This window comes from Scomber scombrus, chromosome 9 (genome assembly GCF_963691925.1).
Source record: "Scomber scombrus chromosome 9, fScoSco1.1, whole genome shotgun sequence".
NCBI lineage: Eukaryota > Metazoa > Chordata > Actinopteri > Scombriformes > Scombridae > Scomber > Scomber scombrus.
The window spans coordinates 14,571,635-14,642,457 of NC_084978.1; the positions used below are offsets into that span (position 1 = coordinate 14,571,635).

General features: G+C 40.0%; 5 protein-coding genes across 9 annotated transcripts; 3 read left to right on the forward strand and 2 right to left on the reverse strand.

Moving 5' to 3' along the window:
• Window positions 1-5,567: 5,567 nt before the first annotated feature.
• On the forward strand, window positions 5,568-13,670 carry stx5a (syntaxin 5A). Of its 3 annotated transcripts, none has more exons than XM_062425771.1 (12): window positions 5,568-5,665; window positions 6,348-6,584; window positions 7,636-7,706; window positions 8,100-8,155; window positions 8,274-8,344; window positions 8,447-8,563; window positions 9,254-9,310; window positions 9,428-9,509; window positions 10,687-10,773; window positions 10,925-11,028; window positions 11,305-11,426; window positions 11,884-13,670. In XM_062425771.1, the coding sequence occupies exons 2-12, from the start codon at window positions 6,522-6,524 to the stop codon at window positions 12,041-12,043; spliced, it is 990 nt and encodes a 329-aa protein (XP_062281755.1). In that variant the 5' UTR covers window positions 5,568-5,665; window positions 6,348-6,521; the 3' UTR covers window positions 12,044-13,670. The 3 variants fall into 3 exon arrangements, with proteins under 3 accessions (XP_062281755.1, XP_062281757.1, XP_062281756.1); XM_062425772.1 differs by having other exon boundaries at window positions 5,585-5,665; window positions 6,374-6,584; XM_062425773.1 differs by lacking the exon at window positions 10,687-10,773.
• Window positions 13,671-14,516: 846 nt separating this feature from the next.
• On the reverse strand, window positions 14,517-16,117 carry zgc:162144 (RD3 domain-containing protein). The gene is made up of 2 exons (XM_062425216.1): window positions 15,750-16,117; window positions 14,517-14,892 (listed from the first exon to the last, which is right to left on the reverse strand). Exons 1-2 carry the CDS (start codon window positions 16,055-16,057, stop codon window positions 14,517-14,519), a joined length of 684 nt encoding a protein of 227 aa, XP_062281200.1. The 5' UTR covers window positions 16,058-16,117.
• A 3,972-nt stretch (window positions 16,118-20,089) lies between these two features.
• Window positions 20,090-41,741, forward strand: si:dkeyp-115e12.6 (centromere protein F). 3 transcript variants are annotated; one of them, XM_062425976.1, is made up of 20 exons: window positions 20,090-20,295; window positions 22,501-22,594; window positions 22,720-22,887; window positions 24,080-24,276; window positions 25,243-25,346; window positions 25,671-25,720; window positions 26,266-26,524; window positions 28,528-28,721; window positions 29,276-29,401; window positions 29,614-29,742; window positions 31,850-31,972; window positions 33,066-33,201; window positions 33,665-33,832; window positions 33,929-35,154; window positions 35,626-36,498; window positions 36,760-37,076; window positions 37,448-37,532; window positions 38,018-38,600; window positions 39,348-39,476; window positions 40,119-41,741. In XM_062425976.1, the coding sequence occupies exons 3-19, from the start codon at window positions 22,726-22,728 to the stop codon at window positions 39,461-39,463; spliced, it is 4,848 nt and encodes a 1,615-aa protein (XP_062281960.1). In that variant the 5' UTR covers window positions 20,090-20,295; window positions 22,501-22,594; window positions 22,720-22,725; the 3' UTR covers window positions 39,464-39,476; window positions 40,119-41,741. The 3 variants fall into 3 exon arrangements, with proteins under 3 accessions (XP_062281960.1, XP_062281958.1, XP_062281959.1); XM_062425974.1 differs by having other exon boundaries at window positions 33,665-35,154; XM_062425975.1 differs by having other exon boundaries at window positions 26,269-26,524; window positions 33,665-35,154.
• Window positions 41,742-46,353: 4,612 nt separating this feature from the next.
• kcnk4a (potassium channel, subfamily K, member 4a) lies at window positions 46,354-52,405 on the forward strand. Its single transcript, XM_062425217.1, has 6 exons — window positions 46,354-46,542; window positions 48,401-48,518; window positions 49,491-49,651; window positions 50,080-50,266; window positions 51,131-51,267; window positions 51,359-52,405. The coding sequence occupies exons 1-6, from the start codon at window positions 46,354-46,356 to the stop codon at window positions 52,403-52,405; spliced, it is 1,839 nt and encodes a 612-aa protein (XP_062281201.1).
• A 7,014-nt stretch (window positions 52,406-59,419) lies between these two features.
• tgfb5 (transforming growth factor, beta 5) lies at window positions 59,420-67,351 on the reverse strand. The gene is made up of 7 exons (XM_062425606.1): window positions 66,743-67,351; window positions 65,229-65,392; window positions 64,387-64,519; window positions 64,177-64,287; window positions 62,699-62,879; window positions 62,098-62,251; window positions 59,420-59,578 (listed from the first exon to the last, which is right to left on the reverse strand). Exons 1-7 carry the CDS (start codon window positions 67,098-67,100, stop codon window positions 59,420-59,422), a joined length of 1,260 nt encoding a protein of 419 aa, XP_062281590.1. The 5' UTR covers window positions 67,101-67,351.
• Window positions 67,352-70,823: the final 3,472 nt, after the last annotated feature.

Here is a 70,823-nt window from a genome sequence, read left to right on the forward strand (position 1 = left end):
CTCTACATATTTAAAGCTGTCAAAATGAGTTCCAACGCTCTCATGTTAGTGCACCACTAATAATCATTCAGTCATTTACAATATATTACAGACAGAGGGCACACTGCTGCATAAAAAAATACTTTACCTTTGATATTCACATTTCCCTGATCACATTATGCACTTGGAGTAACATTTTGAATGCATGGCTTTCACTTGTAACTTCTGCATTGTGGTATATTTTACTTATGTAGTACTTCTTCCACCACTGTGTACTCTGTGAAGTCTGTGTTTATGTATACTGCTACTCTGCGTGAGAGAGAGAGAGAGAGAGAGAGAGAGAGAGAGGGAGACATGACTTTCTGTTCTGCCTGGTGTTGCTGAGTGCTGTGCTTTTGCCTCCTCTGACATCAATGATGATGATGCTGATGATGCTGATGATGCTTATGGTGACCGTGATGATGATGAAAGTTTTGTGCAATATGAAGTTCAGGCCTCACATTTGTGTCCTTACATCACGGAGCAGACTTTAGGCCAAAGGCTGAGTAATCGTGTCAATGACAGCGTTATTAACGATGAATGATAGGGTGTTTACCAGCATGACTATAAGCCTGGATCTTAGAGAAAGAAAGGAAAGGAGAGGCTATATGGAGAGGAGAAGAAATGAGAAGAGAATTAAGGAGAGGAAATAAAAATAGGAGAGGAGAAAAAAGGAAAGAAGAAAGAAGAGAAAATATAAAGAGGAGATGAGAGGAAAGGAGAGGAGAGGAGAAGAAAGGAGGGTACATACAAAGAGGAGACGAGCATAAATGCTGCTGCCAACCTATCTGTCTGGAAGGGCATCATGCCAGTACTAAATATAGCTGCCAGATTAGGGAGACAGAGGGAGAGAGAGAAAGAGAAAAGGACAGTGACTCATGCATCATGATACAGAAAATATATTTTTTATCCAAAATCTATGCTTATATTGCAGTTTCAATAAATCGTCAGAGACACTTGAAAATGTGTCATCACGGAGAGGCAGAAACACTGTGTCTGCTAATGCCTCCATGTGTCTCTTTGACTATTTCTCTGTCTGTTCTTGTGCAGTTAAAGCACGAATTTGACCTCTTATAAATATGTATTTTCACTCTGTAGCTCACGTCACTCTCACTCCAGCCATCTGCAGGCCTCACTTTGTCATCCATCTCCCTCTGTCTCTTTCAGTCTCTGCACTTGTATCAGGACTTCCTGTATTTTTCCACCTTGCTTTCTCTGCGTTTGGAGTCATGTTTTTCTAATACTCCAGCCATGGTTTCCTCCCTGCTTTTGTAGCAGCAGCTGTGTTGAAGCAGGTACTGGACGCTATCTGTCCCGCTAGTGTGTGTTGTTAGATGGTATCAGCTCTCCTGTGTGTGTGTGACAGAGAGAGAGAGACAAGGATAAAAGACACAGAAAGAGAGAGAGACATTGAACTCTATATGTGCAGTGTAAAGAAGCTGTATGTCAGTTTGCTGGTTTTTGTTAAACTAACAGGAAAGTGAAAGTTATTTAACATCTCTTGTGAACACAAAGAACTTTTTTTTTTTTAATTTACAGAACAAACAAACAGCGTTATCACCAACAGAAATATGAGAGTCATCTGTCTCAGTCCACTAAAGGACATAAAGGTCGATAAAAGATTTACGGTTCACACATGAGAAACAATATCTGCTAATTCAACAGGTTGCAAGTATTTTTAGTAAAAATGTATCCAAATTAAAATGTTTTACTTTATTTGCATCACAACCAAGTAGAGTATTGCCAAAGTCTGTGGTGCAGAGTTTACAAGTATAATAATTCTGAATGTAGGGAAAGTAAGTCAGTAAATGGTTTTATATCACTAACTTCAGATTCATATACTGACATGCAATTATTCTCTCAGCTTTAGTTACAAGTTCGTCTAAAACTGTTCCACATTTTGACACATTTCCACATTAAAGCCAATACACTCACCTTATAAGCAAATACTCTGTAATAAATCCAGTTATTATCACTTCTGTCGCATCATTCATTATGGATCTGTACTACACCTCCTCCTTTAGGCTGATACATTTATGGACAGTTCCTCTAGGAGAACGAGGATTATCAGAAACGTTAAAATGGTTAAAATCGGCACAGATTGTGTTCATGAACGGCATTATCTATAGATTGACTTTAACTTATTTATAGTGTTTTAAACCTGTCCGATTGTACTGAATATTTAAGATTGTTGGGACAAACAGTTGTGACACATTATTTTGATTGCAACTCTGCTATGTATAACATGTTATGTCCATTTGTCAATTTTTAGTTGTGTCCGGTCTACACGTGCAAATTAGCTGTTGTGCTAACCCTGCCACATTTCAACTGATGTTGTTAAAATGTCAGTGAGTGCTTTTAAATGCACATATTCTGGATATGATGTTTAGATGGAACATGAGAAACCTGGTTGTTTGTATCCCTGTTTAGTTGATTCAAACAGAATCCAGGTTTCTAATCATTTGTGCCCAGTTGTGTCTTGAACACCTGATCATAACCAGAATACTAATACTAATACTGTGTGTAATAGTGTTTATTAATTTGTATTGTTTGCATCGTACTTTATAAATAACATACATAACATACACTATATGACTGAAAACATATAACATTAGAGATTGTTTAACAATTAAATGGAATGCACTGAAGAAAAGAGGAGAAAGATGTTGAAGGAGAAACTATTCTGCTCTGATAGGGGTCATTTTGTTCAGCGAAACAGGTTGAAACATCAACTATATTGTGAGGAGAGTTTTCTGCAGCGGGGGAGGTGATTGTGGTGGATTAAAGTGAGGTATAGAGGTGAAGGGGAGCGTAGATGAGTTGTGGTTGGTGGTCTAGGAGGTAATAGGTGAGGGCATAGTTGTGGTCTGGGCGTGCTCGCTCATGTCAGCCGGAGGATGCGGGTACCAGTAGGAGAGAGAGGAGATCAGAGAGCCTGCTGCTCGTTATCTCGCTATCCATACCATACCTGCAGGTTGAATCACCTGAGGCAGCAGCCAATCACACACCTCTGTCTGTGTGCCTGCTCATTCTTCCTCTGCTCTTACTTAAAAAACTTTTTGTTTATTGAAAGTGCAAAATAAGTGATTGACAGGACGTACAAGACATGACAAGGTGAGACCTCAACAGGAGGCCAATAAAGCAATGCAGACAAAACAAATTATAAGAGACATGACTAAATAAAACATAAAAGCAAAGAGACAAAATATAACAAAAATTACATTTTGCTTTCAAAAGCACTGATCCAGTTGATCCTCCTGTCATGCTTCTGATTACATTATTTCCCTTTGTTGATAACGAAGGCTTAATAACACATAGACCTATGACTAAAAGTGGAAATGTATTCTTCTGTATTTTCTTTTTGACTCAGAGTCTGAAGTTTGTGCCATTACAACATGCTTGAAAGTCTCCTGTTGGGAAGTATTCACAAATATGAGTAAAGTGAATCATATAATCAGTATATAATCATATAATCAGTTATTTGTTTGTGTTTTATAGTACATCATATCAGAGTACATACAGACGGGGGACAAATTAAAGGAAAAACCAGTACAAGTCTGAATGTTTGACCCCTACAGTGAAGGGAACCAGTGGCTCTGTTATGCTGTGGGGGGCACTTTACTGGCATGATTTGGGTCCACTTGTCTTCTTAGAGGGAAGAGTCACTGCAAATCAATACAAAGTTGTTCTGAGTGATCACTTTTATCCTATGATGAAACATTTCTATCGTGATTCATAGGGCACGAGGGGTCACTGAATGGTTTGATTAGTATGAAAATGATGTGAATCATATGTTGTGTCCTTCACAGTCACCAGACCTCAACACAATTGAACACCTATTGGAGATTTTGTACTGACATGTTAGAGAGTGCTCTGAGAATCAATGCCATGGTACACTGAAGCTATTAGACACTTTATGTTGGGTTTTCCTTTAATTTGTTACCCATCTGTAGGATGTAGCTATAGAGACAAGGCGCAGGCTATAATGTTGCCAGCTGATGATTCATGTCACCATGGGTCCTTTTACAGTAGGTTTTATGGTGCTAGCAAGGACTGAGGCTCTAAGGATAGAGGATGTTGTGTGTTTTATGCTGTACAGATTGAAAAGTCTTGTGGTTTGTTATATTAGGCTGTATATGAATAAAAACAGGCAAGGCAGGTAACCACCACCAGGCCCCACAAATCCAGATTCTCCCCCAAAGCTCCAACATTTAAAATACCTCATTGTTTCATTATAGTTTATACAAAAAAAGAATTTCTGTATACAAACTATAATTTTGAGACTTTCATTATCTCAGTTTTGTGATCATATGTTGTATATTCCTAAATGATTTGTGTTTAATCAAATTACAGCATGCAGATCTGAGCCCAGGTGGTGGTTGCATAGAGGAAAGGAGGAACTGGAGGATTAATTGGGGTCCAGTCGTTACTCACACTTGCCCCCTTAGAATAATGCACCTTTGCATTTAAAAAACTGGCAACCACCACAACTTTAAAAAGCAGGCCAAATTGTCACTTAGGGGAAACTTAAAAATGTATTTTTGTCATTCAAAAATGTGTTTAATTTTATCATGTATTTTTTTGCTGTTTGAGTGATTTAATGATAATGATAATTTAGGTCTTTTTTGCATTGGTTTGGTAGTAATATGATGTCACCTAGTCATAGCTGGAGATTCAATTTTACAGTTGACAATTAATCAATTAATCGGCTAATCGCTGCTGTTCTAATCTTTACTCTCTTTTAAGACCAAAATGGAAAGATGTTTTAGATTTCATTGTGTAATCCTTGAAAGTGTGTAGTCCTTCAGATAATGTCAAATAAAAGTAACATCAAGAAACTGAACTGTATAACTGTGGTTTCTGGTGCATTTCTACACATCGTTGAATCAACAGTCTCCTCCTCCATCACTGTGTGGTTTGGCTCTAAATCATCAGTCCACACACAGACTGCAAAGGACTGCAATCTCATAATCGATTGAATCCCATTTCCTGTATTTCTACATACATTTAGGGACTATGGTGATACATAATCCAGGAAATAATTAAATTGGTCATAATGATATGTTCTGGCAGAAAGTATAGTACCACCTACCTAGACTGGTAAAATCTGGGCTGGTTTAGTGTTTAATGTTCATGTTTATTGCTTTTTTGTTGACACCTGAACCACACTGATTTCCTTATACTTTTAATTTGGTGAATAAATCTAATTCTGATTCTAGTATATTGCTATATTAACTATATAATTATAGAACATTGACGTCATTAACAGTGTATACTTAGCAAATTGTATATTATACTTAAGGTTATATCTATCTTTGTCTGTCTTTATCTATCTATATTTATGTCATCTTGCACAGTTGTCTCCTTCACATCATGTCAAATAAACGAGAATAATCTAATGAAACTGACCATGATCAATGTAGCTGCACCACTGTGGCCCTCTCCTGTTAACACTGAGCAGTGACGCCGCGCTGCCCTCTGCTGGTGACGTAGTGACGCTACAGGGATTCTAAACCTCTCTAAAGTAGACGTGGCAGTGACGTAAATGCCGGAAATGACCCGGATCGGAACTTTTAACTCCTGGCTTGATTAGTTTCTGCCAGAAACATCGAGGGGCTCCCCGAAAAATGGTGTAATATCGACTCAAGTAAGTTGAAACCGACCGCTTTTGTGTCATTTAAATACGACTGAACGTGAGAGGGTTAGCTTTTGTCGAGGGTAAAACTGGAGAAACCGTATAGAAAGCCCGGTTAGCTGATGTTAGCCGGTGGCTAGCCGGTCAGGCCGTGATCAGCTGTGTCGTGACGGGCGGCCTTTACACAGACAGCCCGGTGAAGACGATAAATAAACATAGTTACCTAATGAAGCTTTTAAACAGCTCACCTGAAACGTGTAAGGTCATTTGTGGTAGCTGTATAACTATTTATTACCGTGTTGTTTTGATGTTAACCGAGCTGTTAGCTAACGGTACCGCCTGACTGATCACTACCAGCTGGACCAAACTGTGTTTTTAATCCTAATTTCAGGTTGTAATACTACTCATAATAGAAATGATGATAATAATAATAATAATAATAATAATGAACATCTTTTCAACTTTTGAACCAGTTACAAAGTGCTTTACATGGTTAAAACATTAAAGTACTACAATTAAACAGTAACAACAACAAAAACAGACAATTAAAATACAATCATAGTCATCAATATAAGAGTACAAATAATAATAATAACAACATTAGTAATGACATAGATGAGACATGTTAGAAGTAAAACAGTATGGTATTAGTTAAATAAAGGCCTTTCTTCATGTCTTCCTTCTGTCACCACAGACATGTATGTACATATGTCCATGAAGGATACCCCACCTTGGATGTGAGTTTATCCACACACCGAGGAGGTCTACCTGTTAATCCATCCACACAGACCCTCAGGAGGAGGAGGACCGGGCAGTCACAGGTGGTTTCTTGTCTCAGGCCGGCTGGTGAGCGTTAACCAGCAACAGGATGACGTGCCGAGACCGGACCCTCGAGTTCCAGTCAGCCTGCAAGTCTCTCCAGGGCAGACAGGTATGTTAGTATACCTCTACATGATGTACCGACACATTTATAACGTTGTCACATAAACATTTATAGGAGGCTGTTGGTTCACTTTTGTGTTTTGCAGTCCTGATCATTTCTGGCATGGTTACTTTTGGTTTTGGTTTCCTGTTTACTTGTTTCTCAGCTTCCACATTTGGATTCACTGAGGGTTGCAGTTTTAGTTCACTTATCAGGGCTGAAAACATCCAAAATTGCTTAAAGGACAGGTTCATAATATTTGCACAGAAAGAGGCTTGTGGATTTTGGTCCTTATCACTTACATTGTCAGTGAACAGGAGGAATGATTACAACAAGAAAAACCTGTCTGAATATTCATTTGGGTACCTGCCTATTGTATTAAGACAGACTTGTGAACCTTGCCTTTAACCTACTCTTATTTTCACACTCTGGGTCAAAGTTAAGACATATATTAATTTCCTTCAGCTTTGTTCAGATTCCTCTTGAATTGTAAATCTACTATCTCAGAGATATGGTCCCATGTCACAAGTAGAGCTGGTTGAATTGGTTTGGCCTTTATACAGTATCATCTGGTATTTGTTCATCGCAACTTTATCAGCACTGGTGTTATGTGTATGTCAGCTAATGAGTGAGAGCACAGACATGCCAAATATTGTAGAGGTGATTTAGAAACCGTATATCCAGTGTTAGGCCACTAAAAATAAATGTATGGGATCCTCATCAAAAAATGTTTGGTTTTGTGTGTGTAACAAGAGGAATGTTAACTGTCCAGGTTTTGACTAATATATTTTATATTAGTCAAAACCTGGACAGTTAACAAGCAGCATTTGTGAAGCTAAAACGAGTAAATGTGGGAGATTATTACTTAAAAATTGACTACAGTGTTCAGTAAGTCAACAAGATTAAAGTCAATTGATAATCTATAACTTGACTAATTAATTCTGAATTAATGTTCAGGAGCACTGTTGTCATATCTTCAGTTACCTCTCAGTGTCTCATTTTTTTTTCCCTCAAATTCTTCTTCCTCCTTTTATTCTTCACTTTCTTCCTTCCCTTTCAGAATGGAGTCCAGCCCAGTAAACCGTCTCACAGTGCTCTCAGGCAGCGCAGTGACTTCACAGTTATGGCCAAGTAAGTTCCTTGTAGTCTGTTTTATATGTTTAAACAGCTCATAGGTATTTGCTGAATACACTTGTTCTTTTATGTGGCTATTGGGTGTTGCATTGTTTGTTTTCACATGTTACCATCTTCCTTGTCCTTATTGCATGTGAAATACAGCTTCATTGCACCTGGGCAGCGTAGTTGTAAATATTTAGATTGTTTCTCTGTAAGTTCAATGAGACGATTGACATGAATTTTTATTGGTGAATTTAGTGTATGATAAATACATTTAACACAACTCTCTTATATAACTCTCTATAAAAGAAATATATATGCATAGAAACCCATTTCCCAAAAAATTGCTGTACTCTTTTTGTATGTGCAAGACAAAGAAATTTACATTTTTGTTTGTTTTTCTTGCAGGAGAATTGGGAAAGACTTGAGCAATACGTTTGCCAAATTGGAAAAACTCACTATCTGTAAGTGTTCCTTAAATGTGATTCTAGCGTATTTTGATCAGTTGTTAAGATCTCTGTGTGTTTGTTTCTGTTTTGTGCCAATGTGCCGATTCAACATGCTGCTGTTTTGATGTTTTAGTGGCAAAAAGAAAATCTCTATTTGACGACAAGGCAGTGGAGATTGAGGAGCTGACGTACATCATCAAACAAGTGAGTTGAATTTTTAACATCCCATGCCATGTAGTTTTGAGGATATTGAGTATATGATTTATGAGTGAATGTTTTGTACCTCTCCTGTGTGTGGGTGTGTAGGACATCAACAGCCTAAACAAACAGATAGCACAGCTGCAAGACTTGGTGAGGTCACGTGGAGCTCCGGGTGGCCGACATATCCAAACCCACTCTAACACTATAGTGGTGTCTTTACAGGTACAGTCTTATACACACACTATACAGTATATATGTATGTATCTAAGTATGTGGGACCAGTTACATCCTGCTCAGCTTTGATTTTATGGACAGTTTTTTGTAATTTGGGCAGAATTGATTAAAATTATGCCAAAAGAAACAACAGGACTGATTATGCTCATTTCCAGCTCTATATTTTTATTGTGCGACTCCACTTGGGTAGCTCTGCATCATTAACAATAAAAAAAACAAAAACGTTATCTTATACTGGTTCTTTATCGTCAGCGAGATAGAAAAAAATTCTGTAAATGAAGCATACAAGTTTACCATGTTTAACAGATATTCAACATCATTACAGCATATAAACAATAGTAAAACCACAAAACCATAATTGGTCCCCTGTTAACTAAGATGTTTTACAATTCTACAAGTCTTTATTTTCAGCATGTAATTATTTTTGACTTTTGTCCATTAATAAGAGGAAGAAATATAACTATTTCTTTTGAAACATGTCCAAGTTGTGATTCTGTACAGTGATCGTAATGTGGAAGAAATAATGTTGTTTTTATAACAAATGAAATTGTTTTACATGTCACATTTAGAAGTTATTGCATCAGGAAATGTTTTTAGAGTTGTTGATCATGCTGTGGAGTGCACAGCTGGACTGAGCTGCACTTTGTTTACCTTCACTGTTTTTTTCTCTTTCCACAGTCTAAATTGGCTTCAATGTCCAATGACTTCAAATCAGTCCTTGAAGTCAGAACAGAGGTGAGACGTGTTATAAATACGTAATCGTTCAAAGGCAGAAAATAGAAAAATGCAGTTTTGAATTGGAGCAGGTTTCTTTTCGGTCATGTTTACCACCATCGTTTGCTTCCTGTGCAGAACCTGAAGCAGCAGCGCAGTAGGAGAGAGCAGTTTTCCCAGCCTCCCGTCTCCGCCTCTCCTCTGATGGCCAACAACTTCAGTAAGTCCATTCATATCTCAGCTGCAGGCTTGTACTTGTGCACCATTTCTCAGGATTATTACAAGGGTCTCACATTAAATATATGGCACCGATAGGTAATCGCAGCATGCCATTGAAGCTTTGTAAGGGCGTGTTCACTCTATGCTGATATTTTTTGTGTTTGACCTGTTTTCATTCTGGTGGTTTTAATTATTTGAACCTCGCGCGGTGAAAAAGAATCGAACCCTCACAAAAACATGCCCTGATCATATGTGTTCCTCTAAACAAAAACGTATTGTTTCCCATTTCTGAAAATCAATCATTACCTAAAATATTTCCTGCCTCTCATCTTACAGGAAAACTGTGCCAACACTTTGAGAAGTGTAATAGAGTGAACACGCCTTTATTAGTTCTTTGTTTTTGTTTTGAGGGGATATTCGACATGTGTGGCTCCTGCTCAGTTCACCATTTTGCTAAACGAATAGCTGAATGTTTTGCTAAACAGACTACTTACCAGAGACCCTCTAATGAGTACTGGAGGCTCAAACGCTTCCTGTGCAGACATTTACACTGTCAGTAAAATGTTTATGGACTTCTTCTATTTCAGCTCTGTAGCTCAAAACTTAAGCAGTGTGCTCATTTTAAATATTCAAAAATTAAATTATATATGTATCTGTAATTAATGAAGTGTTTCTAAAATATTATTTTTTTTGAAATCTCATTAATAAAAATAGTTTGATTATGATCACTGTAACTAGGCTCTTGTTTTACAGATTGATTTTTCTTGATTATTGATGCCAGAACTGCCTTGGCTTAATTATCTGTCTGGTGCATCTGCTTTTAATCATGTAATAATCGTCTCATTATGATCAAAGTGCGTCCCAGAAATTAGTTATTGGAGAGAAAAGTTAAGATCTTGAGCACAAACATTTGTCAATTATCTGTTAATGACAAAGAAAAGACAAACTAATGATAATTGTCATGTTTTGAAAGTTCTAGGTTTATATTTTCTCATTTTAGTGTATTAAAATGAGCACATTGCTTCAAGTTTAGCTACAAATGCTGCAGCATGCACAGAAACATTTGACTGCCAGTGTACGAAACCGCAGCTGTTGTAATAAGGAACTGCTCAAAAGCCATGTGAATGAATATTACTGTATTTGGTCCTCTGTAATGCAAAAATCAAAAAATATTTTAGGGAGCCGCAAAAAAGGGGCCCAGGAGCCGCATGCAGGTCGCGACCCGCGCAATGACTACCAGGGCTATACAACCTCAAATTTAAAAGGTATTTCCCTGGAACGTTTGACTCTCCCAGCGGGTATAACTAGCTACTGTAATGTGCCCGCTGTTCTTTCTGCTTTTGGCCTCTACCATTGAGGATTTCTACATGAGCTGGTTGAACATGGATACGTGTTTTGCTTGTTGTCTCCCTTCAGAGAGCTCAGTGTTGATGCAGGATGAGTCCAGAAGTTTGGGGGATGTGGCCATCGACATGGACTCTCAGAGCAATCCTCTGCAACTGCAACTTATTGACGAGCAGGTAGACTGTTGGTGTATTTCTGTTAAAGTCAGAAAACCGAACACGTTGTGTAATAATCTGTAAGAGTAGTTGATAAACAATGTAAATTGATTTTAAAGTCAATTTATGGGCAATGTTTGTAAGCTTTACTAATATAAGACAGAAATGTATCTACCAATAACTTTGTAGAAACAGTAGACTTAAATATTTGGAAAATGTGACCAAATATATAAACTGTGAATATTTTTCTGCTCTTAAATGCCCCTTTTTGAAATTTTGCTGCCTTTTTCATTCCAGGATTCGTACATCCAGAGTCGCGCAGACACCATGCAGAACATTGAGAGCACCATTGTTGAACTGGGCTCAATATTCCAGCAGCTGGCACACATGGTCAAAGAGCAAGAGGAGACCATCCAAAGGTAAGATATAGATATACAATATATATGTAGGATTTTGGAGAGAAAGGAAATAGTGGAATGGAAATTAAAGTGGGAAATGGTGCCAGTAATATTTGATATAAGAGTATCTTGCACGATTAATACAGAATTTGAACATGAAATTCTTTCTGTTCAGTTTATGGAAACATTTAATCAGGATTGGGCAATGTGGTTGAAATCATTAACATGATTTAGATAAGGAAAGTTTCAGATTTCAGTCACAATTTGGGGAAAAGCAGCATATGATTATGCTGAGTCAATAATAATGAATCGTTTGTTTACAAAATATATGCAAACAGCTATATTTACTAATTTTTAACCTGACACGCATGTCCTGAACTGACTGGTTTGATAGACAGTTGATGAGTTTTAATGTAATAGCATCTCTATTAGAAGTCCTGTCTCAGTGATCACTCAACCTGTCGTGCTCCTCTCGCAGGATTGACGCAAACGTGGAAGACACACAGCTGAACGTGGAGGGGGCTCACACTGAGATCCTCAAATATTTCCAGTCAGTCTCCTCCAACCGCTGGCTGATGATCAAGATCTTTCTCGTCCTCATTGTTTTCTTCATCGTCTTCGTCGTCTTCTTTGCCTAAACAAAAGAGGAGCGACTGAAAGGGGGGGGGGCCACATGGAGTGGTGGGTTGTAAAACTAAAGCTGGACTGAGACGACGCGGCGAGACATTGTTGTTGAAGGACAGACTTCTCTATCACTGACGGTTTAATGGAGGCTTGAGATCCATTCGAAAAAATTCAGACTGTCGGTTATTCTCAAGCCACAGACTCTCGATCTTAATTCGACAATATGCTGTGGAGAATGAAGATGTTGAACTTTGTCCAAATAAAAAGTATAAATTATCTAAAATCCCCTCTTTGTATAGAATGAGCAGAATACTGCTCTGTTTGACCAATTATACATAAACATTTAATCGAAATGGCTATAATTTAATGGTTTGATTCTGCAAACTGTCTTTTTAATTTTGATTTACATTTTTGTTTACCCCCGTTCCAACATGTCAGTCATTGTTATTATTTCACAGCCAAACTATAAAACTGGAGTTTATCCTCAGATTATTTTGCTTCTTAGTTTATCTCGACTTACTTTTTATTCAAGAGCATGACTGTGTAACTTGTTTATCAACCATTTTCACATCCCAACATTCAGTTATGATGTGAAATCTTTTTTTTTGTTTTTGTTTTACTAGTTAGCTTCTCTATTGCTTTCCAAGTTTATTTGCCAAATGGGTACTAAAGAATTATGGCACAGTATGAAGACACTCACCAAGGTGTAGAGTTTTGTGCCCTGAAGGCACAAGGAGATGGTGCAGCCGGCTGAAGGGGACGTTGTTGGTATGATCCAGCAAGAGATGCACGAAATGTGAAGTTGTAACAACACTGTTATAAATGAAACTGTTTGTTCTTTCTGGTTTCCAGCCAGGATTCAGGTTGGAAAAGTGTTAACCTGTAGAGAGACGATTCAAGCATCTGAAAAGGTTCAAGGATCGACATCAGTGCTTTTGAAGGGGTTACACTGGTTGTGAGGGCCCACTGATGAAGTGACTTAAGTCAGCCAGATTCCCTGGAAGTGTCTGGTTGGATGTCACTGTTGTAGTTGCTTTCCCTCTTTATCTGATGTACAGGATGTTATTTAATGACCACAGCTTTTTAAGAAGAAAGAAAACATTCTTCCTATTTTTTTCCCCTTGTCTATTTTTTTTTTTTTTTTTAGCCAAATGCCTTGACTTCAATGTAAAAAGTGCAAATAGTGATAATGATGTATTGATAAGAAAGTGCATATTAATAAAACAAAAATGGGGTGCTGGCTTTCGTGGCTGAGATTTCCTTAGGATAAGAGGATTAGTCGGCAGTGATATAATTAGCCATGCTGGGCTGTGAGGTTGGTTAATAGAGGTGTTAAGCAGGGCTGGTTAGTGCGATGTAGTCAGTATGTTTAAACTTTGTATTCCTTTTTTTCCTTTCATTCATCTCAGTTAAGGGCCCTGAATGAAGGCAATGAAGTCAAAAGTGAGACTTCAAAGTTGAACACTCCATATAAAAGGACCAAAGCGCAACAATGCAGACAAATGTGGTTATATTTTTAAACAAATGGGATCACACAAATATTTAGTGAAAAAAAGCTGTTTTATTCACACAGTAATGATGACAACATTGTTTTTTCCCCAAAATCCATTTCATGCACAATAAAAAAAACAAAAACTTTTAGACGTGATTCTAGTCATCTCCTGCTTTGCTTGATGGAAACTATGAGAGCAACTGAGCTGGTGATCCAGAGCCAAACTGACTGCTGAATATACAGATGAGAGGCCTGAATTGACCCCAACATCTACTGAAGAAGACTGTTAGTCCTGTCTGTGGCGTAACATATTTTTAAAGGAACAGTTTAGGTTTAGTGTTTGTTTTTAAGGATACCTGAAGCATGTGAAGGTTAGCAATGCAAGACATATTTCTCAGAAAAATCCTGTGCAGCAGATTTTAGTTTTTAGAGTCTTGTTTTTACCCATCAGCACCACCAATGTTTAAAGAGAACTGGATAAGGAGGCGGAGGCATTCATACCTTTCAGACGCAATTACACAGTTTACAGTCAAATTGGCTTCCTTCTCATGTACTCACTTCTCTTCAAACATCCATGATCAGCACAATAAAACACTACAAGTTCGGCTTCAGACATCTTAAAACCAAAACAATGCTGCTTCTGGGATGGACTAAAGACTTAAAGTTCATTAGCAATTTGACTGGTTTTCTGTAAGTAAAGAAATCTTTCATAGCCCTCGCTGTCATCTTTTCTCTTCCTTTTTAAAGAGGACAAATGATCAGGAAACAGGAAAATCTATCCTGTTTTTCCCTGAATGCTACCTTCCCTCTTTCCTCAACATCAACCGTTTTGTGTCTCCTTCCCATATTTACAATATACTGCCCCTCTCTATTTTGTGTTCACCCTCCCCTATTCCTCATGCCCCCCTCCAGACCTCCTCTACAGGAGCCCCCCCTCCCTCCCAACATCCAGTCTGCATCTTCTCTCCCCCCTCTCTCTCCTTTCCTCCCTCCTCTCACCGCTGGGCACTTTGCTCCATAGGGGAGATGTCTGGCATGCTCCTGCTCCTTCCCTTCCTCGCCCTGGCCTGGATTGTCTCTTCCTCCCTTTCTCCATCATCTCCCTCCTCGTCAGACCAATCCAGATGCTGCTGCAGGTTCCCTCTGGAGCCACTCAGGTTGCTGCCCTTGAAGAACTGGCCTGTACGGAACTTGGAGCGGAAAGTAATGAAGGAGAGGCTCTTGCTGCGCTGCTGTTTTTCTATCACAGCGTCGTTCGGCTGCACTTCGTCATTTCCAGTAACCTCGTCCAAACAGTCGCGCAGCACTGTGCGAAACACTCTGGGCACCTCATGAACCTCTGGCTCCATCTGTGATACCATGCGCCTGAACCTGCAGTGGATGGAGTAATTGTGACGATTAGGTACAGTGTGATCTGGAATAAGCCATGTCACAATACAAACAGTGATTACACCCAAGTACGCTGGACGGTGGATGAAACAACATCATTTAATAATTGTAGACAGAGAAAAATCTTTTTTTAAGCATGCCTGCAGAAGTTAGAGGTTGAACATTGCTGGTGCTGCCGAGGAGCCACAGTTGTGACCTCTGACCTCTGTGATGCACATGTAGGTAAACAAGTTCTGAGCAGAACTTAATAGGTCTATGATCATAGCTAATTGTTGGCATCAACTTGACAAAAAAATCTTCATTCTTACTCTTACTAACTTCTCTTAAGAGGACACATGTATGATATCTCACAAGTTACAGGGATTAGATTGAAATACTGAAATTGTATCTCAGTGGTGAAAGTGATCAGATCATTTACTTGAGTAAAATGACCAATATCACAATATAATAATTACTTCATAAAGTAATACTTCCTACATAAATAGTTTACTTGTACATTAGGATTATTAGCAATATGCACTTAAAGTACTAAACATAAAAGTACTCATCATGCAGGACATGCAGAATTTACTGGTATTTTTACAGTATATTTATTATGTTATTTGATTATTTATATTACTTGATAACTGCACATTTACTTTAGTAAGTACTTAACTTTGCGCTATTCTCCTAACTTTTTGTTCATTCTGTTTCTGCATGCTTTGTCTCTTTCTCTGAATCTTTGTCCATACATCTTACTGCATGTCTCTGCACCGGTTTACTTCTCTCTTGCTGCCACCTTGAATCTACATTCAGTCTCACAGTCTTTCTTGCTGACTGTTTTTCTCTCTCTCTCTCACCTGACGATCACAGGGCCGCACTGTGCAGGAGGGATTTTGGTACAGAGGTCCTGCAGCTCCAGGAGGTCATTGGGGGTCAGCTCATAGGGCTGTGGGGTCGGTGTGTTGACCAGCCAGCTGTAATCAGCCGTGGAGGTGGAGCTGCGCCGCCGGCGGCGGCCCTCTGTCGCCCGCTCCAGACGGATGCGTTCGGTGCGCTTCACCATGGCCCCCAGCTCCAGCATCAGAGTATTGGTGACCAACTCCTCAGGGCTGCGGTGGCCAGGCACTTTGGGCTCAAGGGTGAACACTGCGGACCAAGGAAACATCTTTGGAAAGACAGAATTAGTGTTGAGTTACAGCATAATAGTTTAAACCATAAAGTGAAAACCAATATCCTTATTAAAGGTGTCAACAGGATGTGTAAAGACATACTTTACCTAACTCTAGCACACTAATATTTTTTTTTGTACAGAAACATTTGGAAACTATGTAAAATAAAATCTTGTCAGGCGTTTGTAGTCTGTCTAAGTAGGTTTTGGCATTTTAAAGGCATATAATATGTGAATTGAAGCCTCCATATTTAGACTGAAACCTCTGAAATACTGTATAACTGTATGTATGGCAAAGCGCTCATATCACTGATCAATACAAGCCATGCTTTCTGAGAAGCACATTTTCTTAAGAAAACATGGCTTATCACCTTCTTCTAACCAAAATTCAGCCATACAGAAGTTAAAGTTAAAATATAGTCTTACCTTCATGAAACTGGACTGACAAAGCTGTAGTGTATTCTTCACACTAATCCCGTTGTCTGGTAAAGCCTCTGTTAGCAGCCAGATGAACAGTAGGCTTCCATGGACTTATGACATTCAAAAAGAGTGAAACTCCTCTGACTCCAGCTGGTGGCACACAGCTAGCTATCAGCTCGCCTTGCTAACTTTGACGGTGCAGGCTGACAGAACTTGTACTTTTGTGAGAAGAGCGTGCAGTGCGTGCCTATTAGGGTTGAGAATAAATGTTATCCTCAATTAATAAGGAGTGATTGACGAGATGAGCTTACCTCATGACATGAGCATCCACCTGGGCGAGGAGGGTGTGTTTGCATGTGTGACTGACAGAGTTCAGGTAAGGTGATTATATAATAGAACGAGAACCATATTGTTGGCTGTACAAAACTGTTTTAATTTTGTTTACACCATGTTTCTGTCATGTTTTCACAATTTTATCTTCTTTTTATTTGGCAGTTAAAGCTGCAAAGAGGATTTGATCTCATACATACAAGCAGGCTGGACACTGCCTTGTTTAAAGGTGCTTCAAACTTCTCCCACAGTGGTTGAAAGATTTTCCTGAAGAGTCTGAAGAAAATGTTAATCTATGAGACTGAACTGGGAGAGCATTGTCGCTCATGCAATGTGTTATTTTCAAGAAACCAGAAAAAGACAGCAATCTTTGAGGCACACACTAACACACACTGTTATGGCCAACCATTGCAGTAACATTACATAACTACCCAACTTATATATCTTTTTTACACTTATAGACTGTCAGGTCTGGCACACTAGCTAGAATATGATATTGTACGGAAGATAACTGCAGGCTAGTTTCTGGGTTTCTGCACCACTCAGCACTGAGCCACCAAATCCCAGATTACAATTACATTGAAATCCAGAGCCTACTTGGAAGAATGAGTGGTTGTAATGACTATTATAATCTAATTATAGTGGCCTACAGTGGATGCTTTTACTGCTGGTAATAGAGGGGAAAGGTTAGTTGCCACTGTTTGTTGGCCTACAGCGAAAATAACATCAATCGGGAGAATAACTTTCATTTTGGAAGTTATAAGAAAGGTATAGTGAACTCTTTCACCATTGTAGAAAAAAATGGTGCCCTTGAAAAGGTATTTTTGGTCTTTTTCACAGAGAACATTTTATATTTCACAGTAGTAAAAACACAGGTGTAAATAATGAAAACAACTATTGCTGAATTCTTTTTAGCTGCTTCACTTTCAGGTCCAGTTGTTGTGCTGGTATTATCGCTCACTGTCACACTGTCATGGCTTACTGTGACAACTGAATACAACAGTGCCATTGTTAATGATATTAGTAACACCTGTGCTCTTCCTGCTATGACAAGTCCAAATCTCTGCTGTGAAGGTCTGTGTTGTTTGTGGCTCTCGCACCATGTGAAATATGTTGGGCCTCCATTTTTTGTGTGTGGCCAATCAAGACAAACTTGGTATGTGCTTCTGTCCAATAGCAATGTGGGCAGTGTCTCTGCACTATCATCCTCTGGATTACATAACAGGTGTTTCAGGTCACAATGATACAGGGATCCACAATCTAAATCACATCCTTGCCCTGAAGCCTTAACATCCTTGGTGATTAAGTGCTTTGAAAGACTTATTCTACCCCAGCTACAGTGGGAGGTTTGTAGGCTCATAGACCCCCTTCAGTTGAGGTAGCCTATGAAAAATGCAGTGCTGACTCTGCAACCTCACCCAGTGGGACACAAACTCTGTCAGATGAATGTCAGCAGCCACCTAACGCTCCTCATCCTCTCCTTCCTCATGGACAGACATCAGACAGTCAAATTCAATGGCCTCTGCAGCTCCAACAGAACCGTATCTACTATTAATTGGCCCCCTACATTTTAATACCTGTATCTTTGATTTTATTTTCTCCTTTAAAACACTTTGAGCTACACTTTATGTATGAAAGTTGCTGTATAAATAAAGTTAATAATTATTAAAGTTTATTAAGTAGGCTACAGTAACTGGTCTTAAATCTGAAATTTGTCCCTGAAAGTAGGTTAAGTCAGACCACTCACACACATCAGATCATGGTCACTTTTGGGGACATACATTACATTTCCTGGACACTAACCCTCAACCTAACCATCACCACTACTTGCCTAATCCTAACCTCAATTAAGTTGTCTTAAATTGGAAATTTGTACCCAAAAGTAGCCTATGAGAGACCAAACACGTGCACACAAACCACAACTGCTGCACTACAACTGCCTATTGCTTTTGCTCTAGGTTATGTATCCTTAGCTTTGTATTTTCATCTGTAAAGAAAAAACCCAACATTATTTAATTGGAGCTTCTTAAATGTGAATATTTTCTGGTTTATTTAATCTTTCTGGTAATTAACCGAATATATTTGGGTTATGGCCTGACAAAACAAACAAACAAAAATGTAAGTTGCATCTTGGGTTTTTGGGAAGCAATGGTCGAATTCTTTCACCATTTTCTGACATTTTATAGACCAAACAACTAATCCACTAATCGAAAAAACAAAACAAAACATCAACAGATGAATTGATAATAGCGATGATTTCCAAACTGCAGGTAAAACAATAAGCCACAAGAGGTCGTGGTTTGGACTAATGTTACAGCAGCTGAGTGTCGTTATTAAGCACGAATCGAGGATACGATGTTTACTGTGTTTGTGATTTTGGGCAGGATAACTTTACCTCACAATGTCTTTGTCGCTTTACACGATGGTGGGTCGGGATATCTCTAACAATACAATCTTACTTCTTCGTTTCTTGACTTGTCCAACTCTTTCCACCACTCATCCACGCTTGGCCCATCCAGTAAATCTAAATTCACAACACAATCTGACATTTTGAACTGTTTGTATAGGTAACTAATTGGCGCAGTGATACTTTGGTAATGCGCTCACAGGTGTGTTTACAGAACTTTATAACGGCTTCGAACGCGGCTCGGCCAATCATAATGAAAGATTGGAACCATCCGTGTTGAAATAGAACGTACAGCAGTTCTATTACTCAACATACAGGCGCGTGTCGATGACAGCTGTTCTATTACTCACATGTGTAACAGAAACTGAGGTTGATTTTGGGTAGATGTAAAAAAAAATTTGGGTAGATGTACAACATTTTATAATGACAAAAACTGTTAAGACATTTCATCTCAGAGATAGAGATGTTCGTTTACACTTTGAAAATGAAGAGTTGATTTTGTTTATCTTGTACAGTTAATTTTGTTGCTGGGAAAACTCCATATACATAAGAAGAAATGGACTTTGCTTTGGACACTTTGCTCAATAACTAAATCAATATGGCACCACAGTTAAGAACATAAAAAAAAAAAAACTGTTTCAAAAAAAAAAAGAAGGAAAAAAAAGAGAAACTGAGGTTAAACGTTGAACGCTGACATGTTGGAGGTGAGATTGTGGTTTTTGTCGCTAGAGGTCATCAGAGGTTCACTCCGCCGCGAGGACTTTTCCCAAAACAACCCCCCCACCCTCCGCTACGTCACTCTCCCTCGGCCCAACCCGCCTCGTGCCACAACGACTGTGGCTCGTTCGTTGGCTTGTCAGCTGCAGGAGACGCGCGCGGCATGTATAGAGACCTGAAGATTGTCAGGTAGCGACTCATGCTCGGTTAGTTTCGGATTCAAAGCGGCCACTCGCTCCTCTTTTAGTAAACGGGTCAACTGAAGGTTTGTTGTTACTTTTGAACGGTATCAGAGCGTCTCAGTCCCGCGTGAGCCTCTCCCCCGGCGGCTGGCGCCCTTTGTAGCTCTCCAAACTGAATGGTAAGTAGCTTTAGAGAGGGGTTAGCCTGTAGCAGCACAGCGAGCTGGACTGTCAATTACTGCCCAAACATTAACAACACGATAGGGAAGAGTCTGTCTCGGCGGGCTCAGTTATCGGCACTGCTCAGGATGATTGTTAAAATGAAGTTAAAATGACATCCAGCTGCTTTGTTATTTCTGAAGTTGTAACTTCTTGACTCTTGTTGTGTTTGAGCCTCGTGATCAGACGTTGTTAACAGGGACAGGCCAAATGTCTTAACTTCTGGATGTCTCCCTCTTTTGACCACAGACTTCACTGAACCTGCTCTTAACCACAGATACCATAGATACCATAGATAGATAGATAGATTGAATGAGTTATTTATTATGAGTTACAGCAGCCACTTGACATAAATCAAAATACAGAAACAATGAGGCAATTAATAGAAGTTAAATTAAATACAGTAACTAACTTAAATATAAAAAACATGTAAAAAGTAAAACTAGTATAGAGACCTGAGATATAACCATAACTATAATATATTATTGTCAAAGTGTATACTGTTCAATGATGTTAATATTCTATAGTACACTACAGTAGGGCAATTGGTTTCTGTCTTTGCTATGCATACTATGCAAACTTGATTAAATCTTTATAGATTCAAGACAAAGATCTGGAAAACCATTGAAATGCCCTCTATGTCGGTGCCATGGAAAAGGCTGCCTCCTTTAATTAAAGAGGTGTCAAATCATACTTTCTTCAAGGCAAGAGTTAACAGGTGCTGCTCGTATTAGGGCTTTATTGTGTCATCCTGACTTCACCTATATGTTAACACTCAATGCCCTGCCAGTGTTGGTGTTTTTTTCAATGAAATTGTCAAATATAATCTATCAAAACACCAAGGACAGCAAATGAAATTAGTCCAGGACTTTTTCCACAATCTTAATTTAGTCCATAAAATATCAGAAAAAGAAAATACCTGTTATACTTTCTTAAAGTTCAAGGCAACTTAGCTCAGATGTCTTTTTTTTGTCAGATCCACCATCCAAATCCATCCTAACATCGAAATATACTCAGTTTACTATAATGTATGACAGAAAAGCTTCAAATTCTCACAATGGAGAAGCTTTGGCATTTTACTTTAAATCTTACTGAAATTATTGTTTGATTGTCAGATTAGTTGCCCGTTAATTTTTTGTCGATCGACTAACAGATTAATCAACTAATCGTTGCTGCTCTAGTTACATCATTATAAATTATAAATATCTTTGGTTTTTAACTTTTGGTAAGACAAAAAATATACTTGAGCTTTGGGAATTTGCAACAGGCCTTTTAAAAATTATTTTCTGCCATTGTAGAGACTAAACTGAAATTTTCATGAAAATTATTAGAATATAATAATAGATCATAAGAATAATCTGTAGCTGCAACCTTAAACTAAACAATATACTACCTCTTAACCAGCATCTAATGATTGGTAACAAAATGCTAAACATATCAACTCAATGAAATCAGATACACATTCACTGTGAAGCAGTCCCTGTAACTTCATTTTACTTTCTATGTGATCACTGTACTGTGAGTGAAGTTGTGTATTTCTGCCATGCTGGTCCTCAGAAACAGATAAACACTGTGACACAACTTGTAAACTATGACGGAAACTGTTTGACTCGAGTTATAATGTCAATATCCTCGAGGTTGGAGTGTGCGTCCAAACTAAATTCAGTATTAACCTTTACAGGTTTTGTCTATTTCAATCAGGCTTTTCTTCATTCTGACACACCTGCTTTTCACACTACTTGTGTTCGTGCACATATTTGTTGGTGTTGACCCACATGTACAAAGTGTAGGTTTAACTCAAACAGTTGTCAGATGTGAGGAATTTTGAGCAAACATTTTTATGGGATTTGAACACTGAACTGTTGCTGCACAGGTTATAGAGAGAAGGGGATTTATTTTTGAACTTGAAGTGCTCTTGGAAACTTGCAGGCGGTCTGTGTTGGAAAACACTGAGTCACAGCTTCCCAGCGGTGACAACCAGAGTTTCCCTGAGGGATCAAAACCTCGACAACATAAGATATTCAAGACAGGACTCACAGCCAGAGGCGCAGATGATTGAAACATATTTAGATAGATGTAGTATGGATTAAATTCTCTGTCATAACACACATGACACACGACTACCTGCACCTTATGTACAGCACTGTGCTTCCTCTTTCTTTCAGACTGTGTTTGTTGCCAGTTCCTTTGATCCAGCCGCTGACTCCCATGGCTCCAGGAACTGTCTGATTCTGGATCTGTCAGACAGGAATAAGATAGGTCAGCTGCTCTCATATTGTTTTAGCACTCTTGTCTTGTATGCAGAAAAACTTAAAATCCAAAGGTAGAAATGAATGAAGAAGCATCTGCATTTTGTGGCTGATGTTATTGTCCCAATCTGTCAGGGAGAGATGAGCTGGGCTGAAGATGACTGGACGGTGGGGCTGTCCGGACGGGTCCTGCAGAAGGTGAAGGAGCTGCAGGTCCAGCAGGAGCGTCTGTCCAGAGAGAACAAGCAGAAACAGCTGCAGCTGGACAACATCAACACTAGCCTTGAAAAACAAACTGTGAAGGTACAATCAGCATCACAATCATATATCATAATCATATGAATCATATCACTAGTATATTCACTATTTTCACTGGTATTGAGAAGAGGTACATTTATATTTTGCATTTTGTCACTTGGCAGACATATCCAAAGCTACTTACAAGTGAGGCAAGACAGTCAAGCATTAGCGAGCAGGGACTGAAAGAGCTGTGATACAACTTGTTAAGTAGCTGACTAGGTACAGGTGCAACGAGAGAGTGACAGACAGACGCTTTAAGCCTTCACGCAGGTGACAGGCATTACGTATCCAGGCTGTCTGTCCATCTGTCCCATTCCTGTGAACGTGATATCTCAGGAACACCTTGAGGGAGGATTTGGCACAAATGTCCACTCGGACTTGTGGATGAACTGATTAGATTTTGGTGGTCAAAGGTTAAAGGTCAATGTGACCTCACAAAACACATTTTTGACCATAACTCAAGAATTCATACGCTGACTATGACAGTTTCACACAAGTGTCTAACAGTATAAAAGTATGAAGTGATGAATATTTTTGGATATTTTATATCCAAAAGGTCAAAGGTCAACTTTGCTTTGACATCATAATGTTCTGCAAAACACTTTTCTGGCCGTTATTCAACGCCATAACTTTCACATTTGGTCAGATACAGAATTGGTGACACTAATCTTGGGTGGACATCTTGAAACTGTGGTGATTTTATTAAATTATTGTATGAGTCTGGACAGACGTGGATGTAAACTGCAACTTGACTGGTCGGTAGAGGCGCACAACCACGAGGCATTAATCCTACTTTATTATATAAAGTAAGAAACAACTAGAAGTAGACAAGTGCCTAAGAAGAAATACCAAAAGCAACAATCAACAAAGTTTAAGGGGCTAAAGTTTCTTGAATGCACCAAGGGAGTTAGCAGACTGTATAGAGCTGGGTATCTCATTCCACCATCACTGTGCCATTTCATACTGGGTTTAGTTAGGTGTTGCCCAGTGTGAGGGATATGGACAGTGGTAAAAATTAATGAATTTAAACTTGATTTTGACGTATAAGGACTCAGGTACTTTGATAATTTGCCTGACACTGGTTAGTCTACCTCAGAGTTGTATTGGTGGACTTACACTTTTACTGTAGAAATAGTTTATCTTACTTTTTACAACTATGTAATAATCATAATCTGTCTCCTCCCCTCTTGCCTAGTATGAGGAAGTACGAGGGGAGCTCCAGTCTGTGCACAGGGAGCTGCAGAGTGTTCGAGATGAGGCCAAGGTGGCAGCGACCAGCAGTCAGCGCCTGTCCCAGGAGCTTCAGACCAAGCAGGCCCAAGTATGTTCCTTGGAGGGCCAGCTGGATGCTTCACGCTCTGTCAACAACAAACTCACGCAGGAAGTCAAAAGGTCAGCAACCAGAAAAAATCAGCTGGAACAGCTGGGACAACTTTTCCGTTAAATGCTGTTTTAATCTGTCTTGTATGCTGTTTGGTTTTTTTTCGTTAGGAGGTTTTATATTCACAATAAGAGCAGCAGCGTTCTGTACCTTAAACCTTTAACAGTGAGATGTTATTTATTAATGAAATATGAGAACTTGATCTAGAATATTTTTAACAGATCATTTCAGAACGTCTACAACATTGAAAGTCAGAGTGAGAACTGATTTTCTGCCAAGTTTTGCACATTTGAAAAGCTATTTGAACTATTCCTGAGTGAGAATCAATTATACACCAGTTAATGATTGATTATATCCACTTAATCCAATATGAAACTATGATAACAGTACTGTTAAAGGAATAAAACTACATTCTGAATTGGCATCAGTAGTATAAAATGTAACTTTGTCAATCTGTAATATAAAAACATAATGAAGTTACATTTATATTGTATAATACTAGTTTAGCATCTGTTAAAGGAATAGTTACACATTGTAGATATACAATTATTTGCTTCACCTAACATTTTAGATCTTGTTTTTTAAATCCCTTTGAAAACCAGAGTGTAATAATGACAATTCTTTTTAACTGTGTTTATGTATTGTTTGGCTGTACCTTCACATTTAACGGACAAATAGTAATTACTGTCTTCTCATCGAACTCTGCCAGAAAGTGAATGTTGTGTATTTTCTCTGTGTTAAACATCAAAATATTCCTTTAAATGGAGGCCACTGGGTCCAGATAAAAATTCATGGCCATCATTTAAAATGACCAACAGATGGTTTTCTTGATGTGCATCAGGTAGTTTTCTACATATTATTTTGTTCATTTTTTAGATGGCATGATGGCATATCAATAAACAAAACTGACATCTACTTCATCTCCTCCTTATTTTCTTCTCCGTTGCCCTCACTGACCTCCGTCCCTCTCCTTGCAGGCTGGAGACAGAGCTCGAGAAGCTGCAGAACAGCAGCAGGTCGGCAGACACACCTCTCTTCTCGACACCCTGCTGGAATACAACCTCACCCTGGGAAAACAATGGTACAGCCCTGAAACTTTATAGCCTGTGTATTTGTTCTCACTAATGGATTCATCCCTATCTTATTAATTCACCATACAATTTCTGCAATGTGGAAAATTAAACAGAAAACCACGAGAGTCCCAAATGAGCAGAGAGGTTATAAATGAGCTCCTTCAGCTTGTGTCCTCTCCTGACCCTTCTTTCTCTCTGGAGACTGGTGCATTTTCTGTTTCCTCTCTTTTCATGAAACCACTTGGGTTCTTCACTGCTGTCATTGCTACTCAGCTTTAGTGGTTAGGTTTTGGTACTAAGTCCATTCAATATGCTGTGTTTTTGCCCGGTAGGGAGCAGAAAGGAGGACCGGCTGGGGCAGAGAGATGAAGGCCACATCCGAGTAAGTACCAGCATGTTGTTTGTTGTGTTTCAGAAAACTGGCTAATCCAAGACTAAAGTAGGGTTTAGCTGAAAGTTGTTCTGTGGTTTTAGGATTTGGCTCATTTCTTGTTTTCCTGTTCTCACTTTCTTTCATTTATTCTGTCTCTTAACTAATTAATTACATAATTATGAGCCTATTGTCACAGGTTTTTGTTTGTCAGTAAAACAAATACACTTCCTTGTGTTTTTTTTACTGGTAAAATAGAAGAAGAAAGAAAATGTTGAATTATTGTTATGCTTTACCTTTATTATTGTTAGGCTTTTCTTCATGATTTTGTCATCATCACAAATGTAATCTTTACTCAGGAATCTTTCATGAAAACAACAAGAGTTGTACTCTGTATACTGACTCTTCAGTGAAATGTTGTGTTAAATTGAAAGTGAAACAGAGCTTTAGCCCTGGAGGTATCTTGTCAGAGCAAAATGTTTTTGTCAAGTTTGACATCCAGTTTAAGTCCACGCCCTTTTTTTCCCTTTTTCGTCTAATCCCTCTCTTCCTTCCAGCAGCGGCTCCAGTTCTCAGACATGCCTACAGCCTCGTTGCCACGACAGCAACACAAGATCACGCCCCACCGCCACCTGTCTGACCAATCAGAGTCCTACTCTACTCCCATGGCTGCGTTTCCGTGGGAACGGGATGACTCGAGGTCGGCAGCCAGGAGACGATCCCCAACTTCTCCCCAGACGCCCGTCGTTGACCTCAGTCAAGCCCATTCAGAGCAGAGGGTTTGTGGGAAGGAAAAGAACCAAACACAAACAGACAGTGAGTGGAGTCAAATGGTCATCTTGGAAACATGGCAACGACTGACTGTTGCCCAGTTTGAAAATATAAACACGCACACACATGCAGCCCAGCCCAGAAGCCAGTCTCCTAAAGCAGTTTAACTCAGTAATTTTACTTTTTAGTCAAGTCTAACTGTCAGAATTTAGCCTTTAATTTTGGATGCCTGTCCACTTTAATATAGGGTTTTGCAGACCTCAGTAAAAACACTGCGAGGACACACACAGATACCGTTTACAACCGTCAACATTGTTGATCAACCTAATGTCAATACGCAGCCAGTTTCAGAGCCCGAGGTCACAGCAGCAAAAGCTTGATTGTAGCTGATCTTGAATTTCCATTTAAAGATAGCAAACTGCTCATAAAAACTCAGTGTAGACTGTTATAAGCCAAAGTCTGATTTTGAAGGTCCCTAAATACTATTGCTGGCATTTCTTTGTGTCTTTCTTATTGTCAGTTAGTCCCACGAAAAGATCAAAATCAGGAATACTTAAGCCCCTTTCTAAATACCTTTTGACTTTGCTATTTCTCAAGCACATTTCTTCTTCACTAATGAAGACTTAAATCATTAAAAATGAGCCAAACATGCATTGTTTTGTTTATTTTATTAGAATACATGGAAGGAATATGTCATCCATTGCAATCTCATGGCTCATTTTTTACTAGTTTTTGGACAACAATGGAGATCTATGGCAGCACAAACAATACTTGTTAGTAGGATCAAATTATTGGTGGTATAGCTTTTCTTTTATTATTCATTGACAGTATTAAATAATAGATATATAATATAGTGATCGTGATCCCTTTAAAATGGGTGTTATTTACATTTATATAAGATTGGATATACAGACAGTTAAACTGTATTTTCAGTATAACCAGAGTTTATTTGTTACTGTGTTCGTGGGCTGAGTAGTGAGGCAAAATGATGAAATTTGATCCGTTTTGGTTGTACTTTTCCAGTGTAATGCGACTACCATAACAAAATCAGTGTAAGTAAATCAATGTGAGCATCCTACACTTCATGTACTCTGCGTAACCTCAAACAACACTTGTTACATAAGAGGTTGTGTAGAAATCAGTGGCTCAGCTGGAGATTCCTCTGCCTGCTCACAGGCTAGCTTCACGTTGAGCGTCTCCCAATACACTCCCCTTTCCCTCAGCAGCATTGTGTGTGTGTGTATGAGTGTGTGTTTGTTCAGAGGACGGGGAGAGTACAATGTGAAACAATAAAATGCTTCTTTTAGCTGCTGGGACACAGAGGGGGAGGGGTGGTGCAGTGTTTTCTTTAGGTGTGCTTTTTTGCCTGGCTGGGTGCTGTTTGTGTTTTATTTTGCTGTAATATGACGTAATTGTCTAAGTTCTGACAAAATAACTCATACCTATAAGTAGGGTTAGGGTTAGGGTTGTGTACTAGAAAAATGTAACAAACAACATGCTGGACTGACAGAAAATAGTTTTCATTGGCTTTAGATATCAGCAGGCTTTGTGAAAGTGCATCATACAGACTGACAGCAGCTGTGGTCATCAATCTGTATGGATTGACCTCATTTATGAAGACCCCAGCTGTTTGTTGCTGTTGTGTTCTTGACATTTAGTGGTCAAATGTAAGAGGATATCTTTGCTGATTATTTTGCAATGTGTTTTTCTTTTGATGTGTTTTTTTGACCTTTGTTGATAGTCACAGTAGAGAAAGAACAAAAAAAGTATTTTTTCCAGTGTTCCCTGTGTTTTTGCACTGTTGCTGTCCACCCATTTGTTCACCTTTTACCCATTTAAAATTGAGTCCTAGCTACATTGGGATTCCATTTTTTCCCCTAATGTTTTTGGGTTTTAAACTTTGCCTTGGACAATTTAATCAATATTTGTTTGCATCATTTTCTGCTGGAAGATGGAACAGCAATAACACAAACTATTTGAGTAAGTTAAAACCTGCACAAATAAGTGTAGTAACTTGTGTATTTCTGCATATCTGCTCCATCCACCAGCATCTTCGTCAGAAATGCGGAGTCGTGTCTCTTCTCTGGAGGAGGAGCTGCGTGTGAAGGCCGAGAAGCTGAAGTCGACTCAGAACGAAATGGTGCAGAGCAAGAAGGAGCTCGCCAGCAGGGACGTCAGTCTGCAGAGATCCCGCGATGAGCTCAGCCTGGCACATACACGTATGGCCCAGGAGAGCGAAAAGGTGACTGTGTTCTATATTTTCCAATAAAATGGGTGTTGGCTTCATTTGTAAAAACATTCCTCTTTGGCTTCCCTGAAAAGGATTAACATTTTTCATTTCACTTGCTCCATCAGTTGCCATTGTCAGGAAATTTGAAAATGTTTAGCTGTAAAAACGGTGCTTTTGTCCTGTTGTTCATGGATTTAAAACAATCCAGATATTTTGTGTAATCTAACCTTTTGGCAAACAATGAACAATGCTGAGGAGAGAATGGTAGAGGCTGCTTGCATTAATAGTTTTATTTATTAAGCTCTTAAATATTAAATGTTAGTGCATGCTACAATGTCAAATACAGACCCGTAATCAGTGTTACAATATTAAAACAAGGTAAACAATTCAAAAACAATACTGCGAATGCCTTCAAAACATCACATAAAAGTCAAGTCAATACAGTAGCTTCTATGAAGTGACTTAATGTTTACACAAAGACACAAACATGGCATTATCTGCAATATATTTCACAGGCATACACACCCAAAATGACATGAATATTATGTGTTTTATGTGCACTTCAGGCATCGAAAGCAGAACAGAGGCTGAAGCAGCTTCAGGAGGAGCTGAAGTGTCAGAGGCAGAACGCAGAGAGTAGCCGACTGCAACACCAGCAACGCACCAAGGAGCTGGAGAAACAAAATCAGAGGGTGAGAGAGATCTGGAGGGAGGGATGAATGGGCAGGATATGCCAGATTGAGATGTAACACTAAGAGAAATAACAATCAAAGGAAGCGAGAGAAAGTTTCAAGTTGCTTGGTCACATGCCATCCACACTTTCTTCCAATCTTTCCGTCAAAGAAAGAAATGGGTCCCACATTACAGTTGAAGATTTGTGTGTGTGTTTGCTTGTTGCGAGCAGGATTTGTTGGAGCTTCAGAAGGAGAGACAGTGTCTAGAGAGGCAACATCAGCAGGAGGTGAATAAGCTCAACCAGGAGCTCCAACAGGCCAGGACTCTCCACAATGCCCTGCAGGCCCAGGCTGACAAGGTAGATACACACACACACACACACACACACACACACACACACACACACACACACACACACACACACACACACACACACACACACACACACACACACACACACACACACAACCACAATGCACAAGATCACATACATGAATGAGAAAAAACAAGCTCACTATGTACTGCACAGTTTCATATGTCTTCAGGATAAAGACTTTAAAACAAGACACTGAAAACAGGACTGAAATGATATTCTGGACCTGTTGTTTATCTTTTTGGATTCATATGTCTGATCTGTTTTTTCAGCTACTTCCTGCTTTTCTTTTCTGCTTTTTCTGTCTCTATCCTCTCTCCCTCTTTCCCCTTGGAACTTGTATTATTCGTACCAAAGGTCAATAAACTTATCTCACTTCTTCTCCCACGCTTGCTTCATGCCCTTGTTGTCTCATCTTGCTCTCGGTTTCACTCTCTTGTCCTCTGTTTATTTTGTTTTTTCCCCCCGCTCTCCTCTCCTCTTCGCTTCGTCCTACCTTCCTTCTCCTCTCCTCTCCTCTCGGTTTCTCCCCAGTGGAAAGGTTGAGCGACGAAGGTAATGATGGTGTGACTGCGTTTGACACTGCAGAATGCTTTTGCTATGGAAGCGTGAAACAAACATATAACTCATAACTTGTGTGTGAGGGAAAAAAAAATCAGCGTTCTCAGCAACGGAGGCGTGAAGGCATGTCTGCAGGATGAGGGTGAAGATGGATGGAAGTTGTGTTTGGGGCAGTTCGCATGAGCAAGACGTGGTAGTGGTGTGGTATTTGTATTGCTTACACACATGAAGGAATGCTGTGTTATTTACTTTTTATCAGCAGAACAATAATATAAATTTTAATCTCAGGTCAAGTTGAACCTCTTGATGCAAATATAGAAAGGAACTATTTCTCAGACGTCAGTTCCTACACTTTTAACATGTTGCAAACAATGAGAATCAAGTCTACCCACAATTCCTTTGTCAACCACACAGATGTTATCTTATATCTGATAAGGACACACAGAGTACACACAACAGAGGCACAGTTTATGTTCAAGTGACATTCAACTGCTGATAATGCACATTTCATGTGACCCAAGTGACCAATTTGCATCGCTGTTTGTGGAATTTGTGTTTGCAGTTTTGATTTTTTTTTTTTTTTGCTCCTGCATGCAGTTTCAGTCACAGCATAAGTCATTTTATTGGTTCTTTTATAGATATTAAAGTGCAGTAAATGGACTGATAAAAGCATTGATTCAAGCAACAGACTAATCATTACTACCTTGAAATGATCTTGTTATGATCGTCACACCTCCCAACAAACATGAAAAGCAGGTAATTCCAGAGAGATCAAAATGATTGATTGAAATTTGATTGGCATGTAGGCAAAATTCATGAGCAGTGTTAAGTTGTTGCAGGAAAAGAAAAGTAAATTACAGGTCACCTGATATTTCTCTTACACCGCATTAAAGCCTAAAACGATGTTCACTCGGAGTCATTTTGTAGGCTGATCGCATCAGCCCAACATAAAAACATTCTGCAAAGGTTCCCATAAAAGATGGATCTTACAGAATTAAATTGCCACCATGAACTATATTCACAACTTTGTCAGCTTGTTCATGTACAATAAACTCTACTCAGGATCTATGTATTCATATATCAATATTTTCAACATGACCAGACGTTAACAAGAAAGTTGAAGGAAGTAAACAGATATTAACCCATTTGTTTGATAAGTAGATATATTTACATGACTATAGTTCTTTTTTAAGAACTACTTGTTTGCTAGATTTTCTATGAGCATTGCTGGGAAGCCAGTCATCTGAAATCTGTTAAGTCTTCAGTGAAAAAAGGTGAAAAAACAAAAAAACAACACACGTTAGACTCTGCTTATGCTCGCTATTGATCACTGATTGCTCTCCTGCTTCCTGTTCCCTTCACTGGTCCTGCTTTCTGTGCCCATGTCGAGACAGCCATTCATTTTTCAATTTCTTTGTTCTTTTTACCTGCTATTCATCACTTTTTTTCTTAAATCTTTTCCCTCCCGTCGTCTTTGTGAGGATCCTTTGTTCTTTTTGGTCTACCACTGAGTCAGAACATTGTGTGTCAGCTGTCTCTACAGAAGCAGGCGTTGGATAAAGAGCTGGAGACTCTGAAAGAGAAACTGAAGTGGACTGAGGGACAGCTGCAGGAGAGCCAGAAGAAAGAGGCACAGACACAAGCCAAACTGACGGTAATACACACACACACACACACACACACACACACACACACACACACACACACACACACACACACACACACACACACACACACACACACACACACACACACACACAGTCTTGAGCTTAATGAGTCAGGGTCCATATGCATCAATTATTCATAAACTGAGCAGAGGACATTTGATGAACTCTGTACATTTTTTAACACCACCTTAATGTACCATATGTCAGGCTATAAGGTTTTGATAATAGGTAAATTGTAAATAAATAATAAGTAATTGCAGCTTCTTTGTATTATGCTCAATAACGGTTTAGCATTAGAGAGGATTTCACAGAGCTAAAAATGAACTCCAGCCGACTGCCAAAGGATTTGTCTGATATTAGTTTCATAACTTGTCTCACCTGCCACTCATATTGTCAGGTAATGAACTTCCTGATATCCCTCTGTACTTAAAAAGAAAAATGAAAACAATTGAAAAATACTGAAACAAAAAATAAAAATATCTGGCTTCTGAATGTTTTCTGCTGCAACTTGTACACCAGAAAAGACAAAGCCTTTATCTAACACCATTTGTTAAAATACCAAACCAAAACTTGATACAGTTGCATTACAAAGGAAGTTTAACACTTAAGAGATGTTTTTCAGTAGCTGTTTATTACATGTTAACCAGCTGGCAACATTGGCTCTAATGCCGCCTCTGTCTTCTGTGGCTTTTTACTGCTGTGACACTGTGTTTACATGAAGCTCATAGCTCTTACAAGGAAATATTAAAATTAGACTGTAAATATTAAAATGAGACTTTTGGCAGTACTGCACATTCCTCTCATTTAGTTATTAGTGGCTACGTTTTAATATATTCAACTCTGGCAGACATGATTCATAACAGGCCCGTGTAGAAGCTCCAAAGACAATACATATTTCACATTCTCTAAAACATCTGAGCAACGATCAAATGTAGATGATAAAGATTCTTATGACTCCTGAAGAAGCAACTGATCTGATTCTTTGTAAATACCTCCAATAGTTCTTACAGTGTAAACTAGAGCTGATGACCATTTGACTGGATTTGATCCATCTCAATTGTAATTTGACCCTCACATTAGGAAGCGGTGCGTGAGGCGGAGGGTGTGGCAGTGAGACTGGAGCAGAGCAGGAAGAGAGAGCAAGCTCTGGAGGAGGAGGGGAGGAGACTGGCAGAGGAGAGAGCTGACGCCCTGCATCTCCTTAAAGAACTGCAAGGTACTGATACTGATATGATCAGTCATTGGGTATTTTGTGAAAATGATACCCAATCAGTGTGATATGTTATTGATCTGGAGGTCTTGTAGAGACGTTTGCCTTTTTCTGTCTTCCCTCAACGGGAAGGTCAGAGGTCAGGTGTATTCTGTGAAATTAAAACTCATTTTTGATTTTAAATAATTGGTGGACATTAATTATAGTCCTGATGATAAATTACTAGTACTAAAGTACTAGACATGCATGTATGCCTCACAGTTCATGCCATGTTAATTCCCTTTTAATACACAAATCTCTCATCCCAATTCTGCCCCCTGCTGGTCAAATTAAAATACATTTTCCTGTAATGGACAATGAATGGACAATGAATTTTCTTTACAGCTTTCTCTACAGATAATTATTGCTTATTGTATGTGTAATCTGTGATTGGGGAAATAATCTTTTACTCTGCTGTCTGTCTGTTCAGAGCAAAAAGCCGCTCCAGTACCTCTACAACCGGTCCAGTATTGCTGTGGTGGACAGAGCTTCTCCACTCAACCTTCCTTCTCTCATCAGTCTCGATCGTCACCTTACACAAAGAGGTCTGCCACCAGCCGAGCCGAGCAGAGGAGGGATAAGGGACCGGATGAGGAGTGTGAGGGAAAGGCAGAGATTGCAGCTTCTTACCCCATTGACAGAGAGCCAGGAGAAGGCATAGACTCTGAACACATCACTGTCTTTATCTCTCCAGACTCTGAGTGTTTGCAAAGAGGACAACACAGAAGAGGAAGCGATGATGAGGAGAACAAGAGTAGAAATCAGCCGACAGAGTGTGACACCTCTTGGACCAACAGGCCTTCCTCATTTGATGAGGTGCTCTGCAGATCCTCTCAGTCCGCTTCTGTTACACCCACCATGACTTCCATTGATGACTCTGCTGATAAAACACGGCATCTCAAGGCAGAGCAGGCCACACCCTCTAAAGACCTCCAGAGGGAGAATGCCATGCTACGTTCAGAGCTACATGATGTGCGGGAAGAACTCCAGAAGCGACTGGAGGACCTTGAAGCCCAACGACGGGCCGAGTCCGAAACCAAGACCCGGCTGAAACAGCTCAGCCGAAAACACGCTAGCCAGGGTGTGGAGAAAGAGGAGCAGGAGAAGGAATGGAAGTCACAGCTGGAGAGGGAGAAGGCTGAGACAGAAAAGTTGAGGCAGGCCCTATCCGCTATGGAGGCAGAGATGAAGAGAGGGAGGGAGGAAAGAGAAAATGATGACAGAAAGGAGACAGAGGAGGAAACAAAGAAAACAAAAGAAGACAGAGAGAGTGAAATGATTGAACTTAATATCCAGCTGAAGAAGCAGCTGGCAGAGGTGAAGGCCCAGCTGGCTTTAGAACGAGAAGAGAGACAAAGAGAGGAAGAGGCGTGGAATCAAAAAATAAACACAGAAAGACACGTAAAGACGGAGCTGAACATGAAACTGGAAGAACTCGAGGCCAAACTGGAGGAACTAAAGAGCTGCAGAATTGCAGACTCATTGGAAGAGGAAAAACTCTCAGTAGCCAACAGCCCGCTGCCATATCTGACTCTTCGTGACGATGACCTCAACTCCAACATCACTGGCTGGGACAACAAGCTCCTCCCTTCGTCTGAGCAGCACCTCCTCTTCTGTCAGTCCACCAATCAGCGCAACATGCTTGTATCTCAGGCAACAGAGGATCTTATCCAAGAAGAGCAAGCAGTGATAGATCATGAACACTCACATCTGTCAGATGAAAGGCAAACAAGGCCAGTGGTCACAGACCTGCAAGACACCACCCTACACAACTATCTGGGAGGATCCAGAGATCTCCAGAGGGGAGATTCTGCCCCCACTGACTTGACCAAGGAGGTAGAGCAACTAAGCAAGGAAAATGTAAGGGAGACAGATCGTGCTAACCAGTGCGAGGTTAAACTGAAAGCCCTGCAGAACCAGGTAAATCAGAGAGGATATTATTTAGTCCATAAACCTGGTACAGTCCCAGTAAAACTAAGATATAGAAACACATTTACTTTAATCTTTTACTAAATGATAACACTTTAATTCTTAATAACGTACTCTACAAGGTAAATATTTGGCCTATTATATAACCTATAGCTTTGTTCTGCATTTGTGATGGCTCAGAAATGCCTCCATACTGCACATGAATTAAAGCATACCTATGATTGCATTCAGGTGTTATATATCTCTTACTGATCTTAATATTTAGGTACAGATTGAAGAATGATTTTGTCATGTGGAAGAATAATATTCAGGTATTATTACACAGATGTGTCACAACTGGTAGATATTTTAATTCTGTGTGTTGTATAGCTGTTCTAAAAACACAGCAAAGTACTTGTTTTAGTTGCTTATAGCCTTTGTTAAAATCTCTTTCTTTATCCTTCAATCTTTATTTACTCTTAGGTGACAAGTCAGACCAAACAATTAACCATGGCCTTTGAGAAGCAGAGCCAACACATCTCCGGACTTCTAGCTGAGCTACAGGAGAAGGAGAGCACCCTCCTCAGCCAGGGAGAGGAACTGCAGCTCTGCAAGCAAGAGCTGGATGCACTCAAGGCTGAAAAACAGGGAGAGGTGATAGCTGTCAAAGTGGAGGAGGATAAAGAACCAAAAGAAGAGAGGCGAGAGAGGGAAAGCCAAGATGATTCAGTGGATTCCTTAGAGTTTCAACTAAATCAGGACAAGAAGTGTGCTGTCACTGTGACTCACATGGACTGTAATGCACAAAAAGATGCAGGTAAACCAGAGATTTTGACATCTGAGGCTGAAAAACAAACACTTATCAGCAGTGAAGTAGATAATGCAAGTAATTCATTGTCACAGGCTCAGCGTCAAGGCTTTGTGAACTCTGAAAAGATTCAAAGTAACGATGACTCTGCTTCTGTTAAGAAAGAAACCGAGTGTGGTCAAGGTGGAGGTATAGTTGCAGAACTACTCGCTCTCCAACAGGAGAATCGGCTGCTGAAACAAAGAATTGACACCTTGATGGTTTCAGGCACAAACAACTTACAAGCACTACACACAGGCAGTGAAAACCAAGAAGACTCGGTGGAGCACAGCCAAAACACAGGACATGTGACTCTGTCCTGCTCAAAGGAGCAGAAAACACCTAATGTGCCAAGTGACATCGCCACTGAAGCTCGACCACTGCTGCTGAACATGAGTAGGAATGAAGATAAAGGACGAGGGTTAGAAAGGGTAGATGAAAGAACAGCTGGGGCTGACAAAGACGCCGATCCAGCCTCTCGGCTTCAGATCAACCATCTACAGCAACAGGTAGTGATTTCACAGTGTCATATCATACAAGACAATTACAAAAATATGTTGGAAAATGGGATTTGGAAACTGAATCTATGTCCTCCTTGTAGTTAAAATATTTTTTTTACATTATTTGAGTAATTTAAATAATCAGTCTAGTTTTCTTTCCACCAATTGTATTTGGATATAAGCATGGCATGATAAAGTATTTTTCCTGAGTGAGTTTTAGTAGGAAGTTCTGTTTATTTCAGTCTGTCCTGTCCTTTCCCTCCTGTCCAGGTTGTGGTGCTGCAGAAAAAACTTCGGGCTCTCTCTGTGGAGACCCAGCGGCAGACTGAGGAATTGGCCGTTTGGAGATTGTCCTCTCAACCCGCCCCAACATTTGAAGACATCCTACCCAACCCAGAAAACCCGTCTCAGACCCAGGACCAGATTTCAAGCCAGCAGCACACTAATGACATGACCCCCAGCCTTCACCAGGAGCCAGCACCTCTGGGTGTCCCCCAGAGCCCTGGTCAAGTGACAGTCATCAGAGAAGATGAGTTACTCCTGTCCTGCTCCTCTAAAAAACTTCAGGGCCGCATGCTGTTCTCCAGGTAACACACTCACACAGGGCTCGGAGTGTTTTATATGAATAACTTCTTAGACTACTGTTCTCATTTAATAAATATCCTGTATATACAGTACTGTGAAAAGGTTTTAGGCCCTAAAAGTAATGATACCATGAGTAGTTTTCATTTATCAATTAACTTCATACAAAGTTCAGTAAACAGCAGAAGCTTAAATCAAATCACTATTTGGTGTGACCAGACTGTGAGAACCAAAACATCTAAAGTAAAACTTTTGCACAGTACTGTATATAATTATGTATTTCCTACTCTTTGATCTTTGACCGTAGAAAAGCTTCTGTTGTCTTCTTTTGTGTCTGCTTTGAATTAACTTTTTTTTTTTCCCTTTTTACCACCAGACTGCAGCACAGCAACCACTCTGAACCAAAGAGTCTCCATTCTTCAAAGAAGACTTCAGCACACAACACTGCTGAGGTTGACATGGTGAGCTTTTTGTAATAATCACTTACGTACCAGACCACTAAATGTGTTTCAGGCTATTGTGAGGTTCTTCAAGGTTTCCCAGAATATTTTAGGAGTGAGGACTAAATGTGTGTTTCCGGTGTTTCCAGTTTTATTTTACAGGTCTGTAATTTCCTAAGAATTTCCCAGGAAGTTTCTGTGTGCAAGAACTATATAATTCTGTACTAACTACAGGGAGAATAGAGACAAATTAAATTGTTAAATTGGTACACTTCAAATGAAATAATTAAATAATTCCAAATAATTGAGATTAAATAGAGCTGTTTTTCAATAAACAGTCAAAATACAGACATGAAAATTGCAGACATGTTAAATAAAGCACTTTTATTTAGCATTGAAATTCAAAACCCATGTCCTGAGTCATATCTTTTGTTGGAAAAAGGGGAAATTCTCTAGTTTGGATTTGAGAATAGAACATTAATTGCTTTGTTTCTCTCTTGATTTAGGAATCTGAAAAAGAAAACCAGGAGATCAGCTTCTTACAACGATCGGATAGCTGTCTAGCACAACACAAAGAGAAGAGAGACACTCAGCTTCTCCAGACATTATCTGAGAAAACGGGTCAACAACACATCACCAAAGTTTCAAAGAGCCAAATCAGACCAAAAACAGAAACTCCTGAGGCCAAACGAAACGCTTCCACAGCAGTCAATGAAATATACACAACTAGTGATTCCTCAGAAAGAGATTTCAGCGTAGAAACAAGAAGCGTGAGCAGCCAAACAGAGGAAAGTTTGTATCCTCGTAGTCCTCCAACTGCATCTGAACTCCACTGTGCATACACACAGACTGAGGAGGAAGAAAAAGAGGGGGAAGATGAAGAGCTGGTGGAATCACCCCCTGTCTCTCCTGTCCCACTTTCTGAGGCGTCAGAGGCAAGAGACAAAATATTGTTTTCTAGTACTTTCCCCATCCCGGCTGACCCGGCGCGTCTCGCAGAAAGAATCCGCCGAAACAGGACACAACTGTCGGCCGCTTACGACGACACAGAATACGAACCGTACGGCCTGCCAGAAGTTGTCATGAAAGGTAAATGAATTATTTGCAAGTTTGGGGGGGGGGGGGGTTCCTGTTTGTTAAGGCACCAGTTTGAGTTTGCTTTGCGTTCTTGTGCTCAAAATTGTTAAGACATTATTTACTTTTAATAGAGCTAGATTAGTTTTGTATTTTCTGCTTACAGTGTTGTTGGTTAGCGAGAGTAAACATTTTCCAAGTCCTGTGTCAGCGCTGAATGCATGAGTTGAAATCAATGCATCTTTTACTCTTTATGTGGGTCTGACAAAGCAAAAGAGCCTCTTTCCCAAAACATTATTTTATTGGGAGATAATTCGATGTCCTGCACACAGCAGAAAGCCTTCCAAAAACCTTTTAATCTGACATACAAAGCTGGAAGATTTTTATTTTTCATTTTAATGGACAAGCACGCTTCAATTTGAGGGTCTGTTATGATAGTTAAAAGCTGTCAGGAAACAGTTTGAAACAGTCAGGAAGAGACAAAAAAAAGCCTGAACCTCCATGACAGCATCCTGCTCCAACAAAACAAAAGTTAGAATACGAGTGGGTGGTGTTTGTTAAAATGTTCAAGGTTACAGCGACTGACCTCATGAGGCCCTGTCATGTCTTTTTGACCCTGTTATGTGCAGGAAACAAAAGAACTAAAATGTACTCCTTCTCCTTATCTGCTCTTCATTTATGTGCTTTCTCACTCTGTCCTTGTATCTGCTTTCCTCTAATCCTCTCATTCATTCTTCTATTCTGCTTCCTCTCATCCTGCAGGTTTTGCAGACATCCCAACTGGTCCCTCATGTCCCTACATAGTGAGGAGGGGTTTGTTGGGGACAGCTGTTGTACCCGTCCCACAGAAAGAGCCGGGACCAGAGGAGACAGATTAAAACACAGCTGCAGGTACCCTCCATAGATCATCATCAAGTAATGAGGAAACTTGTGTAGATTTTTTGTGTCCCAAGGAACAAAATTCGCTGAACAGATTTTTTAATTTTGATAATAACAACCTGAAAAAAATTATTTAGTCTAAACATATTTAAAATACATGTTAAATTTGAACTTTGTCTAAACCTGAACAAGTAAATCATCATCAGAAACAGCTTCTGACTGCACAGATGGTTTCATCACTAATTCTGAAAATATCAAAGTAATACTAGTAGTACATCATATGGAAATATTTGTGCAGGTGGCAGTTTTATGAAGTCTGCCTAGGAGACATTACAATAGCTGCAATGATTAATCAATAAATCAATCATCAGAACTAAACTGCAACTATTTTGATAATCAATTAATCGGTCGTCACTTTTAAAGAAGGGTCAGCTTCTCTTTATATGATAGAAAATGAATATATCTTAACATTTTAGGCTCTTAGATGAAATGAAATAGGAGGATCAATTTTTTTGGTCTTTTCATGAGATTTTTTTTATTGTATTGAATTATTATTGGAGGTCTTTTTTATTAGTATTATAATTAAAGTTGAACTCTGTGGAGACTAAATCACTGTGTTACATTTGCATCTCTTTTCATAAACATTGTCTACAGATGTGGTGGAAAGAAGCGATCACTGCGGCCTGATCGGGAACCTCAGTGATGGACGACAGCAGCTTTACAGGGACACTCCACTCACCAGCAACCTGAAGCACCTCAGATCTGCAAATCAACACATGAGCAGCCTCTATTTGTGCTGCAGTCACACAGGGACTTCTGTGTGAGAGTGTGTGTGTGTGCGTGCAGGTAACTGTGTCCACACTGGCTGAATACACTGCTCCACTTCAGATCTAAAATGTTTTTTTATAGTTTTAGTTTTTTAAATTTATTTAATCATCACTTGTTCACCCTCTAATTGATGTGTGGACACTTTACTGGCCGTCAAAATGCAGTGATTTTACACCCACCTGTTTATTTGGGGACGGAGGTGGTAATTTAGTGATGTTTATTGATGTTTCATGAAGTTAACAACTATTCTTCAAAAAGGACTGTTTAGGATTTAGTAACTCTGAAATAACTTGTGGGTCAAGCCTCAGCCGACTCTAAATGAAACAGTGCCTAGTGGAAGTTTTTCTAAACAAGTTCTTGTCAAGATAAGTCTGACTTGTTTGTCCAAAAAGGTGAAGCCAAGAGAGGCCTGTCATGAAAATGTGATATTTATCTGTTTAATTCTTGCAGTGGCTTATTTATGGACACTTGAATGTGTTTTAGTTGAACGCAGGTGTTTACAAAGAACGTGTGAGCGTGTGGGGACGTTCACTGTGCATTTGAACATGTGTGTCTTCATCCTGATGTTACGGTTTGTATATATATATATATATATGTGTGTGTGTGTCTGTGTGTGTGGTGGAGAGAGAGAGAGGGAGAGGGGGCGAGCTCATGTCTATGACTCAATCTAACCTGCGTTGGTTTCCGCTCCATGTATGGTGATACACACTGAGCTCCCTCTCTCCTCCCTCTGTTGCTTTTGCTTTTCTGCCTTACACTAATGAGCACTCAGTAGTTAATTTACCAAAAAAATACAACTTGTGAAGTTTTTTTTTTTTGGCAGAGGACACCGAGAAATGGAGCCGCTTTCTTATATCATAATTTATTTGATTTGATCTATCTATTTTTGACAGATTTTTTTTTGTCTTGCACATTTGTCACTGTGCCACAGACAGCAGTAGCCTAGGCGTATGCACACCGTAGATTTTGTAGATGAGTTTGGAGTTGATGTACAGTTTGTATTTTGCCCTTTAAACAGAGGATTTCACCACCGTGCGTGCTTACAAGGGTTGACCAGTTTGTTAACACCTTGTTATGCTGAAGATCGGTGACTTTTGAGTTTTTGAGATAAAAGCTCAGGACTAATTTCTGTTGAGTGTGAAGTGATTCGGTTTTATTTATGTTTACATTTTATTTAGAGGTTTGTTGACTCAGTAAGGACAGTGTGAACTGTTACTGCATTGATTGAACGCCTACGTCCTTCATTTGCCATGTTCACACCCTCACACACACACACACACACACACACCCTTTCAGCTGCCTTCATATCTCTGGGATCTGTAGTCTTTTGGCAGTGAGGTGCGATTGTCGGACTCCGAACAGAGAAGCTCACTGTGTATCTTTTTGCCTTCTTTTGGACACTTTCATGTGAATGTTTGTGTTGTGTTTGCTGCTAGAATAAAAGGCTTGCTCTTAATTTAACTGTTGTCTCCTGTTTGGATTCTTTTACTGTGTAAGCGCCTTTGAGTCTGAGAAGTCAGGCTGTGTACTTCATGTCGCGATTTCACGTCTGTATGGTTCGCTGTAGGCTGTGTGTTTGTGTGTGTGCCATCGTCCAATGAGGAGAGCCTCAGAGTATTTAAGAGGAATATCTTGGTTAAATCACATAACTATTTCCGCAATTACAATCACTGTCCTGTCCCTTTTTCCTCTCGGTCACAAACACGTTGTTGAGAAGGTGCTGCGAGTTTAAAAGGAGCACACTTGTCTCAAAGTATTAGAGAGACAAGGGAGTTGGTCTGTTTTATTTCATGATGATTCCTCCTTAAGAGTAAGAAAAATTGTGGGGACCATAACTCTGACTTTGAAGAAACACGTGTGTCTCTTTTTGCTTCCCAAAAAGACAGAAGTTGGAAAGGAAAGGATTTAGAGAGCTAAGCCCCCCCACGTCCAGCTCAGGAAACTCCGAGGCCCTCTGCTCTTCCTCTGCAGTGACGGCACTTAATCACACTCGGAGCGCTGTAATGGACTTCACATGCACTCACACGCCTCCGCCTCGTCCCTTTCTTCTCCTCCTCCTCTTCCTCTTCCTCCTCCTCCTACGATCTGCTCTCCTCTGTCAGAGTGATGTAGGGTCACGAGAATGGGGAAACACCTTCCAAGGAGAAAACACACATGCACACATGCACTTTCACAACACACACGCACGCACCCCTGGAGCTCTTCACTTGGAGCTTAATGGTGAGAGAACGGCACGAAGTTGGATAGCAACATTTCTCCAAAGTTGAAGGTAAGACATCCAAAACTAATTTCTTTCAGGGGGTTTAACGTGAAATTTAACATCAGGATTTTTTGATTCTGTTGTTTATTTTCACTTCATCTGTAGAAATGTGTTTTTATCATGCATGCAGCTTGTTTTTAGAGTCACTTTGCATGTTTGGCTCACAGGCCTGTTCTCCAAAATTCCCTTTTTTCTTTTAAGTTATAGGTTAAGAATAGTAGCAGACTGGCACACTGATTGAACAAGAGATGACCAATTCCCTGCTATTACATTTCTGGCCATATAAATTCTCTTTCAACCCTAACACTACAGCCAACACAGTAATTTTAGGGTAATATTTTGAAACTAATTTGGTTAAAATATCTTTAAAAATGTGTGGATCCATGTCTCTGTGAGCGCAGTTAATAAATTTGATAAGCATTTCAATGGAAATAGTCTTAGCTGGTTGTGTAACCTCAAAGGAAATTTGCCAGCCAGTTTATCTTTATCTATCCTACTTCTGTGGGCCAAAACAGTCCTATCATTTTTGTGGATAATTATTTTTTCAGAGCATAAAACCAGAGAACCAGGGTTGTAACCTGTGATCTCCTTCTGACGTCAGTGTTGGTTCAAGGAGGCAAATACTTTAGGGCGTAATTATATCTAAAGGAGCTTTATTTTCTCCCAGTACTGTAAACTTTGTTAGATATTACATCCTTCATCCACCAACGGTCATATTCATCTCCAGAGGTTTGTCAGCACGATGTTGCAGATAAAGGGGGGGCACAAAATCCTCGTTTCTCTCGCTGTGGTGGTCACGTTCACAAACAGGCCTCTTTTTGTTGAAGTGGCATTCAGTAGAAACAATAAACAATCACTAAAATCTATGTGTGTGTGTGAGCTTGTCATCCACCAAATCAGCTGTATTATGTCATGTGGACGACGCCTGAACAAATAAATATTAGTTTTGTTTGCCAGCCACATGTTCAAAGTCATTCACTGACAAAGGAATCTACAGTATGTAGTTCTCAACTCCCTGCTAGACCTCTTATGAACAAACTGTTATGAAACAACAGCAACAGAAACATGACAACAGTCAAACAATTCTCATAAAACAAAACAATTTTTTACCCCAGCTGTTAATGAGGATTAAACTAGTGAGTCAGTACGTTTTAGTCATATTTGCAGCTGATTTTTTTTTGTTATCTCAGTTTGGTTCGATTTGTCTGATACACCTGCCTTAAATGTAAACCTAAGAGAAGCTCATGTACATCTTCTCCCAGCACCATGCTTCTTTTCAAACAGCTCACCTCGTGATTTATTACCCAACCTGCTCCGCTGTTTAATTTAAGATTAGATCACAGCCCATCCGCCTGTGCCATAGCACTGCTCTTTCTAAGCCCCCTCACTCATATCTTAGCAAAATATCAAAATATGCCAGCGCAGGTTTAGACAGTGATAATAACTAATAATATCTGTCAGTGTTGAAGCCAGGGGCAGAGAGCGAGACTGTCCACACGAAACCAAAGCCAGCAGTCCATTAGAGCAGAATGCTAACATTCGGCCTGACTCTGGGAAATCTCAGAACATTGTCAAGGTCCGTGTGGAGACCAGGCCCAGCCAACCTGGAGCAGAAGCTCCTAAATCCCACACTTGACTGGCTGAGCTCAGGCCAGGGCTCCTCTGACAAGTGTGTGTGTGTGTGTGTATGTGTGTGCGCGTCTATCTCAAAGGTAAACACATTTCAAAGAAAACATTAGAAGCCAAATGAAGATAAGCGATAAACATATTTTCTATTAACGTCAAGATGTAGTGTTGGAGTTTTGGCAGCCTGTAATCGTTTTGTGAGACTGCTGGCAGGGCAGCCTGGTGTGTGTCAGTCCCTCCCTGCTTATTATGACAAAGTCTTTACAATGTGAACACTCATTTAATGCCACTCATACCCTGCTGCTGCTGCTACAGTGTGAGAAACAGTGAAACGTGCCCACTTAAAGCCGTACACTTTACATGCATGTGTTGGTCAAAATTGTTTTTAATCCAAAGTAATCTATATTTTTTTCAAGCCTACATTTAGTCTTTTAATGGCTTGAAGGAAAAAGAAATGGGCCCACAACCTTCCGCTGCTCCCTGAGGACACCAGAGTACCAGACAGAGCCGATCAGAGTTCTGAAAGAAAGAGTGAAGAGGGAAGAAGCGTCATGTCACCTGATTTATGGAGTTATAACATGGGATGAGCTCCTGACATCAGTGTCTTAAGGTACTGTCCCAAACTGCTTCTCAGCTATAAAACACTCTTTATCTCTCATAAAAGTTATCATAACAGAAACCACAGATGGCATCGGAAAGATAAGAAGGGCTCCTTTCAGTATTATGTTATTCCTATATTTGACAGTGACTTTGCACTTCTGAATGTAGCTGTTTGATCGCAGCATGAGTACATGTCGTTCTAACTGTGCTTGTGATGTGGTTTACCTCTGGGATCATTGCCTGTGTGCTCCAAGTTAAACAGGTCGCAACGTAGACTTGTCACATAAAACATCAGTGTAACCAAGGAAACAAAGGCCCTGTTTATACCTGACAGTAACCTGTCTCCAGTGATCTGATCACAAGTGAACAGCTGAGGCACTTTGCTGTGTACACCTGTCTCTATTACACATCTCTTGTGTCTACATTTTGTTGTCAAACAGTCCCGCTGACAGTTATTATGTCAGTCAGACAAGCACCAGATTTGTTGTTAGTGTTGTCTAAAGAACTAAGAGCTACTAAAAATGTTTCATGTTTACATGTACGGGCTATTCGCTAACTGTTCACATCACTCCAGCCACGTACATCTGTGCTCATCTCCATTCTTTCAAAACAACCACCACGTCCTGCGCTGATGACGTATTTTCCCATTACTTCCTGGCCGGGGACGCATCAAGACACATTAGTGTTTACACTACAAAAATCTATGTGATCAGATGTGTCCCAGACCACCTTGGCAAGAGGCTTCAGTGACTGGATCACAATGCATTTTGGTGGTTGTTTACACTTGTACTTAGCGCTGTCCTCTTGTGATCAGATCATCCAAAACATGTGTTAATGACTGGTGTAAACAGGGTCAATGAGTCCATGTGTAACCCAGTAACGATGTAAAACTATTGCTGTGCAGTCTGAAAAGCATGCATTAGGGTGAAGAGACAAATTTACAATTTTCTGCAATGTATCATACTAATACCAGTATTCATTTCTCACCCTACATTTATATATTTGATCAGTAAGTTATTTTAAAATGTACCAAGTGTGCTACATGTTTTCAGTTCCTCCATAAGTTCCCCCCTTCAACTGAATTTTTTTTACATGAATCCTCATTTTTCTAACATCAGAATCACATTACAAGAACAGCATGTTCAGGAGGAACGTTTACACTGACCAATAGCTGTTTTAATGTACATATGGGCATGTGATTCTTTGTAAAAAGTCTTAATGTTGTAGAGCTCAAAGTGAGTGATATACTGCTGTTTAGTGTAAACACTTAAAGACCTTCTTTAGTTATGAAACCTCAGATAAATAGTTACTGCACAACATCTTAACTTCTCACTTTTCCTGTCAGTGACTGTCTCCTTGGTTTTTGTTTGACACACAGAAGTGTAGATTTAAGTCCTTAATGTCCGTCAGCCTTCCAAGAGAACTTGCTTGTTTACACATTTTCAAGCTCAAACATGCAGTCCTTGTCTAAAGGAACTTCCTGTTTATGGCCAGCTGTGTATCCTGACTGCGAGCCCGACAAGATCCCGGCCTCTGAGCTCTGACCTCTAACCCTGGAGGGGCGGTGGGGAGAAAATGCGGTGCACCACCCTCCTTGCCCTGCTGGCGGGGGTCATGCTGTACCTGTTCATGGGAGCACTTGTTTTCCAAACTCTGGAGGCTTCGGAGGAGAGAAAACAGTACGAAAACCTGCTTGATGCAAAAAACGTCTTTCTTCAAAATCACTCTTGTGTCAGTGAGCACGAATTCCACAAGCTTGTTAAGGTATCAGTGGACACACTAACAAACTTGCATTACACAATCCAACTCACAAACAAAGCGTAGATACAAGATTAAACACACACACCTCCAGGATTTCTCTTTGCTTTCCTTTTTTGCTTTTCAACAGACACGTTCATTTTAAGGCACGATAAATAAGCCTCCTCCAAAACGAGCCTGCAAATATTGTGTGAAATGTAATGTGAGTAAATCTGTAAAAAAGCAGTAAATATATAAATATACAGTAAAAGCAGTTTAAAGCACACATTGAAATATCAAATTCATTTTTTAAACTTACATTTTACTAAAAATGTTTTTTGTTTTTTGACTCACTTTTTTATTTCCCACCAAAATACAATTTAACAGACGCAGTTACAAAATGTCATTTATAATAAACCTCAAACCCACAAACCCACAGGGACACCCATAAATAATCCATAAAAAATAAAAACAGTATTTTTGTGGTATTAATATACTAAGAAATCTTTTTTATTTATTTATTTATTTATTTTAAAGAGATAAATAAGATTATTGCCAGGCACTATGACATCTCTATAACAAACATACCATTCGTGCAGCTCTATATATTTTGTGAATAACTATCCATAAAGCATAAAGCATTGATAAAGCATACAACCACAAACAAAAAGAAGGTGAAGTAAATTTAAAGTAATAAAAGGTGGCAAACCAACAGCCATGTCCATTATAAATATATGTCATACATTGTCAGTTAGTGGCCTTTATTTCTAATTTCCTGTTTCTCCAGTTAATGCAAACTCAAAACTAACTGCTGACTTTTTGTCTTCATAACTTCAGTATAGAGTCCGTTTCCACAGCACTGACTCCATCAGTACAGCCACAGTCACGTCAGGTGTTGCACTGATTGAATGAATCTCAACATTTATTTATAAGTTTTTACATTCAAAGTTTTGCAGCTTTCCCTGCATGTAGGTGTTTAATATAAACAGATATCAGGAAGTCTTTAGTTATGTTGACAGTAGCTTAACGTAGATCAGGAGTACAACAAAGAAGATAATGAAAAAATGTCTGTTTAAAATGAGACACAGAGCTACAATTGTTAGTCAATTAATGTATTAATAGACTGACAGAAAAGTAATATGCAACTATTTTATAATCAATAAATCTATTTGAGTAATTTGATAAAGAAATGCTAAAGTTCTCTGGTTTCATCTGCCTCATTGTGACAATTTGCTGTTTTATATAACTGTAAATTGAATGTTTTTGGGTTTTGGACTGTTTGTTAAGCAAAATAAAGACACTTGAAGACGTCACCTTGGACTCTGGCAAATTTCTGATGTTTTAAAGGTTAAACAATTAAAAAATAATTGATAAATTCATCAATTATTAAATGAATCATTAGTTACAGCCCTAGAAGGATTAGTGCTGTGGAAATGTACATTATACAGAATTTTCCATGAGACCTGTTGCAGTTGACTACAGGTAATTACACCCACCTCAGTGTGTTTTCACCCAGCCTTTTATTTGCTGTGCTATTTTCACACCAGCTTTTATATGATATTTTACTTTACCATTAAAGGTTTTTTGCAATGATTTCAAGCCATTTATCTGCTGTAGCAAACAACAAAGTCATCGTTAAAATAAGTGCCATCTTAATGCCAAAGATCTTATAGTTGTAGTTATAACATAGAGTTATATTAGATTCACAACAAATGAAAGCTGCTTAGTAAGTTTATTTATAAAGCACCTTTCTAGAGCAGATGTCCTGAAGTGCTTCCCAAAAAATACAAAAGAAAGATTAAACAAAGGCAGGTCTGAGCAGATATAACTACAAAGACACTTTAAATGGTGTTACATTTAAATAGATTACTTCCTGCTCCTGCAGAGTGTGATGTCAGCAGTGGAGAGCGGCCTGGATGTGAGCAGCCTCTCTACCAACTTCACCAGCCGCTGGGACATGGCCTCTGCCTTCTTCTTCTGTGGTACCATCATTACCACCATCGGTAGGTGTGGGACTCACCTTCAGTGCACTCTTTGAAGATCCTCCAAGTATGAAATGTAAAAAGGAGAACAAACCTTTCATATAGACTTTCTATTTGATGTTGAACTGTGTGAAATGTCTGAAAACATCGGCTGACATGTTTGACGGCCGAGTGCAGGAGTTCTATAGCAAAACTAATTAATTTTATTAAAGTGCAATTATATTTACCAGAAAATATATCTTTTTTTTTAAAAACAAGGTATCTGCAGGTCTTGAGAAACCTTTAAAAGCATCAAATTTAGTTTCCTTGAAAAAAGGCCTTAGACGGTAAAAGTCTTGACTTTTTTTCCTTCTGATTGATCTGATGACATTCATGAACTACAAGTTTATAAATTTAAAAGAACCTAAATTAATATTATATTTTAATTGCTTAATCCATCCATTTTCGGATGTGTATCTGGCTGTAAGTTGCGTTACTTTAATTAATTATATTAAAGGATAGGTTCACAATTTTTAAATCTGTCTTAAAGCAACAGTCAGGTGTTATTTCAGTATGAACACTGAAATAAGGTTTTACTTGCTGTAATCATTCCTCCTGTTCATACTGGCTATTAAAAGATAAACTTTAAATGTGGTTTCAGTGTAAGCGATGGAGGCCAAAATCCACAGTCCTCCTTCCATGCATAAATGTATTTAAAAGTTTAAAAGCTAATATGAAAATTAAGCAGTCTGAGTTAGTCATATCAAGTGGATATCTGCCACATTTACAGCCTTTTTAGCATCTAATTCCCTATTTTTCCTCAGACAGTATTTCCCTTTTGAGCTACTTGATCTGACTAATTTGGATGGCTGAAGCTTTGTATTAGCTTCAGATAAAGTTTTAAATACATTTTTGCATAGAAGGAGGACTTTGGATTTTGTCTGGTTTTATCTGTCCTTTAAATTATATAAAAATCTGAAGATCTTTATGGTTTCTTTTGTTTATTTTTAACAGGTTTTGGGAACCTGTCTCCTCGGACGTGGTCTGGCCAGTTGTTCTGCGTGTGTTACGCTCTGGTTGGCATCCCCATGTTTGGCATACTGCTAGCTGGAGTGGGTGACCACATGGGCACGGTGCTGCGGAGGGCTGTGGCCAAGATTGAGACCTTCTTCCTGGTGAGAATGGTCTGTCCTGCCCAGGAACCAAAGCTCAGATGGATTCACACCTTTCTGAATCACAGATGGGCCCCTACAGTATGCATAAGAGGCCCAGACCTCTTTATTTTACTGTTATCTACGTAGTGAATAACTGTTCAACTGGAGGAGAACCATCATTTATAGCATCTTTTTGTAGTTGTGTAATGATACCTAAAGAAGAAGAATATTTTACTTATTCACTTCTCAAAGTTTGAAAGGTCACAAATGACATTTCTAATTGTAGATGCTACCTGTAAATACTTTAGTCTAGAAAACTTAAATCTAAACACAGCTGAACAACTCTTCATCATTTCTGTCCTTACAGTATTTAAAGTAATCATGAGTATTAATTCTTCCTCTGCCTTCTTTTTGTTGTTGTTGTTGCTGCTATTTGCTGTCTGTCTCAGAAACGTAAGGTCAGGCCCACCACTGTGCGTGTGACCTCAGCCGTCCTCTCCATCCTGATTGGGTGTCTGATTTTTCTCGCCGTGCCAACATTCGTGTTTCAGAGAATAGAGAACTGGTCGTTTTTGGAGTCACTCTACTTTGTGGTTATCACTCTCACCACTGTTGGCTTCGGAGACTTCGTACCAGGTGTTTTTACACACACACACACACACACACACACACACACACACACACACACACACACACACACACACACACACACACACACACACACACACACACACACACGGTCTCTTTTGGGGACATAACATAGGCATACATACCTGAATTACTGACCCAAAAATCCCCTTTCACTTAATTGCATACACAGATTTTGGACAAGCTTCAAAGTTCAAGAAATTTGCTCTACATTATACCGCTGCACTGCATCCTTAAACACAATCCTGTTTCTACACAAAGTGCTGGAGGAGGCAAAAACAAAAGCTGTATGTCTGCAGTGAAGTGAACATGACTTAAAGGCAACCTGTAACATTTTCTTGTAAACAGACTTTTTTCATTCATTGTTGCTAACTAATTTATTGTTTCCTTGAGACCTAAAAAAAGACTTTCTTCCTCATAAAACATTTGCAAAGTCAAAGTATTTGAAACCTGCATTGTTTGCATTTAGATTTACTAGCTCACAGTTTTCTTCTTCTTTTCCTTCTGTTGACACATTGCGACATCACTTGGCTACATGGTGTAATTAACACAACTGCTGATTAGTGTAATAAACTGAAACTGGCAGATGGAAACTGTATTCAGCTGACTTGCGGTGTGCATGCACAAGATAGAAACAAACTGAAGACCCGTTTAACATTAACACAGCTACACTGAGTTACCAGTGGTCAAAACATGGTTGAAACCACTGGTCTTGTAGTTATAGCAACTGTCTCTGAACTAGAGAACCTCGATTTAAAGCCACGTCTGTAGGAAGGTTTACAGGCTGTGGTCTCTCAGTAGAACCTCACATTATATTAAACTCCTCTTTAAATCCACCTTCTCTGTGTGCAGGTGGAGGTCGTGAAGGCGATGGGTGGTTCAAGCCTGTGGTGTGGTTGTGGATTGTGTTTGGTCTCGCCTACTTCGCCTCCATCCTCACCATGATAGGCAACTGGCTGCGGGTGCTGTCTAAGAGGACCCGAGCTGAGGTGGGATGCACAGTGGTACAGGTGTGGAAAAACTGCAGTAAATCTGGTTCAGAGTCTCATCTTCTCTGTTTGCGTTCTCTCTCCCTCTCAGATGGAGGAGTTGAGGGCTCACGCTACAGACTGGACCCAGAACATCCAGAACATGTCGATGGACTTTCGAATCCCCAACCCTCTGGAGTTTAATGACCCCTTCCTACTGCAGCGCCGGAAATGGAAACGTAGTCAGCGTCGCCGCATCCGTCGGGGAGCCCAAGGCACTGTGGGATACTTTGATCGCAGGGGATCTGAGAATGGACACCTGCCGAACCACTGGGCCGCCCTCTCCAGCTCCATGAGCCGGCTAGAGGCCCATTCCTCTCTTGAGAGGGCACCGGTGCCCAAAACCCTGCCGAGGTTCAGTGTTGCTGGAGGTGGAGGTGCGATGGGCCCGAGAGCAGGGCTTGGACTGAGGGTTGACCCCGATGTGGGTATGCAGATAGAGGGCAGGTCATTTCCTCACCTGCTGGCACGCTCGTTCTCCCTCCCTGTAGCCCACTCCACCTCACAGCTGGACTCGGTAGGTGCAGCCATGCAGAGAGCGTCGCTCTCTGGATCAGAGTCTCCATTTGACTCAAGATCAGACGTCTCCTCTGCCTCCTCGTCCTTCTCAGCGCTCTTCAGGTTCCAGCACTGTCTGGCCATCAGCAGCATGGAGGAGGGAGCAGCAAGAGCAACAGACATGAACACACCACTGGAGAAATACAAAATGATTCCAGATGAAGGAAGCAAAATTGTTGAAAACAAACGCCCACCCACCCCAAATTTCCTCTCACACCCTTCCACTCCTCCTTCCCGTCGTCCTTCTTTTTATCACCCAGTTCTCTCCCCGTCCGGCTGCCAGCTGCTGGATTTCTTCGGGGAGAACCTGGCGTACATCGACGAATCTTCAGACACTCTGAGTGACCTCGCCCAGCCGCCAGAGGAGAAGAAGAGGCGGCCGCGAAAGCCTAAAAGGAGGAGCATGAGGAGGCAGCTCTCACACAAGTGGAGTCCCCTGCAGGTGAGGAGGCTCAACAGTGATATGCAGCCACCATCCAATCCCCCAACACCACCTCCAGACTCTTCTCTTTCAGATATACTCAAGAGGACTCAACATTGACACTCAATGCTGACAGCCACCATACTCACAAGATGGTGCCAAAGTCAATACAGGACAGAACAGAGTAATGCACACTAAGGCTGTGGGTTCACAGCAGACTTGACAGTCCTACCGATATTTTAAATCAGTCATAAGTAAAGGTAATTAAGGTTAGCCTCACAAAGTCAGCCCAAACATTTTGCTTTGTTAGTTTGCGGTCTGGAAAAGCTCAATAGACATTTGTTTGGGGCAGGAATCCCTTTACGTAGTTTGTGCAGTAAATGATTGATAACAAATGCTTCCCTTCACTGAGACGTCAACAAATACACACTTCACTAACCTGTCATTAGTCAGATTTGCAAACAGCAGGTTGCTGCAACATTTTTCAATGAAACTTAGTTTTTACATAAATCTAAAGAGAGAGAGAGAAATCGGTCTTTCACATAAATAATTTGTGGTTAATTTTGAAACGACAATATCTGCAGTTTTAATGATTTCAGGAGTCAATGACTCACATCTTTACACAGGTTCATCGGGTTCAGTTTCTCAGACAGAGATTAAGACTAGTCTTAGACTAAAGACAAGATTCTGTGAAAATATTCATGGAGAAACTTCTTCCCCGTCCGGGAAATCAGCCCATAATTATATACTTAATTTATCTGGATTCCAGTTCACTCAAGTCTCAATGCATTCAGCTCTACATCTAATATTTAAGCTGGCTTTGTGAGGCTAACTCTCAGCGACTAACTAATAGCAGTGTATTTATAGCAGAGGTGTGCCACCTCACCTGAGACACAGATGCTCTTTTATGGAAAAGAAAAAATTAAAAGGGAAATAAAAGCAGGGAAAGAGAGCCGAGGCGCTGTCACATACAGAAAATGCCACATATTAAATAAGTGTGGCTGTTTTTAGGCTGTCATCTAAACAAACTAAATGGATCACCAGATGAGAATGCACCAGGATCTGGGTGGCTTACCACCTCGGCTAAAAAATAAATTCCTCGGGGGGTGGAGAACCCGAACCACAACAACAGTACATTAGTATTAAGCACTCGGGAAGGACCAGAGCCATAATTCACCCTCAAACCAACGTCAGCCCTTTGTGTGGTGCTGACATATAAGTCCTGACGATTGGAAACTTTCTAAATGGAAAGTATCAAGCTGTTCGCCAAATCCTCCCCCTAAAGGTTCTCTGATCTGCTGGTTCAGGAAACCACTCTTGAATTTTTTAAAGGGAAAAAAAGGGTAAAAGACAATTCATCAGCTCGTGTTGTTTTCCATTGCTTTTGTGCTCTTTATACCATAAACATAGTTGTGTGCTTGCCTCGGATATAAGTGGTCACAGAGCTATTAAAGCAACACTAACGTTATTTTTAAGTTTGTGGTGTTAACCAGCTGTACCGTCCTTATAAGTGTCCTTAACTCACTGAGATTCTTCTTGTGACCACTGCTCCTTATTCGGCTGAAACTGTTTGACCTTTATTGATTTTTATTATTTTTAAAAACCTTGGCCACATAAATAATTCTGTAGGGTTATTTTTTTAAAGTCTCTAGTTTTTTTTTAACACGTCTTTCAAGTGTTATGTGTCCTCAGTTGAACCCTGTTTGCTGCCTCATCTTGTCTTAAAGTGACACGTTAATTATCAGACCTCTCTTAAGCTCACATACTGCTGTTTGACATTAAGCTTTACGAGCCTCTGTGTTTTGGTAATGTCATGGTGATCATTTATCTCTTTTTCTTATTGCGCAAAACCAATAGTGCCTATGCAGCGATGCTGAGTGATATAAAACCCGAGCTGTGATCCAATTAGGGCTACGACTAACGATTATTTTCCTTATCATTTAATTTTTTTAATCGATTAGCCTTTTGGTCTTTAAAATGTCAGAAAAATGCCCAAGCTGCAGATTAAAATGTCCTGTCTTGTCTCAAGCAACAGTCAACAACCCAAAGATATTCAATTCTGGAATCTGAGAATTTGGGCATTTTTTCTAAATAAATTACTCGGTTACTAAATAGTTGGCAACTAATTTTCTGTCATCTAATCATTGCAGCTTTAGTCCCAAGTGAGAAGATTTTGAATGTGTTCACACTGGAAAAGTGACAAAATTATCATTTCAAAATTTTATTATTAACTTTTGGACAAGGGTTTTGTACAGTACGTGTCATACAGCATGACCAGCTTTCCATCATGTTCCTGTTTTTAACATTGACAAACTTATTTTAAAAGATTTTTGAGTGCGCTGTTGATACAAAATGCAGGAACATGAAATGAAGGCAGTTCTCAACGCTGAGAAAAAAATGCAAATTGTGGTAAGAAAATATTAAATCTGTGGAAAGACATGTTGCTTTGTCTTTGTAAAGTTTACAGCAGCATTGTTAAGTTGCAGTTTACTTGACAAATCATTTTTTAAAATGGTATAAAACAATTAGGTCTGCTGCTGATTTCTTGTGTACTAACAGCAAAAACAGTATACAATGAAGATGAGTATAAAGTGCACTTAGTATGTTGTGAAACTGAGACAGTCTGACGTGCAGATGACCTGAATCTTGAACTCTGAAAGTCCTGAATGAACCCAGCTCATGTTGGATGTGGGATGAAAAGGAAAGTTCCTGCTTACTCATATCCAGACACTACTACAAGAAGCTATCATGGCGTTATGCCCTCTACCAGGACCAAAATAAGTAGCTGACTGAATCTACTCAGATTCAGGCTGCCACATATTCTGTCATTTGTTGACAGAGTGCTGGAAAGAGAGGATATTCACATGGCACTGCGTCGTTTTATGTCTGACTCCCGACAGATGATGATTGTTTTCACTTTTTGTCTCTCAATTCTGATTTATATGCGATTTTTAAAAAAATTAAAAAGTGGGAGGAATTGTGCCATTGACCATGAGTCCTGTGAAAGAAATCATAGAAATGTTGCCCTCGTCTGTTCAAAAAGAGAACGGCAGGTCCTTCCAACTATTTTGTCCCAGTGGGGCCTAAAGTGTACAGCTACGCTCTCCCCCAGTTTGACTGCTCAAAGAATATGAAAACTTTGGGGCCACAGATCGGTATCTATGTCTCTCTGTCGCCCTGCTGCTTGTGTAACTTTTTTGTTTGCTTTGTTTACGTTGTCCTGTTCCCCCGAGATCTGTATTTTAATTTAACTGCCATAAATAAATGGGAAAGATTTCAATCTAATCATGACTCTCCAACCAACGAATAAAGTCTCGCCCAAACCTGTAATGTGAGCTATATTTGACACAGGCGCGCAGTCAAAGATAAGGTGTATGTGTGTGTGTGAGAGAGAGAGAGAGAGAGAGAGAGAGAGAGATAGAAACAAAAACAATAGCTTTCTGTTATCCTCAAAAACACTTTTTACAACCCTTATCAAAGGCTTTCTTACATTTTTTGGTCAGTATGGGAAGTGTGGGTGAGTGTGTCAAGAACCAAAGGCATGAATCATGGCATATTTTGCCATATGGGCGTGTTTTGATGCCTGGAAGGTCACTCCCTCTCAAGGTTACGGGTGCAGACATAGCTTATGAAGAGTGTGTGTGTGTGAGTGCGTGTGTGTGAGAGAGAGGGAGAGAGCGGGGGTCGACATCCACAGCAGACTTCCCTCCCAAGGACAGTGGGACCCAGTGTGAGACAGAGCAAGGCGCTCTCTATACCGTGGGATAAGTACAGGTTGGATATAGCAAGGGGTAGTTAAGTGGAAAAGACTAACAGATGCTGGGGCTAGTTTACTCAGGGGGGAGGGAGCCTCGCCACAGCTCCAGCACTAGCACCCCGACTGACAGACACACACTGCATTCTCACTGTGGCTTAGAAAAAACAATTTTTACTGCAACGGCTGGAGAACAGTTTGTATCTCTTTAAGCTATTCCAAAGCACAAGTAGTTGGATAAAAACCTGACTGTCTTCAGTAAAGAGAGACGTCGCTCAAACTGTCTCAAACCATAGGATAATAAAGGGTTGGTTCACCCAAAAGACAAAAAAAACACACTTTCTCGTGGATTTTAAGATGAGAATATGTCATTTGGTTTGTGTTTAATTTGGCCAGGTTTTTGGATGTGCATCTTTGAGATTTCTTCCTCTACCCAAACATAAAGGCTTAAAAAATATCAACTTCTCTTTCAAGAAACTGCGTCTTTATTACTCCACAGATCTCACTGTCCACCATTTTCTTAGGGACTATTTCTTTTGAAGAAAGTGAATCTGTTAAATCTGTTCGCATTGTTGAGCTTTGATAGTTCACTCTCTATGTTGGAAACAGTAGTTGACAAAACTCAAGATCTACTTAAGCTAAATGCCGCACAGCTGAGAAGTCCTTAGAGTGCTCAGAATAATTTAAAGGTTGAATTAACAGTTCAAACTAAACAAAATCTGCTGATGAGGACAATATAATGCGGTTAAAAGCTCTGAAACAAGAGGACCTTGAGTGGAGATTATTTTGTCAACTGTCCACATTGCGTTTCGTGGCTTGTCTTGAGTAACAAGGAGAAAGTTTTTTTAGTATAGTATTATTTTATGCTTTTTTAATGTAAATTAAGGAACTGACCACCAGTTGTGGTTGAGATTGAGAGAAAAGAGACAGAAGTTATGTCATTCCTATAAAGTTAATAAAGTATCAGACAAAGCAGCTGAAAAACACCTCAGGACAAAAAGCTGTTATGTTTGAACTATATCAGGACTATAGTAGCCCAACTACTGGCAAGAGATGCTTTGTTCAAATCATTATCCATTTATACAAAAACACATTTTCCCCCCATTTTTATAATTCTGTCCTCCTTTTCATCGCAGTAGAAGCAGATATTTGGGTGGCTTGATAAAGTATGTTTTTTCCTCTTTTGTTTTTGGTAATTTTGGTGAATCAATCTAAACAGCGGTTACATAAACTGTTGACCAGAACAACGTTTTAATTGTCTACTTATGCAATTTTACTGCCAGCCAATCTGAGTCCTGTGGGCACGGTTTGACTTCAATACAACCACTGGCTCTCTTGATACAGCCACAACTGGATGTTGTTGTGACGACCTTGTATTTTTCAGACTGGACTGAGTCCTATTCAACTCAAACTTTGTCGACCAGATCTTCAAAACACACACACGCACACACACACCATGTGTCCATCACTTCAGGGGACATTACATTGACTTACATTCATTTACTGGACACTTATCCTAACCGTAACCATAACCACTACATGCCTAATCTTAACCCTTATCCTAAACTTAACATAACCCTAAACTTATATTAACTTTAAATCAAGTCTTCACCCTAAAATAAATCATTTACCTTAAGGGGACTTGCTTTTTGTCCCAATAAGACAGGTGAGTCCCCATAACATAACTGTGTGAACAGATTTAAGTCCCCACAACATTAGGAATACCTAGTACACATATACACACACACACACACACACACACACACACACACACACACACACACACACACACACACACACACACACACTCACACTCACACAACCCCAAAAAATGAAATGCATACATCCACATCTCACTTTCAACAGAGAACAACTGCCTTCAGATGTTTTTCATACAATCACAATAAAAGTCATAATAAAATCCAGAAGATAATTTTGGTGCTATCACGCATGACCTCACCAGCCACACACACACACACACACACACACACACACACACACACACACACACACACACACACACACACACACACACACACACACACACACACACCCAGTCGTTCTACGTCTCTCCCTCTCCCTCTCTCTCACACACACACACAAACCACTGGCATACCAGAGAGCCTATATTTAAAATGAGCCCTGGGGATGTTTTTTATTTTCAGCATTTAGACATTCTATCAAAAGCGGTCAATGTGGATACTTGGGTGTAGAGAGAGAGAAAGAGCGACTGGGTGTGTGTGCGTGTGTGTGTGTGTGTGTGTGTGTGTGTGTGTGTGTACACGTGAGTGTGTTAATCAGTGAGACTGATGGTAAACATAGGTATGACAAAATATAATCATAGCATAGGAATAGCAATGAGTCAACAGCTTTTTACAATAAGATATGAGAAGATAATGAATGTGCTTTCAGAAAATGAGCCTGAGATTACCGAATGTTTGAGCCAGACCCAAATAGTTACAAATTTGTTAAGGCTGCAAAATACCACCTTCCAAACTTGTAGCCGTTCCAAATACAGCCCTATCATCCCACGTCTCATTTTCAAAGCCTCTCGTTTCTCCCTCTCTCCTCCCACCACAAATCCCAGAACTTCGAGCAACAGAGAGAGGGAGAGAGAGACAGAGGAGATGAGGGGAGCGTTTAAATCTAGCGTTCCGTGAGTGGTCGGGTCGGTGTCTGGAAATCTTTCACATCCTGTTTACGCCGGGCAGATTTCAGCCCTGGGACCGCAGAGAGCTGGCAAGGGCCTCTGCCTGGACACAGCTCCTCTCTCTCTTTTCTATCTCCTCCCTGCCTCCCTGTCTAAAAGATCTCCGTCTGCAAACCTTTCCACACCGCCTCCTTCCTATCAACCCCTTCGACCTAAAGCAAACAAGCACACGTCTGGCTCGCTCAGCTGGCGGCTGCCGCAGAAATATGACCGGAGTTGGAATCAAAATCTTGATAGAAGAATCCTTTTTATGCAGCAGGCAGACCAAATGTGGCTAAATCACACAACAGCCCCTTTTAATAACCAAGTACAGGTTTAATACAGCTATGTGATCATATTTACAGTGTCCTCTATCAAACAGAAAGTTCCAGAGAGTGTCAACAAAAGTGATCTGAGATGGTTTTCATGCCTGTAAAGAATGGGAACAAAATCCTGACATTTGACTCAGGCAGCGTAAAAAAATAACATCTCAAAAGTCTGCTAAAAGTGATGGAATAGCGAAGGTAAATGAACAAAGGATCAGTCTGTCCTCTCGTCTTTATTTTCCCCTGAGCGAAGCAGTTTGTAGTATTAGTCCTGTTTTCATTCTTCTCTTCCTCCTCCTCCTCCTCCTCCTCCTCCTCCTCCTCCTCCCTGACTCCCTCACCTCTTCTTCTTGCACTCGCTTCCATCAGCGGCACTTGCAGGATTTGACCACCATGTTGGAGAGTTGCTCGACACGTGGGGTGCGGCCGATGAAGTACATGATGGTGAGGGGCTCCAGGTCCTGGGGAACGCAGCAGGGAGTGGCGGAGGCTTCGGGGTTCAGCTTGTTGTAAAGGGGCAGGATCTGACCAGTGAGCAGAGATAAAGAAGAGTTAAACGAGCAAAAGAATCCTACATGAACACACAATTTAGTCCCAGTTAATTCACGTGAGAGATTTTCTGAATTTGTGGTTTTATTTGTCCTTTTCTCACTGGTTTGATGTCATTGTCGTGTTGGCGGCGCCTCTGTTCATTCCTATGAAAGTTTGCTCAGTGGCGCTTGAAGCCAAAAAAGCCAACAATTTAGCCCTCCAGCTAACTTGAATGGGGATAAAATGATTAAATCGTGCCAAATGGATCAATTTCTAATAGTAAAACGAGTCATTTTGTGGGGTTGTGACGCTCAAAAAAAATGTATCTTCTGATTTACAGACATCTCTTTCACAATGTGAGGTTATGGGAAAAAGTCTTGGGCCCAATAGCATCACATTGCACTGTAATTAACTGTTTGGCCACTATGTCAGATTGACTTGTCCTGGGGGCCTGTTTGAAGTGGGTGGTGCTGAATTGGAAAAAGTAGTATATGAGTCATGTACATCTGGGTTCAACAGGATTTGGCAACATTTGAATCTGTTGACAGCTGTGTGGTTGTTTGATTATGCTGTCATGCCACTACCAATCAAATCTGATCAAAACACACCCACGCCCTCCTGATGATGCAGACTACGAGACTGAACCTGAACTCTAATCATTGCTCATTTGGTATTATGGGATATAGAAGTAATAAAGATTTGAAACCAGGTTTTCAGGGCTTTAAAAAGAAGGCTGTAGGTGAATATACTACTGTCAAATCCAGTTTAACCATTGCAGTGCTATATCATGTCTATCAATGTGTTTCATCAATTTTTTTCAAATATTTTGACAATGTGCCAAACTCCATACACGCAGTAACCCTGCAGATCAAATAGTTAAAAAGCCACGGTGACATTTCTGACACCAGTGAAGTATTTGATTGCAGCAAACCTCGCTGTCAAGTAATCCTTCACATTTGACTTAAAATGAACAACATGAAGGAGGAAAAAGAAAAAAAACAGAAGTTCTGTCAGAGTCTGTGTGGCTACTTGCCAAACCATACACTTATGAAACAAACAGGCTGTATTGCGTAAGCCTATATGTTGTGTTGCAAAGTCATAATAGGCTTCTGCGAGGTGACAGCCCATTTATGACCCTGGGGTTAACCAATCTTAGCCGAACGTGGTGTTCAGCCGCCACAAACAATGCACATTAAGCTCATTTACTGGCAAATCTCACCCGCATCTCTAAGTTTCTGTACCTTGAAGTCAGGCTGAAAGCTGATTGGTCCAAACCAAAGAGTTTTACCAGAGACAGACTGAGCCGTTACTGAGCAGCTGTTTTTCCTGATGTTAGAAGTTGCTTTTGTTCAGACTGGAACAAAATATTGATAATGGATCAATCATAGATGATTTCTGTTTGAACCATCAGTCATGTCGCCAATGAAATTATCACATAACAATTCTTATTCAGCAAAAAATGGTCATGAATCTCAAGAAAAAAATATGATTTAGTTAAAAAAAGAGTACATCTAACCATCTAACATCTTTCTAGTACATCACCCATTGATATACCAGACAGGGTGGTCTCATTTATTGGCCTCACTGGTTAAAACAATTTTTTGTTGTGTGTGTTTCACATGAACTTAGATCAGATGTAGCACTCAAAAAATACTCAGCTGTTTTCTGACAAAACTAGTCTGGAGATTGTCTGAAAATGTTCGATTCTAGTGCTGACAGGATTCAAGTTTTGTTACCAATAACAAAACGATACTTTATTCAAGACCTTACTTTACAGGATTAGTTTAAAGAAATAGTTTGACATTTTGGGAAATGCGACTGTTCATTCAGGACCTCTGAAGCTCACTAATTAACAAGTATCCTGCCTGTTTAATCTACACAACAACATAATGTGGTTTTACAGGGAGTTACATACTGGAACTATTTCTTAGCCAGGCAATGTGACTTCCCGGAGTGAAAAGTGATAAAACACGTTAATTAGTGAGTTTTAGTGGTGTTTGTAGGCAGATATCTTTAACTTTAGACCGAGCCAGGCTAGCTGTTTCCCTCTGCTTACAGTCTTTATGCTAAACTAAGCGTAGCTGGCGTCTCTTGGGTCTATATTTCATATTTAGCTGACAGACATGGAGTGGTATCAGTCTTCTCATATTACTATTGGCAGAAAAGAAAATGTGTTTTTAATCTAACTGTCAAACTATTTCAAGAAATATAAAAATATTTATTTTCAAACCCCCATTTAACAAAAAGAGGCCAAACTTCTCAACTATTAAATTAAGTACTAAACACAAGCAGCTGTACAAGAACTTTGTCCAAAGATACTGACAGTGACAAAAGTTGAATTTACATCAGAAACTATCTTATCATAGAATAAGACATTGAAACAGACCAGGTATTCAAAGCAGGTATTTGGTGCTTGACAGTGTTATAGACACATTTCAATTGTTACCAAAAGAATCACCCCAGTCCTGGTGATATGTCATCATACTGAAATAAGTGGCTGATACCAACTCACCATGTTGTAGTGGTTGTTTGCACTCCAGAGGTAAGGGCAGTTGCCAGCACAGAAGTTGGCTTTGTAACCTTTGGGCTCGTGGATCCACTTCCAGTTGAGGTCACGTCTGAAGTCGATGTAGAGCGAGCGCAGGCAGCAGCCCTGATCTGAACCACTGAGAAACAGACGGAGAGAGAAACCATACTCAGAGAGAGATTTCAACTCCTATCCTGCATTTCAAAGTCTGGGGCAAAGGCCCAAAGTTGGGTCATGGGAAAATGACAAAGGGTCACCATTGAAAAACCAGCCATCAAGAGTTAATGACTATGCAAAGCTGCCAGAGTTTTCCCCTGCAGTGTGAGGTAGTCTAAATAAAACACTGCATGCCTGTTGGCCTGCAGTCTAAACACAGGTTCAGTATTGTTAGTTTTGCCACACAATAGTCTGAAAAGGGAGTTTTGGGTCAGAAGGGGAAAAAATCTGATATCCACCACCCACCACATAAAGATTTCAGAATTTTAAAACTACAATTCCTGGAAGGGTTCTAGTGCTGTCAGACATCCCCTTAGCCCCCCACACAAAAACACACAAAGACACTGTGATAGTCTGGTTGGTGGCGTACCGGGTGCAGGTTGTGGTGTCTGTGGCTGCCGCCCTCTTCTTGCGGTTCTTCTTGGCCGGGTTGTCTACTCTGTCGCTGGGCAGCAGGGTGAGGATGAGGTGGGGCGTCTTGGTGCTGAAGTCTGGCTGGCCTTTAACCTGACCCGGCTTTCTAATCTGACGAAGCTGCTCATCATCTACACCTGCGGAGGAGATGACACCTTTGACTGGCTACAGTTTGCTCAAATTGCCAGAAAACGAAGATTATGTACATGAATGCTTCTGACACAAATATATTTACAGGTCAAAGATTGTGTTTTTAGCCACGCTAGCAGCTCAGCTCTACAGATGGCAGCGTTGGTTGGCCTGTCCACCATTTTGGTCCAGATTTGAAATATCTCAACAAGTATTGGAAAGATTGCTATGACATTTTCAACATTCATGGTGGCCAGAGGATGAACCTGATTAAGTTATCTTGTGACTTTTCTTATAGCGCCACCATGAGGTGATATTTTCAGTTTTTAGTGAAATCTCTTGACAACTATTAGATGGTTTGCCAAGACATGTGGTTCAGACATTCATATTCTCCTCAGGATGAACAGCAATAACTCTGTTGATCTTCTGATTTGTTATAAACTTTCTGAATGTTGCTAAACAAATAAGTACAGTTAGAAATTTACACATCATACGTGAGTTGTTTCTTAGGCCAGAAATAATTGACTGAACTTTTTGCATCTGATTTCATGGTTTTTATGAGTCTTCCTGGTCTTCTGGAGTTCAAGAACTAAAAACAAGTCCCCTGCTTGTTTTGCAGCAGTATTAAAAGCTGACATTTTTTCCAAATGTAAAAAAAAAACCTGACTTGGCTGAGTTTAAATCCTGAGGAAAGTGCCATAATTTGGGCCCTAAATTAAGCAACGCAGACAGTCTGGTATTCAGTAGTATCACAGTGTGTGGAAGAACAGTTTCTCCATTATTCTTCCATGATAGTGTGCGAGTCATTCATAAATCATTTTGGAGACGCCTTCCGGATGAGTCTGTGTTTTATGTTCATATTTTGTGCCCTGCAGGATTATTGCTGTGCCAATAAATCCTCCCCAAGTACTTTTAACGCCCTCACAAAGCCACTTATGAGTCATCCAGTCATATCTCTAAAACATATATATATGACCAAATGGCGCAAATTAGCCCTTAGGATGAGATAAAGTTCCTTTGTTATATTTTATCAAATCTCTTATCCACACACAACCAATTGACAGAAACTTGCTTTGGCACACAGTAAGGTATAAAATGAAAATGCTTAGCCTCAATCAAAAATGTCTGTGGTCTCTCTAACTTTCTCCATCTATGATATGAAACAGCCACAGAAGAAGGCGAAGGTTAAACTGAGCTGAAAGAAAGCTGCTCCAGTCGTCCAGTCTACACATAAACACATACATCTGGAGTAATGAGCCTTGGTCAGCAGGATATGCAAGAAAAACAGAAAGAACTGCCACAAACCTGCAAAGCGCGCCTCCAGTTCTTCACTCTTATTGGGTACGATGTTGTTGGTGGACGGGACAAAGGTGCAGCAGGGACAGTGGACACCCAGCCTCAGACCTAGATTATGCTCTGATCAGCAGGAGGGAGACAGACAACATAGATTAATGTAAACTTTGCAAACTTGGTAGGAAAACATAAAGGAAATGTCTGGCTGGTGCAGCAGCTGACCTGGATCTGACATCCAGTCCTTTACAGTTTCTGTGACATCCACAGATATCCAGGATCCCTTCGCCCGCGGCTGAACGGTGCGGGAGTCAATATAACGTTGAGTGGAGGTGCTTTCTTCATCTGGCTTCAGCAGCTGACACAACAAACACACACAGAACGCCAAGAGGGCGATGAGGCAGACAAACGTGACATATGTTTTTGCTTTCTTCATGTCTACCAGTCAGGATAGACAGTGGATTTTATTATTTACACTGTGGCAAAAACGAGGGGGAGAGTTAACCTCCTCAATTTCTGCATAGCACATGAATGGCACAGAGGATAACTCTGTGTGACTGTAAAAAAAAAAAACAAGCCATAACCTGCAAAGCTTTCATTGGGCATTTAACTTATGTTAACTCTCATCCCTGGGGCTAGCATTTTTCTGTAAGGAGAAGTGAAATTTCCCCCACGAGACAAAATATAAATATAGCTTAATTGGTAAAGATATAGTTTCAAAATTGTCTCGCTGACAAAAATGAGATTCAGAATCTACCCTAAAGCCAAAAAATTGTATTTATGTAATATTTAAGAATTCAAACAGTGTGTACACAAGTTTTTTTCAAAAGTACAAATACAGATAATCTTACTGTTTTCATGTTGACAAGAAAAAAATCTGCTTCTTTTATGATATATAGGGGACAAAAACACCTGAAGAGATATTAAAAAGTAGTATGATTCTCCTTTTTGTTTATTTTCATATAAAAATATACAAAACACAGGAATCAACTGTTTATTTTGCTGAACTCCCTTTACGTTCCTGCTCTTCTGTGAGCCGTGTCCATCGGTGACAGACCATCCTTTACCTGATGGATCTCTACTCGCTGCTCTGAGGCCCGGGCCTGCGGGTTGGGAGCTCTGAAGATCCTGAATTCAGCTTTCACCAGGGTGCTGTTGGTCAGTTCCACTCCACTGACGTCAAAGAGGACAACTCTGTAATGAGGGTTGGGGGCTACTGGCTGCACCGCATCTGAAACAAGGAGCATGAAATGACAGGGTGACTACTACAACAACTCATACCTCTATAGACAATGTAGTATTTGTTATATTGCTAAAAACAGCACTGCGAGCCAGATGCATTGTCTCGGACATAATTACTGATGATAAGTGTCTCAAAACTAATTGGTAGGTTTGTGCTGAGAGAGTAAATGTATCTGGCCTTGTACTTAACATGTGGGTGACTGTTGCATTCATAGACTTGTTGCATTCATAGACTTTACTCTATTAGACTTTACTCTATTATTATATGTAATTGTAAACCAAATAGTACCCAGCACTATAAATCCTATAGTCTCTCAAATAATCCACTTGAGACCTGGTTCAAAACACCGCTGGTGAATGTTTGCCACTGTGAAGCCGCATCAGAAGATTTAGTGCTTTGTTCAATGGTAGCTTGAAAGCTGTAGCTGTAAAAAGACGGTATATTCATAGGATAGTATATATTTTATCCAGTCTTTCCTCAGTTTCCCAGCTACCACTGCTCCTGTCTTATGGTGGACGGGTGTTCCCAGTAGCATCACTGAATTTGATCGATAATTCCAGTCAACAACAGTCAACTTCATATGATTATATTTGTCTTGACATATTAACGGTGCACCTTCTGTAATCAGGTGCAACTCCAAGTTGCTGCTGCTTCACTTGACCATGTGGTAAAACTTTATACTCTAAATTACAGAGAGATATACAGTATGGTATTTACTCATTATCTCACAGCTCCAGTTACAATCTTCCTTGCAGAAATGTATTCATCCTATTAAACCTTAAAATATATTAAATTGATACAGATTGAACTAGCCAACAAGACTATATAAGTATTTAGAGTAGCGTTGCCTGGACCAGATACAACATTGAAGTAATGCTTATTAATGCATCATTAATTTAAGTGTTTGAAAGAGGGACTTTCACTTGTAACAGAGTATTTTCAACTCTTTCCTATATAAGACAAGGCTCTGAATAGTTCTTCCACTATTGACTGATTTAACACTTAACACCAATTTATGGCAGTGAAGTCAATGGTTACAATTAAATAAAGACAGATGCTGCTATATACTACAGTACATCATCCTGTACAGTAAAGTGCAGGATGCAAGATACATATGCGTACGAGATGATTAAAGGGATAAGAGATTAATTAATTGTTCTGTCTTTTCTTCGTTTCTTTCTAACGAAGAAAGAGGGGGGTGGGGGGGGGCAATTTGAGCTGCTAACATTGCTTCATTTTAAGTTGTTAAAATCCAAAAAGCTGGAACGTTTATGTTCATATTGGACCGCGGACCACACATTGAGCACCCTTCTCATGCATTCTAATAAATGGACTCACTTGTGTCGGTGCGGGGGGGCAGCATGTCAATCCGCTGCACCTCTTTGGCGTAATAGTCCTCCTCGCTGCTCTCGCGCTCGCACGCAGATTCGGCCAGACGCGCGCGCTCCTTCAGTAGCTCCCGCGTGCTGTTATACAGCAGCATGACCTCCGGGGGCACCGAGCCATTCGACCCGCCCTTGGTCAGGTCCGGCGGGCTGCGGATGCGGAGCTTGCTGAGGATCTGTCCGCGGACCGCCTCGATGCGTCGGGACTTCTGCTCGTCCAGGTTGATGAACTGGCACGTGTTGATCCCCTCCACCAGCACACCGGAGAACCGGAGCAGCAGCAGCAGCAGCGCGAGGTGGGAGAGCCACATTGTCCGGAGAAGAGACGGAAGGACGGAGCTACTCCCTGAACGAAACAAGGCTACTGTATAAGACTTCAACTAAAACTGAGACTTAGCCTACAACCAAGCATGAAGAAATATGTGCGTCAGTGATGTAACATTTAAACTGAAGGCTTTACTGCCTCCAAAACTCTCTGAAATTAAATAAAAAGTCCAAACTATTCTGTCTCCACAGCTAACAGGCTTTTCTGATAAAACACAACTTTATGTGGAAAAAGAAAACCACATCTGCTGACTTAATATATATCCTGCTATGATTATTTTATAACATTTTTCATACATGCGCCAACTTACAGTACCCAAAACACAAAAACATTGTTAGGCTATGTAGTCATAAAATTGGATAACAATAAAACTAAACGAAGACATTTTTATGAAAACAAGCTTATCACAAACTTCTTCTCTGCGCCAACTGATATAAACTACCAAACTCCAATGTGAAAATCCCAAATGTAGTGAATGGAAATTTGGCTGACGCTCCAGGTTGGTGCGCTCAGACGCTCCGGTGTTGTCTTGCGCGCACACTTTTTACGCATGAAAAGGTGATGAGATTTAATTACTATCAGTCCGATAAAGTTACAGTTTTATCCGTCTCCGTTTTCCGTTGTCCATCCTCGGGTAATTTAACAGCTTTCAGGAGAAAAGAAGTCATCACACGAGCTCAGCCCATGTCGCAAATCCTCCGAACGAAAACCTGAGTTGCTCCCTTCATCTCAAGCAGCAGGGCTCCTGCGCCGTCACCTCCAAAAAACCCATCGGTGGAGCAAAAAAGTGGGCCATACCCGCTCCCAATAAAATCTAGTTAAGGCTTAAAAAACACCCACTGACGTCCTCCCATTCCCCGTTATAGGTAAACAGAAAGCAGCCTGCACTAAAACGTTGGGGAAAAAAACTGTTGATTTATGTTGGAAAAACCATGGTGGGCCCATTAATCCCCCTCATAGGCTATAAACATCAAAACACGGAAAAAGTCAGGCGACATAAAAAGGCATGACGCAGAAAAATATATGAAAGAAGTCCTTGTGCTGTGAATTAAAAAAGGCAACTTCACAGTAAATTACAGATCCCCGGTTTAGATGAGCCCCAGCCTGATCTCTACTGGGCTGAGATCTGTCCTGAAAGCAGAGAGGCAGAGAGCTGCTGCAGGATGTGACTCCATTATTCTGCAGATCCTCTATGAGAAATGCACCCAGTCTCAGACAGACAGAGGAGGTGGAGGCAAGGAGGGAGGGACTGGATGTGTGTGTGAGGTGATGGTGGTGGTGGTGGTGGGGCGGGTTGCCACCAGAGTGAAGGGAGTGTGGGATTATATAGGCAAGAGCCATCTTCCTCTCACCAAAGCAGGCACACACACTCATGAAAAGGCACACATTTCAGTTTCTTTCGCTCATATAAAAATGCCTGCGCTGCCCTCTCTCCGCAGGTAAACAGGTAAAAGAGGAGAAGTTAGGAAGGGCAGAAAAAGAGGTCCAGTAGACAGGGAAGTATGAAAAAAGCCACAGAGGAGGTCAAGAAGCTGCTTGAGTCAGCCAAGTTGGGATTCCTAGCTAGGGCATGGAATAAATGAACTGTCTACAAAACAGTGGTGGAAATAACTACACACAAAAATCACTGGGTTAAAGTTTTTCCCAGTTTGGTTCATAGAGCACCAACACAATACTGGGTTAATGATCAAGACGGGATTGTTCTGAACCGTTTTCAGTGTTATTTTTTATTTCATTGTTGGGTTATAAACCAAAACTAAAGCTTTACAAGTTAATCATAGTTTGTTTTTAATTGTTAATAACATGTGCCTCCTCTGAATGTCATATACATAGTTTAGTACAAGAAATATTATATTGTTGTTTGAAATATTGGGTCAAAAGTACAGATTACTACCAGGTAAAGTTAACCAAATGCTCTTTTGGTGCTTTAATGACCCACCTGGGTAGATATTTAACCCAGGGATTTTTAGTGTTAACTCTGTAGTACTGTCTCAAGTGCAATTTTGAAGTGCTTCAAGTTGAAGTGGGTTGGTGGTGGAATTAATCACAGTACAGATGGAATAGCTGTAACAACACATCACATACAACAGCAGTGCAAACATAAAGGACAGAAGTGCAGAAGAAGCATGCACAGCCTACACTGCTCCACATACCACATATTAGACCAGCTATTGCACATTACCTGCACAGTATTGGGAAAGATGCCTCGTTTAAAGCTCCAGTTTCTGTCCTTCCTCCATGTGACCTGTACCATGTGACACTGAGACAGACAGTGAGCTGGGTGGAAATGGTCATCTGTGATCTTGATAGCTCGTGAGATGGTGCATTGTATGTATATGGAGTCAGTGTGGGGGAGTTTACAGCTTTTCATCTTTCGATAATTGTGTCCATTTTCTTTATTGTGTGCTTAGATGTGTTTCCATGCTCAACAGTAATCAATAGTGATAGGATGCCTTACTCTGTGCTTTTTGGAGTCTGTGTTGGGCTTTTTGGTCCCATTTCAGGTTTACTGCTGATGTGTGTCCCAAGAATTTTGAAGGATTCAGTTATTGTAATTGGTTGGCTTTCAATGAGGATAGGTACTTTTATTGATTGTTTTGCTCCGAAGTCAATGATAATTTCAGTGGCCTTTTTTCATTCAAGACCAGGTCATTTTCCCCTCTCTACCTCCAGAGGTAGATATCAGAGAATAAGACAAGAGGTAATGATGTAACTTATTAAACAGGACAGGGAAGGTAGACAGACAACATGTGAATACAGGAGGGGTGTAACAGTGTCTGGTGGCCATAAAATATTGTTTACTGTGGAAAACAGGGTTCTTGTGTTCCCTTCACCTGACTTAATTAGAGTGTCAAAACAGATATATTTAGCCATGGAAAAAGCATCCTTATTATAAGGACATACAATTATCATGCAGCCAGTTTTCACATTAGGTGCTCCTTTATGAATTAAACACTGGCTTAAAGCTGAAGGCTAAGCGAGTAAAGGAGCCAGACTGGGTTTTAAAGGAACAAGAGACTATGACGTCCATTAATGCAATGAGTGGCTAGTTTGTCTGTGGTGGATAATCAATTCTGCTGGAAAGAGCAGATACATCAATATTAATGTTACAGCACAAGATTAAACTAACAGAGTTGTTTTGGATAATGTTGACACTGAAAAATACTGACTTGTGGTCAGACATGGGAAAATCAAATACAGTTCAATTAAGTTACACCAGAGTAGCAAATCATGTCATGAATGTGCACTTTGGAGTCTGTAGGAAAATCAATATATTGCTGTAATCCAAAACTGTCTAGACGTGATGTAAAGTCCCCTCTTAAGACTGTTGCTGACATTATCAATATGTGAATTAAAATCTCCCAGCAATATTATATTAGTGGACAAAGAACATAATATGGTTAGAAAAACAGAAAGGTCATTTTAAAATTGTTATTGAGCTTGGCTGGTATAGTAAGGCTTGGACCATTGATTTGTGGGGCAATGGACTCAAATGAAACATGCACAGGCACAGTTATAAAAGACACTTTTCACTGTAGAGTATCGTGAGACTTCTTCATGCTCTCTGTTTTTTTTTTTAAAGTAAGGCTTTTTATATTTCCAGAGAGAGTGAGGAATTAGGAAACAAGAAACAGAAGTGAGGAAGAATTACAGAATAAGTAAGAAAAAATAAGTTTAAGGAGGAAACGGAAACACATAGAAGCAGCAT

Excerpts from the sequence above, each read along its gene's own strand:
- tgfb5 (XM_062425606.1), bottom strand. The coding sequence starts at position 67,100 with ATGTGGCTCTCCCACCTCGCGCTGCTGCTGCTGCTGCTCCGGTTCTCC. Across the intron at positions 64,520-65,228 it reads AGCGAGTAGAGATCCATCAG|CTGCTGAAGCCAGATGAAGA; the intron begins GTAAAGGATGGT and ends TTGTTGTGTCAG. Across the intron at positions 62,880-64,176 it reads ACTGGAGGCGCGCTTTGCAG|GTGTAGATGATGAGCAGCTT; the intron begins GTTTGTGGCAGT and ends TCTCCTCCGCAG.
- stx5a (XM_062425771.1), top strand. The coding sequence starts at position 6,522 with ATGACGTGCCGAGACCGGACCCTCGAGTTCCAGTCAGCCTGCAAGTCT. Across the intron at positions 9,311-9,427 it reads TCCTTGAAGTCAGAACAGAG|AACCTGAAGCAGCAGCGCAG; the intron begins GTGAGACGTGTT and ends CTTCCTGTGCAG. Across the intron at positions 10,774-10,924 it reads TACAACCTCAAATTTAAAAG|AGAGCTCAGTGTTGATGCAG; the intron begins GTATTTCCCTGG and ends GTCTCCCTTCAG.
- kcnk4a (XM_062425217.1), top strand. The coding sequence starts at position 46,354 with ATGCGGTGCACCACCCTCCTTGCCCTGCTGGCGGGGGTCATGCTGTAC. Across the intron at positions 49,652-50,079 it reads AGATTGAGACCTTCTTCCTG|AAACGTAAGGTCAGGCCCAC; the intron begins GTGAGAATGGTC and ends TGTCTGTCTCAG. Across the intron at positions 51,268-51,358 it reads CTAAGAGGACCCGAGCTGAG|ATGGAGGAGTTGAGGGCTCA; the intron begins GTGGGATGCACA and ends TCTCCCTCTCAG.
- si:dkeyp-115e12.6 (XM_062425974.1), top strand. The coding sequence starts at position 22,726 with ATGAGCTGGGCTGAAGATGACTGGACGGTGGGGCTGTCCGGACGGGTC. Across the intron at positions 37,533-38,017 it reads ACACTGCTGAGGTTGACATG|GAATCTGAAAAAGAAAACCA; the intron begins GTGAGCTTTTTG and ends CTCTTGATTTAG. Across the intron at positions 38,601-39,347 it reads GCCAGAAGTTGTCATGAAAG|GTTTTGCAGACATCCCAACT; the intron begins GTAAATGAATTA and ends CTCATCCTGCAG.
- zgc:162144 (XM_062425216.1), bottom strand. The coding sequence starts at position 16,057 with ATGTTTCCTTGGTCCGCAGTGTTCACCCTTGAGCCCAAAGTGCCTGGC. Across the intron at positions 14,893-15,749 it reads TGCGGCCCTGTGATCGTCAG|GTTCAGGCGCATGGTATCAC; the intron begins GTGAGAGAGAGA and ends CATCCACTGCAG.